Here is a 72,089-nt window from a genome sequence, read left to right on the forward strand (position 1 = left end):
GGTGGGTGGGGCAAAATCTGAAATAAATAAATAAATAAATAAATAAATAAATGAATGAATGAATGAATGAATGAATGAATGAATGAATGAATAAATGAATAAATGAATAAATGAATAAATAAATAAATAAATAAATAAATAAATAAATAAATAAATAAATAAATAAATAAATAAATAAATAAATAAATAAATAGAGGCTGTGATCACATGGGCATCCAGCTCTCATTTTCGACTGCTTGTGGCATGCTTCAGTGCAAGCTGTTTCCCAGCAATCACATGATGTACGGACAACTGTGCTCCAGCCTGACCCCAAATCATGCCTTTTTGGTCCAGCAGTGGGGCTACTACTTTTGGGGGCAGGACTGGAGCAATTCCCTGACAGTTGGAAGGAATGTTTTAAGAGAGGCTGCTTCCAGTCTCTCTTCCAGCGTGACCTCACCTTTCTTCTTGTTTAATCACATTCTCAGTCTATTCGAGCCCTAAAAGGTAGCTCTTCCTACCTCTGCTTCTAATCACGGGTGGTGTCATGAGGAGTCCCATGGCATCGTGGTTAAACTGCTGTATTGCAGCTGAAACAACCTGGGTAGTCAGTCCTAAGTAGCTGGCTCAAGGTTCACTCAGCCTTCCATCCTTCTGAGGCTGATAAACTGAGTACCCAGCTTGCTGGGGCTGGTGAGGGAGAATGTGTAGCCCACATATTTAAATTGGAAGCTAGCCAGAGAGTGCTTGTAGTGTTATGGGGAGGTATATAAGCAGCATGCTTTGTTTTTTATTATAACCTTGGTGCATTCCAGATGGGTCACCACTTCCACCATGGGGAAGCTGGCTGCGGGTAATGAAGCTTGTAGTCAAGGCACGGCCAGATCAGGGAAATCTTTCACTTCTCAAGAAAGACACACTGAAGTCTTTCAGATATGCTGATATATTTAAATACAATAAATTAACCAGTATATGATTGATTTCCTAAACTGAATTCATTGGTTGACCGTTTTAAGTAGAGATGGCGTATTCGTATTGGTCTCTGCTTGCAGCGCAGCAGGTGCGGCCGTCTTTGTTCATGCCGTGCCAATCGTGGAAGGAGCCTGGCTGGGGCTTCCTCCCCTCCTTGTGCTGCTGACCAATCAGGTGAGGAGGCAGGACGACAAGTGGTCAGTGGACGGCTTGGTTCTGGCGGAAGGGTCCAACTGGGCCAAACACCTGTGGTGGCAAGATTCATATTTGTCTCTCCTGGGAGATGAATACAAGTTTTAAGTATTATAAAGAATGCTTCTGAGTCCCTGTGAAGTTCTATGATTGATCGTGCACAGATGAGTTTGAGTAGATTCGCTTTAGCTGCCAGCAATCCCCTCCTTTTGCAGGAAATGTCTGTTGGGGAAGAAGCTAAATGCGGATGCATTTTGGATCAGCCACAACTTAGAGTCTCTTTGACCATTTCTTTCCTGTTTGGCAAAAGCAAGCTACGCTGGCCAAGTTGCCAAGACAACTCACATAGATCCAGAGGTTGTTTATCCCATGAACATGAACAAGTCATAACAACAGCCATGCTACAAAACACCCACACATGCAAACAGATTTTACTCACCACCTGATGAAGCCAGAATGAGTCACAGGTGGCTCTTTGCAACAATACCTGCCGGATGGGCTTCCGAACATATGGCACCCTGGCATTATTAATAACAGAAATCAGATTTCCTATTAGTCACATGGGAAAGAACGAGACAGACGGGAAAACACCTTTGCGGAAGAATACCCAACATAAGGGGAACTCATGAATCACCTCTAATAAGGCCACTGCATTGCTTTTCAGGTTACCAGCTAAGTTAAAGAAGGCATGGAAAGTTATTTATTTCTGGAAGCTGGGCAGTATGGTAGCCTGTACCTTTACCAAGGTCAGGTTCTGGACCTTGAGCACTTCAGGCTGAAGGTGGAGGATGTTACAACTTTTATTCTCCCCATCTGAAAGACTACAACAAAAAACCTGTTCCTTACATAGAGAATTAACGTATCAGTCTGAGATTTCCACGGTAATCATGAACTTTCTAAATTTCACAGGTCAGGAGGGGGGGAAGAATTAATGTATGTATGTATGTATGTATGTATGTATGTATGTATGTATGTATGTATGTATGTATGTATGTATGTATGTATGTATGTATGTATGTATGTATGTATGTATGTATGTATGTATGTATGTATGTATGTATGTATGTATGTATGTAACGTGATGTATATCCTGCCTTTCTCCCAAAAATGGAACTCCAAGAGGCTTATGATTAAATACAATGAATACAATTAAAACATGCCATCAAGTCACCTCTGACTTATAGTGAACTGAGGAATGAGTGTCCTCCAAATGTCTTGTAAACCCAAGCCTGTTTATGGAGTCAATCAGGCTCATATTTGGTCTTCCTCTTTTCCTGCTACCTTCAACTTTTTATAGAATTATTGTCTTTTCCAGAGAATCTTGCCTTCTCATGATGTGCTCAAAGTACAACAAGCCTTATTTTTATTATTTTTGCCTCCAAGAGATAGTTCAGGTTTGATTTGTGCTTGCACCCTGTCTAGCAGTTCAGGGTATCTGCATAGTTCTTCTCCAACACCTTTGTCAGCCTTCTTGATTGTCCAGTTTTCACATCCATTCAGAGTGATCGGGAATATAAAAGTGATGATATTGGCCTTAGTCTCCAGTGAAACAACCTTACACTTGATGACCTTTTCTAATTCCTTCGTTGTTGCCTTTCCTAGTCTCAGTTTTCTTCTGATTTCTTGACTACAATCTCCATTTTGATTTATGATTGAGCCAAGGTATACAAAGTATGTAACACTTTCAGTTTCTTCATTGTTATTAAACCTGTGTGCTTCTGTAATCACATCATTTTTGTCTTCTTGATGTTTCACTACAGTCCTGCTTTGCAAATAAAATAAAATAAAATAAACAATCCTGCGTTGGCACTTTCTTCTTTCACTGCCACTAACAGCCGGTTCAAATCATTGCTCCTTTCTGCCAGTAAGATGATTTCATCTGCTATCTTACACTTACATTATTGAAGCTTCTTCTTCCAATTTTTAGTTCTCTTTTATCTGGATGTAGTCAGGCTTTCTTTCTTTCTTTCTTTCTTTCTTTCTTTCTTTCTTTCTTTCTTTCTTTCTTTCTTTCTTTATTTATTTATTTATTTATTTATTTATTTATTTATTTATTTATTTATTTAATTTATATCCCGCCTATCTAATCAATTAAGACCACTCTAGGCGGCTTACAACAACACAAAACAACAACAATGTAATTAAAAGCAATTTTACATAAGGGGAAACTTGCAGCAAGATGGAACAGACAGTAGGGAGTGGAGAGAGAGGGGTGATCAGGAATTGACTAAGGGGAAGGCCTGCCGAAACATCAGTGTTTTTAGTTGATTTTTTAAAATGCCCAGCGAGGGAGCTGTGTGAATATCAGGAGGTAGGTTATTCCAGAGGCGAGGAGCCACCGCCGAGAATCCCCGATTTCTTGTCTTTTCTTTCCGGGCCTCCCTCGGCGTTAGGCTCCTCAGCCTCACCTCCTGGCTCGTGCGGGTGACACGGGTAGATCTTGGTGGGAGTAGGCATTCCGCCAAGTATTGAGTCCCTAAACCATTTAGGGCTTTATATGTAAGCATCAACACTTTGAAGTCGATGCGGAAGCGGATGGGCAGCGGATGGGATGATATGTTCTCTGCACAGACTGAACAAACAAGGGGATAAAATGCATCCTGGTATGACACCTTTGTAGGAAACCATTCTGTCTCTCCATATTCTAATAGTAGCTTCTTGCCCACAATACAGGTTACACATCAGGACAATCAGGCACTCCATTTTCATTCAGAACAAACCATAGCCTCTTATGATCTACATAGTCAAAGGTTTTGATGTATTCTATAAAGCACAGATTGATCTTCTTCTGAAAGTCTTTGGTACAATCTAGGACCCAGTGGATATCTGCAATATGTTCTGAAGTGCCTCTTCCTTTTCTGAATCCAGCTTGAACTCCAGGCATTATGTATTGGGTGTTTCTAACCTGTGGCCCATTGTTTTGTTCTCCATATTTCTTGGCATATTCTTGTTAGGATTTTGACATATCCAGTCTCTGTGGATTGAAATAGTTCTGTTGGCATCCTATCTACCTCTGGTGATTTGCTGGATTGCTCAGTGGTTTAGGTATTTGGCTGCAGAGGCAGAGATTGGAAGTTCAATTCCCCACTATGCCTCCTTGACAAGAGCTGGAATTGGTGATCCATAGGATCCTTTCCAGCTTTGTAAATCTAAGATTATGATGATGATGATTTTTTCCAAGTGCTTTCAGAGCAGTTTTCACTTCACTTTCTATAATTTTTTATCAATATACATAAAAATAAGGCAATTTTAAAAATGTACATATACACTTACTGTCCTCCCCTTCTAGAATTTCATGTTCTTAATCATAGGATTCTGCTTCAACAGAATCTGTTATCCTTTTATATCTCCTGCATATGTTTTCAGTATACTGTTTCCACCTTCTCTTTATTTTCTTTGATAGTATGCTTCCCTGTTGCTCTTTCAGTATTCCTCACATAGGCTTATATTTATCTTTGATTTCTTGGATCTTTGGTTCTCTTCTATTTCTTTGTACTGTTTATTGTTTCTACATAACAGTCATTGAAAAGTCGCATTCAGGATTCTGACCCTATTTCTGTCACTTCTTACTTTTGCTTCTTGATTGTCTTTAACCATTTTAAGTGTTTCTTCTGTCATGCATTTATTTTTTTCCTTTCTTTTTTACTTGCATTTTTGTAGTCTTCCATAATAATATTTCTGGTTTCAATCTGCAGTACTCCTGATTGTTGGTCAATTGAGTTTAGTAATGTAAATCCGTGTTCTATGTAGACTTTAAATTCAACCAAAATGTTATTTATATTATATTTTGGCACTAGGATTCTTTAAGTGCTCTTCTTCAACTTTAATATTTGATATTAACCATTCATGAGCACTACTATAATCCACTTCTGATCTTGTTTTGGCTGAGAGAATACAGCTTCTATTTCTCCTTCTTCCAGTTATGTAGTCTATTTGGTTTCTATACTGATCATCTAGTGATGTCCACATGCATAACAGCCTAGTTGTTTGAAGCATGCATTTGCAATAAATAGATAATTGGCTTCACAAAATTCTAGAGTTGTTTTTCCTGCTTCATTTCTGTCTCCTAGGCTAATTTTTTCAGCAAATTCTGCTTTGTTCCCTACTTTTGTGTTCCAGTCACCTAAGATGATAAACATGTCTTGTTTTGGTGTATCACCAATTTCCTCCTGAATACTTGCTTAAAAGCTCTCAGTTTCATCTTCTTCAACATCGGTAGTTGGAGCAAAGATTTGAATTATGACTATGTTGGTCAGTTTTCCATGGAGTCTGATGGGTATTATTTGGTCAGACCTTACAGTCTCCAGTTTACCTTGTTTCATACTCCGCACATGCCATGTTTCAATTGTATGTCCTGTGCGGCATTAGACTTTCCTTTCACTTCTGTGCACATCAGCCACTAGATGTCCTTTCAGCTTTATTCTAATTGCATCATTAGTGACAGAGCTCTTTGTACTTGGCCTTTGCTCTTCCCCAGTACCTGACTGAGTGCTTTCCAACCTAGGAATCTTACCTCCCAGCACTATATCTTGTTTCATTTTGAACAGTCTCTTCATAAATAAATAAATAAATTGAGGCATTAAAGAGAAAATTGGACAACCATTTGTCAGATCTGCTTTCATTTGGATTCCTGCACTGAGCAACAGGTTGGACTTGATGGGCTTATAGGCCCCTTCCAACTCAACTATTCTATGATTCTATGATTCTTGTGGAAAGACAACCGGAGGAGAGAGAGAGGCTACCGTAAGAGCAGGAGGGTAGGCACCAGAAGTCCCTATCTCATGTTCTCAGTAGAAGTGCTTCAGAAAAGGTGAGACTAAAAGAAAGGCCTCTCAAAGCCTGGGATTATTTGGAGTATGAAGTCCTTTAGATAGCCTAAATCCAAGGGGAACAGGATTCCTGTGGAGCACAGGACAACCAGGATAGACTGAAATGAAGATGGGTTGAGGTCACATTCCCTGCATCTTATGAACTCCTGGTTCCAGTCCTGCTTTACCTTTATTGACTTCCGTGGCATCTAAAAACTCACAGTCTCATGGAAGACTGGTTCTCCCACTTCCTAAGGATTTCTAACATTTCCTTTCAATTCCATATCAGTGTGGAGGTCAACACAGTAAGGATCAAACTAGATGAAATGACACCTTTGCAACTACAGTATAAGCTAATAGCATGTTTTCCCTGCAGGCACTCACCTCGGTCAGAACCTGCCTCCCATGCAAATAAAGCCCATATTTGCATCCCAGCAACCAAGGACAAAAGAAAAGGAAGTTAATTTGTAACATGTGGAGGCAAGAAGAGCTTGTATAAACAGGCTCTGCTTTAAATAACACACTAACTGTGTCATCTAGATTGATTCCTAGAAGGCATTTTTCACAACTTACTCTCAGTCATTGTTTGACCCTACTAGTACTTCCATATATCCCTATGAACCTAGAGAACTCACATGAGAAATTTAACAAAAGAACTTGCCAGCAGAGATGGGAAAAGATTTCGGACAACAACATCCAGAATCCCCAATCTGTTCTGGTATACAGTCATGCTGGCTGAGGTACCAAAATCCACCTTCCTCATTTCTGCTCATGAGATGTTTGACACCTGTCACCTCTCTAGAGATAACACAGAAGTAAGTCTAGACTTTTCTAATTAATCAGCAACTCTTTGCTGCCTTTCAGCTTGGTCTAGCTTCAGCTGACAAAGCCCAGATGAGGTATGGCTGAGCGTACATTGTACACAAATGAGATTGTGATTGTGTTTGTTCAGGAGAGCAGAGAGTGTAAACAAGGCTCCATTCCCTGCATCCTCTTCCCCCAAAGCCCTGTCTCGCCGGCTGCCTTCCTATGTCTCAGAGACCCGGCACATTTCTTTATTCATTCTTGTGATCTCATATTCGCCACCTCGGGTCCTGGGTAAGAGATGAAAGTAGTAGCAGTGGGTGGTGAGGGAAGGGCTGCTATTGAATACAAACAGAACACCGGGACGGGGCCAGAAAAGTGAGGAAGGAACAACTTGTTTTCTTTGACGAGTGGGGGCTAAACATCAAACACACAGTCATGGTGGGAGGGTCAGTGCCTTGCTTGGGACAAGCCTTACGCCATAATTGTTATTGTCATAAGAGTCAATGCTAAGATGCTACAATATGGAGACTCTTACTGCCAATTTTGAACAAGCTAGGTTCCTTCACAGTATGCACCAGTTGGCTTTTTGACACACAGAAAGACTTGCCTTGCGCCAAGGCTTATCTAGCCAAAGCATTCGTGGTCCAGAAAGTACCTGATCAATATATTTTCCACCATCCACATGATGTTTGCCTTGTCCTGGTTAATATAGTTACAAAAACGGTGCCTTTCTATTCTCATTTGTATCTTCTGAATGCATGATTTATTTATTTTTATTTGACTTTGCTCCATCATGATTGAACCAAAGTATACAAAGACTCTATTTCAATTTCTTCATTGTTAATGTTAAGGTTGTGTAGCTTTTCTGTAGTCATCATGATATTTGTCTTCTTCATGTTCAGGTGGAGTCCTGCTTTGGCATTTTCTTCTTTCATTTTCCTTAACAGTCGTTTTAGGTCATTGTTGTTTTCTGCCAGTAACATGGTGTCATTTGCACATCTTAAATTACTGATATTTCTTATACCTCTTTTTTTTTTGCTCCTCATTCATCTGAATCTTGTCTGGCTTTCCACATGGAATGTTCTGTGTACAAATTCAACAAATAAGGGGATAAATTGCACCCTTGTCTGACACCTTTGCCTATAGGAAACCATTCTTTCTCTCAATCAACTGATGAGGTACACACATTTCTTTCAGAACAACCCATAGTTTCTCAGGATCTACATAGTTGCTCATGATCTACACACATGCTACAAAAGCATGGCTATAGTCTATAAAGCATAGATTGTTCTTCTTCTGAGACTCTTTGGTGTGCTCCAGTAGCCAGATATTTGTAATGTGGCCTTGAGTGCATCTTCCTTTTCAAAATTGAGCTTGAACATCAAGCATTTCTCACTCCATATAAGGTAGACACCTTTGTTGCAACACCTTGAGCATGCTTGATAAATTAAAGCAATGGTCCTGAGGCTGCTACATTCTTTGGTATCTTCTTTCTTAGTCACTCTGTCCACTATTACACCACACTGGTTGGTAGTACAGTTAGCTACGCATGCTTAATAATTGCTCCAGAAGAGAAGTTTCAATAGGGAAGTGGACATCTTTCACCAATTATTAAAAGGATTTCATGATTTATTGAAAAAAGGCTGTTTTCAGAAAACAGAGGTTTGGAAGTGGATCTCAGAAGCATCAAAATCATTCATGACCGGTCAAGAGAAAGCAGGGTGAACCTTATATCCCACCTAGGAAAGCACCATATTGGGCCATTGGTCAATCTTGTTCAATACTGTACTAAGATGAGGCCTGAAAGGATATACTGTACTTGCCTGAGAGCAGTGGTCCCAAAATGTTCTTGGACTGCAACTCCCAGAAATCCTGCCAGCCGAGTTGGTGGTGCTGGTAGGAGTTTCAGTTCAAGAACATCACAAGGTTGGCCTATAATTAAAATTTCTACTTCCAAAGAATACTTTTGCATAAGCTTGTTTCTGAGGGAATCCTGGCGCATCTGCTTTGCAGCCTGAATGCATTTCAGAGGATTCTGGGTTATATAAAGGTCTGTTTACCTCTGCTTCTACTCCTATGTCCCCTCCCTCTATGGTCTCACTTATTTTTGGATTCTAAGATATTTGGAGCATTGACTTGTCTTCAAAATTTTAAAATGCATCTTATATAGTGTATAGCCTACTATCAGAAAATAAATTGTGCAAAAACTGACAGACGTAGGTGTTTTTTTTCTTTTTTTTTTGCAAGCAACCCTATAAAGTTGCTATTATTTCCACAGAACTGATCCTTTCTTTGGCACTTGTGTTTGTGCGCCCTCTTGTGGCAATCAACCTGCATTGCATAATTATAATTGGAAGCTTGTGACTGGACAGAACGCAAACATCAATTAACAATGCAATTTGTTGCGACAGCTTTACAATGATTGGAAAGCCCTGGTTCTCCAAACAAAATTCTCGGTATCTGTCTCCAGGAAAATTAGCTTCAGCAAGAGGTTTGGTTTCCTCTGCTTGTTTGTTGCTAGAAAATATGATCAACAGGTCAACCTATTCCTGAGTTAATATGGGCTGGTGTTTCATTTAAACCAAAGGAGGAGGTAGAGCAATCCAGATGTGGCCACAGTAGCAACTATACACATCTGCTTCCACCTAATGATCTGCTGTGTATCCAACTTAAAAAACACATAAGGTCACAGATCTACACGTAGTATGAAATCATCAGAGGGAAACACTAGGGCCAAACAAGGTGCACCAGGTCATGAGGCCTTGTTTGCTCGTATGTCTTTCTACATATAGAGACAGTTCTGATATTGACTTTGGACCAGGTATAGAGGTGATAAGGATGAATCTTTGCCATTTTTTCAATATCTAATCCAGGGGAAGCAATGGGTAGGATCGCCGTATGCCCTCTTTTACAGAGGACATTCATCTGTTTGGTGGCTGCTAGAAGACCGTCGTTTTTGAAAGTTTTCGTTTAAAAGACTTTTCAGTTCGAATCTGACGTAAAGAACCGAAGGGGAGAAAAGACCTTGACATTGCTCCCCCACAATTACCGTATGCAGTTGTTGTCATGTGCCCTTGAGTTGGCTCCAACGCAGAGTGACCTTATGAATGAATGACCTCTAAAAAAGGTCCTGTCCTTCATAGCCCTGCCCTGCTTATAAACTCAAGGCTGTGTTTTCCTTCAATTGATCTTATATTTGGTCTTCCTCTTTTCCTCTTGCCATTAAGTTTACCACGATTATATTTTCCAGCAAGTCTTCCCTTTCAGGATATGCCCAACATGCGGTTGCCTCAGTTGTGTTGTTCTGGCTTCTAGAAAGAGATCAGCTGGGCCTACTTTCTTCTCTCTTTCTTATGGCCCACGGTATTCACAGCAGATCTGCAGGATGTGGCTTAAATCTGTACATTTGGGCACTGCTAAGACGCAATACAAGCTACTCCAAGTCCTTTGGACTCCCTGTCCGAGCCCATCATGGCAACCGTACTCCCCATGAGGAGCGGCAGAACATCATGTGGATGTATCCTGGAGCTCTCCTCCGCCGTTTTGAGGCATGAAGGATAAACTCTGGCAGCATTAATCTCCGAAGTCCGGGTGTGGGATGCATTCTTATTTTTCGAGAGGGGCCCATATTTTCCTCAGGGGTTATTCATGCGAAGTAAATGACAAGTGACAATGTGGTGCCAACCACGGGCTTGCAGTTTCTGGAGCCCAAATGGAGCCCATCCCACCTGGGAATTTTTCAGTCTGGATTTCGGCAAAAACAAAAACAAAACAAAATATTAAAAAAATAAATGATGCTTCAGCTAGTAGGGGTGCCCAAAGTTATCTCAGGGCAGTTTGTTTGCCAAAGCAATCAAACAGACTATTTATTTCCTTTCTTAATAAAAACAAACACAAAGCGAACCTCAGTCCATACATCTGTTCTTGATTTAGACATGGCATTACCAGGCTAGGAGAGTAGCAGGTGCTCCAAATATCTGGCGAACATCAAGGAAGATTCACTTCGGAGCAGCGGCAACGTCAGAAAGAGGCTGCCGATCAGCCAGATGTTAGTTCATTATTGTTAACTTGGAGCCTTGGATATTTCAGGGAACAGTTGTTTTCTTGGGGAAACGCAGCTGTTAACAAGGGGGAAGAAAAATGCTGGAAATTTCTTCAAAGGACAGGGAAAGACAGTGCTGTGAAGGGCACAGTCAGGTCTCATTCTCCAACGCTTACAATAGCAAACATCCCCTGCTTGAGTCTGGCAAGTTTTTACCCTGACATCACGGCACACTGGAGAAGTTCACATAAAGTGGTGAAAATTGACGTTCAAATCAAACCCAACCCAGATAACAGGGGACGGAACAAGTTTACACGAGCAACGATGGCAGTGCGTTCTGCATGTGTTCAGGGGATAGTCCAAGATGTGACCATTTTCCTGGCCTTCAGGAAACACCTTGGGACAAATGGATGAAGTGCTAAATACATAAAACAATGTATGCATCTACATGCATCTTGAGACACAACCCCCCCGTGCATGTATCTCAAAAACACATGTGTTTCATCACACACTCACACATTATTTCTACACATTGATACATTTGCTGAAGAAAACTCACAGCGCACTGAAATTACATCGGTGTTTGTTGCAACAATTGTAACAAGAAGGCCTTCTAAGACGCATGTGGCTTAAATATTACATCTGGATCCTGGATGGCCACAGTCAGATGGAGGAAAGTGAGACAGCTTTAGTGCATTGAAATTACTTTCTGGAACAAGTTTTAATGAGCTGGCATTCTCTCCCCATTAACATGTTTAAGGTATAACTGGAAAGACTTACTTGTCTTTGGTCCTTTTTGTTGTATGTCTTTAGATGATAGGTCTGTAGGCAAGGCACGTGTTGTTAAAAAAGTAATACAGTAGTTGCTCGCTTTACAACGTTAATTCGTTCCAGCGAAATCGCTGTAGAGCGAAAACGTCGTAAAGCGAAATAAAAAAGCCCATTGAAATGCATTGAAACCCATTCAATGCGTTCCAATGGGCTGAAAACTCACCGTCCAGCAAAGATCCTCCATATGAGTGGCCATTTTCGCTGCCTGTGCAGCGAGGAATCCGTCCCTAAGCAGAGTGGGGGGCCATTATCTTCAGCTGGTGGGCATTTTGAAACCCGACAATCAGCTGTTTTTGATCCTTGTAAAGCGAAAATTGCAAAGCGGAAAAACCCCATTCAAACCATCGTCGTGAAGTGGATTCGTCGTTATACGGGGTAATCGTAAAGCAGGGCACGACTGTAGTAACGTTTAATGAGATATCCATTGAAATGTAACAGATACATTGCTACTTAGGAGACCTGAGTTTAAATCCCAAGTTAGTCATAGAAACTAAATGGGAGGGTTGGTAAAGGTAAAAGCAAAGCAAAGTGTGCTGCTTATATACCGCCCCATAGTGCTTCAAGCACTCTCTGGGCGGTTTACAAGTTAATTATGCAGGCTACACATTGCCCCCCCCCCAGCAAGCTGGGTACTCATTTTACCGACCTCTGAAGGATAGAAGGCTGAGTCAACCTTGAGCCGGCTACCTGGGATTGAACCCCAGGCCGTGAGCACAGTTTTGCGTTCCAATGGGTTTTTTTGATCCGTATAGCGATGTTTCCCCATAGCGAAGGTTAATCCAGAACGGATTAACCTCGCTATGCGGGGCACCACTGTACTTCTGGGAGTTCTCGGTCCACATATTGCTGAAGGCTACCTTGTAGGATTTTGAACATAACCTTGCTAGCGTGTAAAATGAGTGCAATTGTATGGTAGTTGGAACATTCTCTGGCACTGCCCTTCTTTGGGATTGGGATGTAGACTGATCTTTTCCAATCCTCGGGCCACTGCTGAGTTTTCCAAACTTACTGGCATATTGAGTGTAGCACCTTAACAGCATCATCTTTTAAGATTTTAAATAGTTCGACTGGAATGCTATCACCTGTTGTTAGCCAGGCTTTCTAAGGCCCACTTGACTTCACTCTCCAGGATGTCTGGCTCAAGGTCAGCAACTACATTGTCTGGGTTGTCCGGGATATCCAAATCTTTCTGGTATAATTCCTCTGTGTATTTTTGCCACCTCTTCTTGGTGTCTTCTGCTTCTGTGAGGTCCCTACCATTTTTGTCCTTTATCATGTCCATCTTTGCACAAAATGTTCCTTTAATATCTTGAATTTTCTTGAACAGATCTGCTTTTTTTCCTTTCTATTCTTTTCCTCTATTTCTTTGCACTGTTCATTTAAGAAGGCCCTCTTGTCTCTCCTTGCTATTCTTTGGAAGTCTGCAATCATTTTTCTGCAACTCTCCCTATCTCCCTTGCATTTTGTTTGCCTTCTCTTCTCTGCTATTTGTAAGGCCTTGTTGGACAACCACTTTGCTTTCTTGCATTCCCTTTTATTTGGGATGGTCTTTGTTGCTGCCTCCTGTACAATGTTACGAGCATCTATCCAAAGTTCTTCAGGCACTCTGTCCACCAAACCTAATTCCTTAAATTTGTTCTTCACTTCCATTGTGTACTCATAAGGGACTTGGTTTAGATAATACCTGACTAGCCCAGTGGTTTTTCCTACTTTCTTCAGTTTAAGCTTGAATTTTGCTATAAGAAGCTGATGATCAGAGCCACAATCAGCTCCAGGTCTTGTTTTTGCTGACTGTATAGAGTTTCTCCATCTTTGGCTGCAGAGAATATAATCAATCTGATTTCGGTATTGCCCATCTGGTGATTTCCATGTGTAGAGTTGCCTCTTGTATTGTTGGAAAAGAGTGTTTGTGATGACCAGCCTCTTGACTCCCTACTTTAGCATTCCAGTTCCCTATAATGAGAAGAACATCTTTCTTTGGTGTCAGTTCTAGTAGGTGTTGTAAATCTTCATAGAATTGTTCAATTTCATGTAACATACCTCAAAAAACCATATTAGAAATTGCTGTGAGTCAAAAGTGACTTGACAGCACGTAGTGCAAGAAAGTTTTGCAGCATCATTTAAAAAATCTTTGTTCAGCATCAAAAATATTTTATTACTTTTATAAATAAATGTCTGACTTCTCATTTACATGTTATAGCTAAAGAGAACAGGGTGCCTTCAATGTGGCTACTCTTGTTATCTTGGTGACTTAATTTCTAAGGCTCCCATATTGTTCCTGCTTGTTGATTTGGATCAGCCTACAGACTAGGAAATACCACTTGAGGGATCACATATTCATGGCCTGTGAAATGGCTCTCAGCCCACTTCTTTGATTAAGCAAAGCGTGCTGCTTATATACCGCCCCATAGCGCTTACAGCAATCTCTGGGCGGTTTACAAGTTAGTTATGCAGGCTACTCATCCCCCCCCCCCCAGCAAGCTGGGTACTCATTTTCCTGACCTTGGAAAGACAGAAGGCTGAGTCAACCTTGAGCCGGCTACCTGGGATTTAAACCCCAGGTCGTGAGCACAGTTTGGGCTGCAGTACAGCGGTTTAACCACTGCGCCATGAGATTAGCACTTCTTCACTGCCTGAAACAAGATGGTAAAATCTATCTGTTGCATAAAGGTGACAGTTCTTGAGCTCCAGTCTAGTTAAAGCCATGGGAGCTAAATTACTACCTCCAGACTTGATAGAAAATTATCAATGATCCCTGTGGCCCTTAGTGGAATGGCTAGATAGAAACACACACACACACACACACACACACACACACGCACGCACACACGCACGCACGCACGCACGCACACACACACACACACACACACACACACACACACACACAAACCTAGTCATAGGTTAAGCAAAATTAAAAGAGTTAAAAATTAACTAAAAGCAAGCTAGACTGAACGGATAATAAGATACCTCATCATGGTGGATTTCCAGACAGTTAAATTGTTTAATGTGTTTCCTTTGGTTTGCCTATCAATCTCCCAGCCTGTCTGAAAGGCCTTCCTAATATTCTTCTCTGTTCTACATGATTATCGCCTAAATGCCTCAGTGGCACCAGCGGTGGCTCTCCCACCAGGTAGGGCCTGTGATTCATTGACGGCATTCGGGTGTGGAAAATTGATTGCTAGCTCTTGTCAGCAGGCTACGATTAACTCGCCAGGGTTGTCTTTGTGACACAAATTAATTGTGGAGAGAATAAAAGCAGGGAGAATAATTTTATTAATTAATCACTTCCTGTAAATAAATGAAACAGATTTTTTTAAAAAAGAAATCAGAAAGCTAACCCATCCGGTTGTTTCTAAAAATGGGTGCCTTCTCCCTTTGAGGCCCTTTGCATGTTGGCATGATAGAAGAGTTGATATGAAGAAAAACTGAAGGAAATGTGAATATTGGCTAAATAGCTCTCTTGAAAAACTTTTGATAAAAAGTAGAGCCCTGAGACAGAACTGATAGAATTACAGAACAGTAGAACTGGAAGGAATCCCACATGTTACATAGCTCAACCCCCATACAACTGCAGGAATCCATAGCTAAAGCATCCTTAACAGATGGGCCTCTTAACCTCTGTTTCATGTTTCAACAAATGTCAGTCCTCTTTCTGAGGCAGTCTGTCCCACGGTTGAAAGATTTTTACTGTCAGGAAGTTCTTCCTAATGGTTAGTCAAAATCTCCTTTGTAATTTGAATCTCTTGGTTTAGTTCTAAGCTCTGGAGGAGCAGAAAACAAACGTGCTATGTGCCAGCCCTCCAGGATTTGAAGACAGCAGTCATGTCACCTCTCAGCCTTCCTCTATTCTCCAGATAAAACATACCCAGCTCCTACAACCATTCCTCATAGTGCTTAGTTTCTAGGTTCAATACTGCTTGATAGCCCTTGTAGAGATACGTTCGAGCTTTTAACATCCTCCTTAAACTGTGGTGGCCAGAACAAAGCAGAATAGAGAGGTGCTATTATTTCCCTAGATCTGGACAATATAATGGTGTTGCCCAGAACCATATTAGCTTTTTTTTGCTGCTGCATCACATGGTTTAGCTTGTGGTTTACTAAGATCCTAAATCCTTTTCTCATGTACTGATCATTTTATCACACCAAATGAGGCTGTGACACATGCATCTCTCATCTCTGAACTGGGTGTATTCCTCAGCACATCTTTCTTTCTGTCAAACAAGAAAACCCCTTGCATATATTAAGATAGAACATCTGAGAATCTGAGAGTGGGAGAAAAGAGAAGCAGAACTAATTTCATATTGTGCTACTTTAGGTAATGTAAAGAAGTGTTGATTTGGTGTTTCTACAAAATGTCAATGTACTCCTCTAGCCACCAAATCTGATGTTATCCAGTCCAGATGTCTATCACCTCAGCTATGTGTACAAATGAAAGACATAGGGATGCAAATGACTGATATTAAAAATCAAATTACAGAAAATAAAAATGAAATAGCCAGAATAGCTGAGACATCAAAAATATCAGAATAAAGACTGGTGATCATGAATACAGAGATGAAAGAACTAAAACAGGAAGGAAACTAAGATGAAATTACTCTGTTAAATCTACAAATGGAAAGAGCCAATGCCATACGTAGATTCCAGAATCTTCCAGAACAAAAAGGAGAAGCGACAGCGCAAGTGATTACTAGTTATATAGCATTGCTCAGGGAGATGCGACCAGAGGATGTTCAACAAAATATAGACACGGCACGAAGAATTAATACAGCATATACCAGGAATAAAAATATCCCCAGAATAATTCATGTTAAATATACGAGGATGATCTTTTGAGATAAGGTCCTAAGAAATATACAAGGCAAGGGAGCCTAATAGAAAAGATAAAGAAATTAAGATCTTGAAACTTATTCCGTGACAAATAAGATAGAAAAGGAGACAATATGTGGAGTTGACATCCCTCTTGAGAACAAACCCAATTATGTATAAGTGGTTGGTGCCTGAAGGTGCCCTCTTTGAATTCCAGGAGCAGAGTCATTACATTAACTCAAAGATTAAGGCAGAAAGTTTTATGAAAACAAAGTAGAAATGGCTGGGCAGAAAAGAAGCGAAAAAGGCAGATAAGAAATTTGAAGAGGAGAAATCAAATGGATCATAAGGATCAGAGGCAGAAAGAAGCTCGACTAGAGCAGAAGAGCAAGCAAGAAACTCTAAAGGAAAGTGGACTATCGCAACAAGAGGATCCAGCAGGAGGAAAGAAAACCTCAACAGTAAAGATGGACTAAATGAATAAAACATGAAAGTGGAAGATGAAGTGGTTAAAGACTGTAGGATAAAATGGGCGTAAAATGGTAGAAGAATGTTAATGCTCAAAAATTAGTAACTATTAAATAAAATGTAGATAAGATGTTTTATAGATGACATGTGATTTACTGATGGTACACAATGCCAAGAAAGTTTTTTTTTTTTTAAAAAAAGGTACAAAAATGTTTTTAAATAGTGTGGGAAACAAAACACAGGAGGATACTTTTACAGTGGTGCCCTGCATAGCGACATTAATCCGTTCCAGGATTAATGTCGCTATCCAGAAACATTGCTATATGGAAAAGAAAACCCCATAGGAATGCATTAAACTCTGTTTAATGCGTTGCTATGGGGGGAAAACTCAACGGTAAGCGAAGATTCCCCATCCGGCCGCCATTTTCGCCGCTTCGGTAAGCGAGGGCAGGGCGCAAAAACGCTGCGGGCAGCCATTTTCTGCACCCGGTGGCCATTTTGGAACCACCGATCAGCTGTTTCCCTAACATTGCAATGTGAAGATTGGTAAGTGAAACGCTTACTGATCATCGCAATGCGATGTTTTACCACCTAAAACATCGCAATGTGATCGCATTAGCGATCGCAAAAACGCATCGCTATGCGGATTTGTCGTTAAACGGTGCGCTCATTAAGCGAGGCACCACTGTATTATGTTTGGTGGATGTATAGGGAATTACTGTAGGTGTATGAAAGCTTGAAAAATATTCTGTTCCACACGACAGTTAAACCAGATTTGTTCTTTTTATTGACTATTAGATCTGAGATGTTAGTTAGAGAAATGAAATATTTGATAATGCATGTAATTTCTGCAGTTAAGTTATTAGATGGAAAATATTAGAAGAAAACAGATGTCTCGAACTTAGACAAGCTGACAGAAAAGACATGGGAAGTCAAAGATTTGGAGGAAACAAAAGTAATAAATGAAGATTACCTTTTAAAAAAATTAAATAGGAGGGGGACGAAAGCTACAGGCCGGTTAGCCTAACGTCTATTCCAGGGAAGATAGTGGAAAGCCTCATCCAAGATAAAATCTTAAAACACAGAGAAGAACAAGCCTTACCGAGGGAAAATCAGCATGGCTTCTGTAAATGTAAGTCATGCCTCACAAACCTTTTCAAATTCTTTGAAAAGGTCAACAGGCATGTGGAGGCAGGTGAACCAGTGGATACTGTCTATCTGGATTTTCAGAAGGTGTGTGACATGGTCCCTCACCAAAGGCTGCTAAGAAAACTCCACAGTCAGGGGATAAAAGGGCAGATCATCTTAGGCACTGAGAATTGGTTGAGAACCAGGAAACAGAGAGTAGGTGTCAATGGGCCCTTTTTCACAATGGAGAGAGGTGAAGAGCGGTGTGCCCCAGGGATCTGTCCCGGGACCGGTGCTTTTCAACCTTTTCACCTTTCCCTCCCCTTAGAGGCTTCTGGAGAGGAAAAAAGGGTCAGAAACTTTAAAATAAATAAAAGAAAGTCACTTACCTTGGTAGCCCCCAAACAGCAGGAAAAAGAGCAGGAAACAGCTAAAAGCCGACACCCAGAAGGGAGCCTGGCAGCCATTTTGTGCTTCCCCCCCTCGCACCCTCCTCTCCCTGCCTATCAGCTGATCGGCTGGCTCTGAAGAGGCTTGGGGAAGCTTGCTCAGCACCTAAAAAGCCTGCCTGTGTGTCTTTGTGCTGAAAAAAATCAGCACAACATGCTTTAAAACATGATTTAAAATTGGCTTTGTTGAAAAAAAAAATTTCTAAAGTGCTTTGCAAACTGTTCCCTGCCTTCCTCCTTGTTTCCTGAACCTAAGGGGAAAAAGAAAAAATATCCCCCTCTCGTGGCAGAAGGCGGAATAGCAGCTTCCCATTAGTTTCTATGGACAGAAAAGAGCAGATACAGATTAAATGGTTTTCAATGCATTTCTATGGGAAATGCAGATTCGACCTAAGAACTTTTCGACTTACAAACTGCCTTCCAATACGGATTAAGTTCGTAAGTTGAGACCCCACTATTGTCACTGTGTCCATTACTGGTGTTCTCACCTGCTCATAACTCTGGGAACCCTGGAAATGAATACAGGGGGCGTATATTTCCACCCTCTGTGTCTACAGGACTTCTGACCCACCAAAGCTCACATTAAATTAAATCCATAAAGTGTTACAGCACTTTGCCATCTTTCCTTTTCCTTTTCCTTCCATTCCTCTTTACTTTCACCAGCATGATTCTTGTCTGTTCAGGGCAACATCCACCACCAGGATACAACGATGCTGGACATCTAACAAGACGACTGCGAGGGCAACAGAACCATTTTATCTCTCCTCTGGATATAATCCATTGCTGTATACCAATCCTGGGTTGTGTTCTCTCTCTCGCTCTCTTTTAAGTCTGAACCTGAACCCAGATTTTCCAAGTCTTGAGGCAATCTCTGATTGATCGTTGAGACAAGAAAATTAAATTTGCATTTTAAACTGACAGCAGCTGTTCTCCTAGTAATGTTTCAAAAATGCCTTGGAGGGCAGATTATCAAAGGCAAAAATGCACACTTGTGGTGCTTTCTCCCCCTTCCTATCTGGCTGCCTCCCTGGCACAGTCTGCTTTGTGCATTAACACACCTTTCTCCCACATATTGCTTTCAAGATTTGTCACTTGACCTTGTCACACTTCTAACTCTAGCCCCTTTGTGGGCAGAAAGCAGCCTCGAGGGTTGATGGTCATGTGCGGGTGTGGGGAAATGGCATGGGAAAGGGGGTAAATTAAATCTCCATCTGAGCGCCATCCCAAATCTGCATTGCGAGCTCCTGGGAGTTCCTTTTTAGAGAAAAGACCTAGCCAGCTCTAAGCTTGTTCTAAGGGAGAAGAGAAGGTTTGATGGAGGAGAGGGTTAGAAGGCCTTTGACAACCTCCTTTTGCCCCTTTTATGAAGAAGAAGAAGAGTCTGGTTCAAGGCTCCAAGCTGCATATTTGCAAGACAGTGAATCAAAGCAAAGACAAAAATATATCACGTGGGGTCAGGGGACAGGAGGCAAGGACCGTATGGGGAGTTGGTTAACCTGCACAAATGTGGGGTTAACCAATTCCATGTTTGAATGGAGTGTATTTTTAAAAAATAAATGAAGCCAATGGGATTCTAGACTGTGCCTTCAATACATGGCAGAGCAGAATGTCCTGAAGTGGCCAGGGCATGTATAGGTCAGGGATAACAGGCAGGGTCATAGAATATGTCTATTTTTAAAGCTCAGAACAGTCCAGATTCAGCCTCCAGCAGCTTCATTTAAAAGGAGATGGGAAAGATCTTCGTCTGAAACGCAGGGGATCTAGTCACTGCCAGTCAGAGCTGGCAAAAATGGAACAGATAGTCTGACTTAGCACATGGCAGCTGCATGCTGCCTTTGTTAGGATGGGACCCCTCTAACAACTTCAGGCAGAGCTGCTGAAGTTGAACAGAGGGGGTCACCGTGTTCTCCCCTCAAAGCAGGGATCCATAGGGAGGCAGTAACCCAACTACCTGTATGACTGAGGCTGGCATTTTTCCCCCTCAAGAGTTTCTGGGCTGCTGCTTAACACCCCCCCCCCTTTTCCATCATTTCATGATCACATATCCCCTAGAAGGAAGGTTTGTAGAATCACAGGTCTTACATTAAAATGGCATTCTTTAAAAACGTCAAATGCAGTTGCTGAGGTTGAGTCATTGGCTGAAATTCCCACATGAATCCTCAAAGCAGGATTTTCTGGGAAAACCTCTGAGCCAGTATGGAATTTTTTTTAGCTGTTCTAAATTCTTTGGTGTTTTTTTTTAAAAAACATTCCCTCATTAAAGGCCAGTACAAAATTAAGAGCAGTGTAGCCTGCTATAATGGTTGAAATAGGAAGAAATGAATCAACATAGTTAAAGACAATGGGAACTTTTGCCACGGTATACATATCACATGACTGCTAATGTGTATCAGTACAAAAGAGGTATGGAAAAAAATTGGTATAACTGAGGTTCTTCTGGCAGGTATGCTTAGGCCCTTAATTTCACCCTTTTGCTTGCTTTCTGTATCCTGGTTCATTCTTGCAAAATCCAGAGATACAGTACTTAGAGTAAATCCATTGATATCAGCACGTACTGGTAGGTTTTATCTCCAGATCCTAAGTGCAGCTTCTGATTAGAGAACTCTTCACGCATTATGCTTCTCATTTGAGCCCATATTCAGGAATATTAATTCAAAATGTTTGCCCAGCTGAGAATGGGGAATAACTGCCTACACCAGAGGAAAGTTTGAAAGCCGTTGTCTCCCTGACACAGAATACTGGACATTGCAAGATATTTACCAGAATGCCCACCATGGAAATTAAGAAGGTGACTTTATGGCATCAAAATTCAAATGCAAAATAGTGCTTGGGGAATGTTTTGGTCCGCACATTTCCAGTATATAGTGGGAAACAGTTTGGACTTTAATATAAATAAAGATCATTAAAGATGCATCTTCTGGTCATCAATAAATAATCCAGAGAGGGAAAATACACAAGATTTGTCACTGAATGAGAGTATATTACAAACAATGAAAGTTTCCAAAATTAATTTTCTTCATTTTAGTTTATTAAAATTGCTTTCATCCATCTCCCATGTTAAATATTTTATTTTTCCATATTAATGGCTGCAATTTCAACTGTGGCTTCCTTCTGTCATTAACACTGTACAAACTTAATATCATTAGTAGTTTTTTCCTTTAATTATGTGACTGGAAGAAGAAAAACATCAAAGTTTCCGTGAAATTGGAATAGTATATCTAAATTGCCTCATGTTTATTTTAACATTAACAGTAAATGAAGCTAATGGGCTTCTATATTATTAAAAGCAGCCATTTGTGTCCGGCCTGCTTTAAAAGATGTTAAATAATTAGTTATTTAATAGAGAGGTGCAAAACAAATCAAACAAGCAGAAAAACTTCCATGTGAACAGGAAGAGTGTTGCTTCCTACCAGAGGCGCACCCTTGGAGATGGGCAATGGGGAAGGGCGGCTTCCTTCGCCTGTCCCCGCGTCCTACTGTGAGCCTGATAGCTCTAATTTAATAACAGGCCCTGAAGGCTTGCCTGGCCTCTCCAAGATGTAAAGGAGCTGCGTGTCTGGAAATGATCTCTGGCAAAAATTTAATGAGTTCTGATTTGGGCTTTGTGCTGCTCGAGATGTTCGCTCAGCTGCTGTCCCAGATACCCAGGACCCAAGGTGGAGAGACGGAGGAGGGGGTTTGACCGAAGAAACATCTCCTGGTCTCGCTCTCTGATCTGCTGACACCAAGCACTCAGCACCGTTCTTGCGTTAGAAAGGATCAGGAGGCAGGCCCTCTGCCCTCGATAGCTCAGGTGTCATGACTTCCTGCTCTAAGAACCTGCAGAACTCAAGACTGGTAAGGATGTGGGGAATTATCGCCGCTATATTCCTACCCTACCTCACCAGAGTTCCATATCTTGGGATTCCCAGACAACAGGGAAGAGGGATACTGAATCCAACGGAGGGAATGATCAGATGATACTTTACCTCATCTTTTGAATCACTGTCTGCACCTTTTTGGGATCACTAGCAGGGGTGACTGGTTTTTAGTGCAAATAGGAATATGGTGTTTTTTTTAGTCCGTTGCGACTGCCAGTATTGAGCCAAAAAAGGCACTAGCAATATTTCCCACACAATGCAATGCAATATTATTTTGGTGGCAAGTCAATGAAGTGATATGTCACTTAACGATAATCAATCAATCACAATTCACTCCCAGAGAAGGGGGAGATGGAGCGGATGTGGGGGCATGGTGGCTGAGAGGGAGGAATGGACTAAATAGGGTCATTCTGAGGTGCGGCATGGCTTCCTGTCCCAAAGCCACCCAATTTTTGCATGAGGAGGCAAGAATCATTCTAAATCTCAGACTGCACTTAATAGTCCCACCCTCAGTGTATCTATACTAGAATGTTCTAATAGTTTGAGGCCACTTTAACTGTCTTAGCTTTATCCTATGAAAACCTGGGATCTGCAGTTTGATGAGGTTTGCAGAAGTTCAAGGGAGGTGCACTTGTATTCTCTAACAGAGACCTGCACCTCCTGCACTGAATTACCAATCCTAGGATTATTTGGGATGGAGCCATTCTAGTTATCATCCCAGTGGTATTAAAATGCTATAAAACCGAATCGTAGTATAGACACACTCAAAGTGTGTAATGTGGATATCTCCTTCCCAGATATAGCCTTTGCCCTAAAAAAGGTTGCCGTCCCCATTTTCTCTTCCCTCCCAGGTTTCTAGAAGAGAGAATACAAATATTTCTCCGGTAATATCCAAAATTATTTCATCTAATAATAAATTGGACAGTGAAGAAAGCTGACAGAAAAAAAGTTGATTCTTTTGAAATATGGTGCTGAAGGAGAGCTTTTTCATATACCCTGAACTGCCAGAAAGATTAAAAAAAAAGTGGGCCCTTGAGCAAATCAAGCCTGAATCATCTCTGGAGCAAAGATGATGAAACTGAGGCTGTCCTACTTTGGACACATTATAAGAAGGAAGGGTTCTATGGAAAAGACAATGACGCTGAGAAAGTTTGAAGGCAGCAGGAGAGGAGGAGGACTAAATATGAGGTGGATTGACTCCCTAAAGGAACCCACAGGCTTGAGGCTTGTAAAGCTGGGAAGGGTTGTTGAGGGCATGACATTTTGGACGTCACTCATTCATAGGGTTACCATAAGCTGGAGGCTGATGCAATTGACAGCAGTTCTGGAGCTTCAGCTGAGTGCATCATACTGATCATAGCACACTGATCCTGCAACATTTGCACCGATTGCCCATTTGCTTCCTGACCTAGTTCAAAGTTTTGGCACTGGCCTGTACAGTAAGAATTAGTTCATCCCATATTGCCTGCACCCCCTCCATTTTCAGTGGGGTCCATAGGGCTCCATGGGGGACCCTGCACATTTGAAGGGGGGGCACAGACTGAAAAAAGGTTCTGTTCTGCCATTCATGTTGTATCCTTGTTTGACAAGGGGCTGAAACTCGAGAAGAGCTCCTGAAAGAGCTGTGGCTAAAACAAGCGGAGAATGGCTGCTTTAGAAAATCATATACAGTGGTGCCTCGCTTTACGATTGCCCCACATTATGACGAATCCGCTTAACGATGATCTTTTTGCAATCGCAATTGCAATCGCAAAATTATGGGCTAAATAGGGGAATTTCGCTTTGCGATGATCGGTTCCCTGCTTCAGGAACCGATTCTTCGCAAAGTGACATTTTTAGAACAGCTGATCAGTGGTTCCAAAATAGCCAGTGGGTAAATAAAATGGCTCCCCACTGTGTTTAGGGACGGATTCTTCACTGTACAGGCAGAGAAAATGGCTGCCGTATGGAGGATCTTCGCTGGATGGTGAGTTTTTACCCAATTGGAACGCATTGAACGGGTTTCAATGCGTTTCAATGGTTTTTTTTTTCCTTTACGATGTTTTCACTTAACGGTGATTTTCCTGGAATGGATTATCGTCATTAAGCGAGGCACCATAGTAATAATGGAGTTGGAAGTCACCTATAGACTGAGCCAAAGTAAAAACTGACCACTTCTTTTATTGTCTGTTACCTGTTTACTGTCTGTTACTATTTTCCCATTGCCACTGAGCTACTATTTCTTTTCTCTGTCTTTTGCTACACATGGACCTGAAGCATGCTTTTTTGTAGCCTCTTGCTAATCTCAGTTTATTCTCAGTTTCTGCTTTCCCAACATCATCCCTGCAATTCTTTGCAACTTTTCTATATTCCTCCTTTGTGGCCTAACTTTCCTTGCACTTCCTATACATGTCCTTTTTTATTTTCAGTTTGCTGCTGTTCATCTTTTTTAATAATGCCATTCCTGCAATTCTTTGTCACTTGTCTGCACTCTTCCTTTTGCAATCTGGCAGGAATATGTATTTTTGACATATAGTGTGACTCCACTTCCCTTTGTATTCCTCCTCTTCTTTTTGAGCCATTTACAGTGGTGCCTCACAAGACTATTGCCTCGCGGGACAATTAATCTGCAAGACGATTGTTTTTTGCAATCGCTGTTGCACTTTGCAAGACAGTTTTTCCTATGGACGATTTTCGCAAGACGATGTTTGGGTCCATGACTCGCAAGATGATTTTTTAAAGAGATGCTTTTTCGCAAGACATATTTTTGACAGTTGGGTCCGTGACTCGCAAGATGATTTTTTAACAGACGCTTATTCGCAAGACGAATGTTTTTCTGTGATATTTATAAAGGTTTTTTTATTTGACTTTGTTCTGACTTTTTGGCCCATAGGAATGCATTAATTAGATTCCAATGCATTTCTATGGGAAACCACATTTTGCAAGATATTTTTTCACAAGACAATTTTTTCCTCCTTTGGAACACATTAATTAGATTTCAGTGCATTCCTATGGGGAACCACATTTTGCAAGACGATGTTTTCACAAGACAACGTTTTTCGCGGAACGAATTAACATCATCTTGCGAGGCACCACTGTATATCCTTCAGTCCTGCATTCCAGAGAAGGTGCAGCTTCTCTTCTCATTGTAAAGAGGCTATGTGCACAATTTGAAAACATTAAATAACAGAGAGCTCATGCTTTGCATTCGCTAACCAAGGCCGTAGGAACTTAAATCAACCACAAGAATTCTCAGACATTAACAGAATGCCTGAATAATTGCTCCTATTTCTGTTTGCGAATTAGTATTTCAAATGAGAGCAAGCCGTCCTGGTATGACTTGTCAGATGGGCAATCAGGAAATTCAGAAGGCATCCAGAATTGCCAAATACCTTGTCACAATCCAGCTCTCAGAATATCCATCACCCAGTCCTTAAGACATATTAAAGTGGATGTAAAACGATGTGCGTTTTCTCCCTTTAAAAGAAGACATTATTTTTACGTAGGCCTTTGTTTTAATTAAAATAGGTATTGAAATCCCCAATGAAGCTTTGGCGGGTTGTTAAAAGGGTGCCAATCCATTTGCTTATCTGCAGTGCAGCCAAAAAATATCCTTGTAATTGTCATTTTCCAACACGGCAGAAGGCGTAATTTAGTTCAATCAAATCAAAAAAAGCAGCTTTAATTTCAAGAGCAATAAAATCCACAAGCATCACTTTCGATCAAAGAGCTAAAAAAATAGTCCAAAGCACAAGTGGAATGTTTATTTTGTACAATGGCCCATAACTGTGCTTATGTGATTTAAAAGCTTTTTTTCCTTTCTTTTTTCTTTTTGAAACCATAGGGTAACATTACATGCATATAGAACTGAGAACATGTTATGGCTCATTACTCTCCAAAGAGACCAAAAACCATTTGCTACTTGATTCCTACCTAAAATGTTGCATTTTATATATAATTTTCACAGTTACTTTAAATGTAATTTTTTTGGTGTTAAAATTCCGCCCCTGCCCCATACTCACAGAGGTAAAGTTAATTTTAAATGCACAGTCATCTCCTAAGAAGGCCAACCCTTAAAACTTCTCAATATTTTTGCAAATATTTCCACTGAGTGAGTGAGGGTACGACTACATTGGGAAGCCGAATTGAAGCAAATTGGCTTCTCTAACAGTCTCTTTTGCTACTCCATTCAGTTTAAGCGACCACACGAAGACCCTGGGGTGGTTTCAATGCCAATGGCCACCCTTCTCCTTCAATCTGATGCAGTTTGATCTGTGCTCACAGCCCTCCTTCCTGTGATAACGCCCTCCTATGGATCCCTTGTTTCCATTTTATGGTCCACCATCAAACTTCTGTGGAAGAAATGTTAAAGATTTTTTTTAAAAAAAGTCCAGAATGGAAGGGGGGGAAAAGGATGGGGCGATTCATATTGACCTTTAAGTTGTAATCACTGAAAAATACTTTGAATTCACCTATGCCAATTCCAAAGCAAATTGCAAAGTATCTTCCAATGTAGTTGCTTATTGAGTCAAAAATATATTATTGGCAGTACTTTTGTTCCCAAGAGTTCTTTCATTAGAGTTGGAACATCATCCTTCTGTAGAGCAGATGGATGGATGAGGAGAAAGATGGATGGGAACACACACACACACATACACACAGAGAGAGAGAGAGAGAGAGAGAGAGAGAGAGAGAGAGAGAGAATACATGGAGAGTTGGTGTCTTGTTTTAAAACATGCACCTTGTTCTAGGCCAGAATTGAGTTTTGAGAAGATTTCCTTGTTCCTTGAAAACTTCCCAAACTTCAGCTCTGCTTTAGAACAAGGTGCCTCTTTCCATGATGTGTCTTGTCCTTCCAAGGAAAACACAGCCTTCATTACTGCTGCTGTGCCTCCAAACTTCACAGCAGATCCACCTCCAGGGAGAGGCCACTACAGCCTACTCATCTTTGCAGGTTGCCCAACCCTGATGTACAATGTAGCCCCTGCAAGACACCTGGAGCATAATTCTTTCTGCCAGGAGAGTCGGAGAAGAATGCTCTGTAAGATACCGACGCGTGAAACAAATGAACAGCGGATCTGAAAGATGAGAAGGACTGGGAAGTCCACAGGAAATGAGTAAAAAGCTCTGCCTATGGAGAACAATGCCGACGAGGCAACGCTGCCTTTCCTCTACCAGCAACTTTTAAGCAGACCGTGGCCAGGCAGTGGCTTATAGCAGCCTTGCCTCCCAGGATGGAACATCCTCAGGGAATAACCAGAAAGGTTTCTGTCTGGTTATGCTGAAAAGGCTTGCTTTGCGCTGAGAGTGATCCCCCTTAAAATGACCCTTATGTTTGTGCAGGAATTGCTCCAGCCCAGCTCCAAAACAAAACAAAACAAGCAGTAGTCCTCTTCATGAACCAAAAAGGTCCCGGCTTGAGCATGGAGCAGGTTTGGACTGGTCCACAATCTTTGGTGTATTGTGTGATAACTGGACTGTGCCATGCACAGTCAAAAGCACAAGCTATTTCCCGATCTGATTGCACCCTTATTGTGACCCGTCTTCTCCTACTTTTATTTTGTTTAAAGATTTAAACTGGAATGGTATAATTAGTTGTGTTGTTCCTATTGATCCTTTCATTTCCCACTTACAATGAACTCATAATTATCTGAATTAATCAATGAAAAGCCACACAACGTAACACCTTGAAACAATGGTGTTACAAAGACATTTCATCTGAGCAACAAATCTTGGTTTGACACCAACCATGCATTCCATGTATATCCAGTGTGGTGTGGTGGCTAGAGTGACAAATCCCAGCTCAGTCACGGATGTTCATGGTAAGTGGATGGAGTGAAACTGATAAAATCATTCCTTAAATATATCACTTACCTTGGATTTTCTGTAAGTCAGTTCTAACTTGATGGCACATATACACTCCACAGTGAGACCCTTGTAAATCCCAAATCTTAGGTTATTGCTACCAATTTGCCATGCTCGTGTCAAATTTGAGTTCTATTGAGATAATATACAACAGACATTCTGTTGCAAGTGCCCTAGTTCGCTGTGGTTCTATTTATGAGTTTGGCCAGGACATAAGATGGCAGGGTTGTCATGAAGACTGCTTAGAGAAGGTAAGGGAAACCCCAAAGAGATGTACAGTGGTGCCTCGCAAGATGAATGTAATTCATTCAGCGAGAAGTGCTGTCTTGCGAAAAAATTGTCTTGCGAAAAGCGGCTTCCCATAGGAATGCATTGCAATGCATTCCTATGGGAACCTCGCAAGACGAATGAATTTTTTTCATCTTGTGAGGCATCGGTCTCAGAAAAAAAATGTCTTGCGAAGCACAGCCATAGAAGAAGCCATCTTGCGAGGCACCATAGCGATCGAAAAAACCATTCATCTTGCAGTTTTTTCGTCCCACCAGGTGTTTGTCTTGTGAGGCACCACTGTATCTTGTTTGTCCCAAGAAGTCAAGCTGAAGTTGGAGGGGCCTTCTCCTCTGGCTGGTTCAGATCAATGGCAACCCGCTCCCTCCCATTGACTGCCACGTGGGCTGCTTCAAGCTAGCCTTCTGTTTGCTTCAAAACACTGCCAGGAATTAGGGCAGCTTCTTCACAGCCACCTCCCCCCCCCGCTTTTCCTCTCCATCCTGTCCCAATTGTTTTTGAATCTGCTCGTTTCCTTGTTGCTTTTGAAGATGGCTTTATAGAGAAACGGAAGCTTCAATAGCAGCAGATGGCAGATAAGTAGGAATGGTAAATAGTTTTAATTACTGCATAATGTAAGTGAGACAATAAAGGGGAAGAGAGTCGGAGCAAGCTGCTGCCATGGCGAGCGTTAGAAATGTTGCGGGACCCAATTTGTCTGGGAGGCAGCATGTGTTGCTCTGAGTCTTTGGAGGGCTTTAAAAAGAGAATGCCGAAAAAATATTAATTGCATGGTTCATCTGCCCATCCGTCTTCTCACCGAAGTCGCATGCTTCCTTTAATTTCAGGGGAATGGTTTTCAAATGGGAATCATGCAAATGAGTATCTTAGCTATTCATTTGTTTTACTGCAAGCGTTTTGTGAGCAAATGGCCTACAGCCTGCAATGAATTAAAAGACACCGGCACTGGAGACCGATTTTTAATACAAAGTCCTGACACGAAGACGACCCCGACCGACAGCACCGAAAATGTTGGCATAGCAACTTTGGGCATTTTCATGCAAATTGGCTCCTATATAGATGATACGAGTGCAATGATTTCCTTCAACTAATCATCATAAAATTAGTTTCACTATATTTAAATGCCTCTACTTAATGCATTATATCCATATGCATGAAATTGCCTCAGCTAATGCAGTACATAAAATGCCAAAGATACAATGAATAGCCAAATTGCAAACAGTTATGCTGTCTCCCATTAAAAATCTCCTTTTTGTCTATGAGGGGGGAGGGCTGGGGAGGGGGGGAAGTGTTGTTATTGAATGCGTGGTTCCCCAAAGGCATCTATCACCAATTGCTAACAACACACACAAACAAACACAGACTTCCTTTAAGTAACGTTAAGGTTTTAACAAAATCCAGTCCAGTGCAAGACATTGAAGAATTATTCTGTTTCAGTCTTGGATGTTGGCAAGGCCAGAAGTAAGGAGTCTTGGGAGAGATTATTGGCATGGAGCCTGGCAGGCTGAACAAAATCCAGAGAACTTCAGACATTCCTCCCCTCCCCTGCCTCATTCAACAAAGAAATAAAAGATCTGGACTATTCATAAGGCCATTAACCTCACCAACACACCTGTTCCAATATGCTGTGTTAGATCTCTCTCTCTCTCTCTCTCTCTCTCTCTCTCTCTCTCTCTCTCTCTTGTAGACTTGGCAGCCCGGCCATGATTAACTATGGTCATTAACCTCCACTGTTAGATGCAGTGAGAATTTACACTGCAAGGAGTACAGATCATTATTGAGGAGGGAGAGAACATCAGACATGTCCATGAAGAGTAGATTTTTCAGTGGCTAAAAATAAGAGTTAAAGATGGGACCCATCCATACTTGTGTGAAATATACCCTAGATTGTCAGGTCCTAGTGACAAAGGGCATAAGAGGGAGGAAGAGCCATCCTGCATCCAACTGAAGTTCTAACTTGCCCAACACACTGATGCATGCAACTGTACTTCCTTTTTTGTGTTCCTCTGCAACAGATATGAAGAATCCTCTGATCAGTGAATGGCAGTCCGGGGCTACCTCCATGAGTCTGTTCTGCCACAAATATGGTGTGTGGCAGCAATGTGGAACACCAGATGCCACCTTTAAGATGGCTTCCACGAGGCCCACACAGCACAAGCAGGAAAAAGGACAAGGCAGCAAACAGTCTTGAGGAGCCGTTTGAGATGATGATGGTGCATCTTTCCATTGTGCAGACTCCATCACCCTCTTATGGCTCATCTTGTGGGAACCCCACACAAGATTACTGGGAGGTGATCAGGAGGCTTATTTTCAGGGATCATGATTTTTTTTTTGTTCAGTAAACTAGAAATTAAATGACCTTGGTATAGCTGATGAACTTAGAAGGATAAATTTCTCACCCTATAATTTGGGGGTAGGAGATACAGTACTCTGGTTAGAAGCTGCTAACGCAAATCTCCATTAAAAGTGAGCCCTATTATTTTGTTGCATTAAAAAAGGACAAGCAGCAAACATATTAAAAGGCACTTGATTAGTGGAAAATACCTGCCTAAGCATATTGGGTTTTGCCATCGGAAGAGAATGTGAGCCATTGTTTGAAAGTCTCGTGCACCTTAGGGCATAAAATGACTCCTAATGGAGTGCTATTAATCATTCCACGGAGATTAAGCATGGAATGCCATACGGAGCATGCCCATTGCTTATCGCTGCCAAGAAATTCAAGAAATGTGTAGAACCCACAAAAGTTCAAAGGTTGTCTGGGAGGACACCTTTTCAGCTTGTTTTGCAAATTGGTCCCCTGATACTCAGGAGGCAGGGCTGGCTCTTTCAGAAAGCAGAGTGCCCCTCATATCCCAACTCCTCATCTGAGCAGTTGGCCTCTTGATACTGCATTCCTATAAGACCGCCTCTCAGCTACTTCCCAATCTGCCTCAGTGCTTTTCTTGAGCCATCTGCTGGCAGTGGCCAGTCAGGCCCTGCACCCAGATTGCCAGCCTTGGCATATATCAGAAACAAGAGACAGAAAAGCTTGAAAACTGAAATATTTGTGGCAGGGATATAATGGTTACTTGCAAATTTTCTTTATAATCTTCTAAACTTCACCAGAGACTTTCCTCTGCATCAGTGAGACTTCCTGGCTTCCTGCATCAACAAGACCAGTGTTGTCCAGTAAATTGCCATTAAACTGCCACATTTTGCATAGCTTACTGCCCATTCTGGTGAATCCTGTGCAGGAAAGATGCCATTCCATGCAGGAAATGTAAGAATCCTACACAGCTTGTGTTTCTTCTGTCTTTTCCAGGTGAATACTATGCAGGAATAATCCCACCCTGCAGAGGAATTGTAATGCACATTGGCACAGCTTGATGTTTCTTCTAGAAAAAAGTGACAATGAAACTTCTGAGGAATCCTTCAAGATTTCCCACAAGACTTCTTGGCATGGGGGGGGGGGGTTTCCAAGAGAAATCTGACTGCAAGGAGAAATGGGTGATTTTTCTTTCTTTCTTGGTTTCTCTCCAAAGCTAGTTTTTGGTGCCAACTCTCTCTTTACTTCTGTATGGTAGTAGAGGAGGCCTCACCTGCATCTGGTCACTCTGAACCAAGGTAGGGAATTATGCAACCCATAGGGTAAACGTTTTCCCCAGGTCATGTAAGTGCACCTCCCAAGGGCGCTCTCAGTCCCCCGTGTCTGCCCCATTGTCTATTTATTTTTAAATTGAGAATCCTACTTCAGGAATATCCCGGGGACAAGAGCCTTCTACAAAAGGTGCATTCCCCATATCTTGTTTTGACAAAAACAACAAAAAAAGAGTATTTCCTCAAAACCAGAAGTGATTTTCTAGTTAACCCCCCCCCCCCATTTCATCAGAGGTGGCCCAGGATAGAACACGTCCTGATCCTCTGATATGGCCCATTTCTGCTATAAACTGCTGTTTCTTAAACTGGAAGGCTTTGAGACCTAGCTAGGCTTGGGTGTACCTAAGCTTCCCGTTCTATGTGTTAGCTGGGAATTTCCTTTCTGTACAGGAAGCTAGGCAGGGCTAGGCTTAGCTAGGCCTCAAAGGCTTCCACTTAGGCCTTTCCCCAAGTAAGTCACATTTAGATGTGTTTCTGTCAAGTGGAACCCAGAATGGAGAATAAAGGGACTTGTAGTACAAAAATCCTCTCCCTGATTTTGGTGTTGTTCTGACACTTCGTTAATTTATGATGATTTTTTGTTTTCTCCATTGGAAACCATTAGACAGACCATCCAATGGTTTTCAATGGAGAAAACAAAAAATTACCATAAATTAACGAAGTGTCAGAACAACACCAAAATCTGTTTGCTTAGGTTTCAGGAGGTGGGCTAACGATTGCAACCATTTAAAACAGCTTCCAAACATTGTAAGACACTTTTACAGGAGCGAAAAAGGACTTCGCAAAGCCATTGAAATGTATTGAGCCGGCTTCAATACATTCCAATGAAGGAAACATTGTTTCACACAGCAATGTTTCCTATGGGGATTTTCACTCAGCGATGGCAATCCGTTCCAATTGGAACGGATTAACCGGTTTTCAATGCATTCCTATGGGAAATGGTGTTTCACAGAACGATGTTTCACACAACGTTGATTTTTTTGGAGCCAATTAACATGGTTGTGTGAGGCACCACTGTACATAATCTTCATTGCCATCCGAAGGCCACCTCAGAACAATGGTTTGTGCAGAGAAGCCATGAGCACCCTTCCTTTACTGTGCCAGGTATCTCAGGTTCCTGGGAGACCCTCTTTCTGATGCAGTCATTTCTTGTGGCCTGCTGCCTAGCAAGCTTGCAGTTTGGAAACGTCTGGTATAAAGACAACAGGCGCCCACTGTGTTGCAATATTTTTCAGCTTTTGTAATTCTACTTGGCGGCTTGATTCAAGATATGCCAAAACACTGTAACTCATCTCTCAATTACTAATTGCAAAACTACTTAATTAAGGCAAACTCTTATTTGCCCCATGTTAGCTGTATTTTGTATTGCTCTAGCTGGAGCAATTTTCTTGAAATGAAAAATTTGCAAGTGACTGCAAAGTTGCACAGGTGCAACTGAAGAGACTCTGACTCAGCTCCAAGAATTGACAGTCAGTATCTACCAAAGAGATGGGTGTGTTTACTGTAAGAACTTCATCTACACCAATGCTTTTTTTGGATGCCTATAATCACAGCACAAATGAATGTATCCAGATGTTATTTAATAGTACCAGCTAACACATTTGGGCCATTTGCCTTTGGGGTGTTTATATGAGGCTGCTTCCTTTAAAACTGATCTTGTTGGTGTGTCTTTCACAGATGTTTAAGTAGGTAAAGCTTTCCCCATCTTTTCAGGTCTGGAAGAGTCTTGCTTTGAAGGACATAGAAACAAGGCCATTAAAGTGGAAGGCACGGGAAGAGGGAGCTCCAGTTTACATTGGGTTGTGCTTTCAAGATACCTGATTAGAGCACATACTGTGAACACTGACATCATAACTGAAGTATAGCTACCACTGGTTGTATCATATTAAAAGAGAGAGAGAAAGAGATTTGTGGTTATCTGTAATTTCCCAATGAATATTTTATGCACTTATATTGTACCCCTATTTTCAAGCTGTTTGTTACAGCTATGTTGATGCATAAATGTTCTGCTGCAGTATTAAGATGACTCTTAGAATAATTCCTGGGGATGAATTCCCGGGGAAAACACAGGGTGTTCTTGCCACAAGGGGTAGAATCTGTTGAGATTGTACATGACTGTCAGATTCAAGCTTACCAAGTCAGAGTGAGGTGGGAACAGGAGAACTGGTCCTATCAGAACCCTAAGGTCTGAAGGCTAATAGAAGAAGACTGGCAGAATCCAAAAGGCACATGAGACCTAATCAGGGGGTAAAATGTAGTCCAACTGCAGTGAAAAAGAAGATTTGGATGGAGGGCAAGACACAAGAAGGAAAAGCTACAGTCTCAAGACAGACCAGAAGATTTGGAAAGGGATCTTTCTGGCAAAGCAGAGCCATGTGACTCTACAAAAATCATGATGTTTGCATTTCCTGCCAGAGGTTTCTTATTGCTTCCCTTTTTTCGTGGGTTCTTGGGTGGGTAGGCCACCAGAGAGTGATGTCCTATTAGGGTGAAGAATTAGGAAAGAGATTGGAAGTATTATTTTGGAGAAATACAATTCCCAGAATGCTTCCTGGAGCATGTGGAGTCTAAGGAAGTAATTTTCCCATCTCTACTCCTTCTAAAGTTCATCACCTTAACTCAGAGTATGGAATAATTACTATTGTCTCTTCTGGTTTGAGAAGATTTCTGGGAGCTTTGTTCTAAAAACCTACTTTCTCTGTCTTTCAAATAATGATGTTGCAAATAATGAGGACTTACTGCTTCTTATGCAATTCTTTCCACCATCCTGTTTTCTTTTGCAGATAAATAAACTAGTATGGTATAAAATTGGAGGAGGAGAGACTGGTTTGAATCTCTACTCAGACGTGAACCCTCTTGTGTCTGTCTGCCCTAGTTCATATCAGAGCCACCACAATTAAAGAGCACAATATATTGTAAATCTTGGATAAGTATATCAGATAATTTCAGTCCAATAATGGACAAATTCAAAAGGATCTGGGACAGCTAAAATCAAGCCTTCCATGATACCTGTTGAGGGGCATAGACTGCCCTGAAACATGTACTCCATTCAAAACTCCCCAAGAACTGTGTCGGTTCAATTTTTTTAGGTTCATCTTGTTTCTACCAACTCCACTCCCTAGCCCATCGAGAGACTTCAAAGTAAACCAGGATTCTGTGTGATTGGGGTTATTTTTTCCCCTGGGGCTCAAATCATAACCTTCTTTGCCATTTGTTCAGGATTCAAAGATATTATCAGAACGCCTTTCCTTGATTTCAATCTGCAGGGGTGGGGTGGGGACAACGTAGAAGAAGATATGGAAGGCACCTCCTCGAACAACGTGCACACATTTGCGTGTTCCCTGGACAACTACTCTTATCGGCTGATCCTTCCACCGCTTTGCAGATGAATCCCAATACAGTGGCGCCTCACTTAGCGATGTTAATCCATGCAGAAAAAATCGCTGCTAAGCGATAACATCGCTAAGCGATATTAAAAAGCCCATAGAAATGCATTAAAACGCGATTAATGCATTCCTATGGGCTTAAAACCCACCTTTAAGCAGAGATCCTCCATAGCGCCGCCATTTTCGGTGCCTCTAAAGCGAGGAATCTGTACAAAACCACAGCGGGCGGCCATTTTGTTTACCCGGCGGCCATTTTGAAACCGCCAGTCAGCTGGCCAAAAATGGGGGCTTTGTGATGATCGCTTCCCTGCAATCATCGCAAAGTGAAATTTCCCCATAGGGACCATTGCAAAGTGATCACTTTTGTGATTGCAAAAAGATCACCGCAAAGCGATTTCTTCGCTAAACGGAGCGATCGCTATGCGAGGCACCACTGTATAAAATATAACTATAAGGGATGGCAGAGGCTGTAGTGCACAGCTTGGCTAATGAGCACGTCTTTCTCCCGGCACATCTCCGGGCCAGTACATACAGTGCATATTTTTATTACAGTCCTTAGACTAATTAAAGAAAAACAATTATAGTTTCATCCTTTCTGGCATAAAACATAACAGAATTACCACTTAGTTTAAAATCTATTTAAAATCTTACACATCTAAAATTTATCTACACTTTGATTTCTGGAATCTAAGTATCACCATGCAAAAACTTGCAACGTGATAGGTAATCTTAGGGTCTTTATCTGAGAGAAGAAACTGGAGTCTGCTTTCTTCTGGGATTTTTTTAATCAGTGGAGAAATAATCTGATTATGTGCAATCTCATAGTGGGAACAGATAAAAAAACATGTGTTGCATAGTTTCTAGCACCCCTAGCGAACAGGAGCAAAGCCTTTCTGCATGAGGCACGTTCCTCTATTTCTCTTCGAGGACGGCCGACAGAAGGGCCGAGCATCTTGCTAGCATGAAAGCTCTTCTAAATCCTCTCACTTCTAAGAGTGATAGATAGTCTGCTGGTTCCATGGGGTTCTTAATGCAGGCTCTTAATATCAAATTCTGTACACTAGCAAGGACAGGCCCTGCGCAGCTTGGTCAACGAGCAGGTCCTTCTCCCAAGAAAGACTCTGCAGCCAAGCAGAGGCTGAAGTGGCCAAATCCCTATCCAAACGTGTTTTCTGCATTCTCCCTTGTAGGGATCAAGGGCTCTGGTCCAGTAAATGGAATTGAAGCATGAGACTGAACAGAAGGCTATTCGAGCTCAGTACAAGTTGGTTTTTAATCACAGCACCAAAGAGGACTACACGTCTTCCTTCAACAACACTGGGGTTAGGGGCGCTGGACCCCCATGTAGTTCAAAATCCATGTATCATTCTTATGCCCCTCAAAACATAACTACAAATCATAAACAGTTGATTCTCTCTCTCACACACACACACTAACACACACACACACATACACACACACACAAATACAGAACACTTCTCTCTGAGTTCTCTTCCATAGTGTCAACAATCTTTTCCATATAGCACAGTATGTAATGAGCCTTAAAGTCCTTAAGACCCCCTGATCTAGCGGCTGAATTAGAGATGCTGAGTTTGTGGGTAAGTAGACCACTTCAATGCCTTTGTTCTGGGTGTCAAAAGGCACCGTATTTGTTGATTATTTATTTATTTATTGAAAATAAATCTGTGTATCACTAAAACTGTGCTGCTCAGACCCGTGCAATTCAACAAAGAAATATACCCCTTAGCCACTTTGAAGGTGCTTCATTTTGGCATTCTTCCTCCTTTTCCCAGCCATAGCAGTAACTGAACAGGTGTAACACAGTGGCGAAAAGGCTGTGCTATGAATCCAGATACCTCTAGTTGGAATTTTGCCTTTGTCCTGCCCAAAGCAAGGCACACACTCTCAACCTCAGCAAACAAGTGGACATAACATAGCCACATTTAGGGGTCATTACATTGCAATTTAAGGGACATGGTGGCGCTGTGGGCTAAACTGCAGAAGCCAGTGCTGCAGGGTCAGAAGACCAACAGTCATAAGATCGAATCCACGCAATGGAGTGAGCTCCTGTTGCTTTGTCCCAGCTCCTTGCCAACCTAGCAGTTTGAAAGCATGCAAATGCAAGTAGATAAATAGATACCACCTCAGTGGGAAAGTAAAATAGCGTTCCCTAGTCATGCTGGCCACGTGACAATGGAAACTGTCTTCAGACAAGCGCTACGGCTTGAAAATGGGATGAGCACCACCCCCTAAAGTCGGACACGACTGGACTGAAAATGTCAAGGGTAACCTTACCTTTTACCTTACATTACAATTTACCTTACAATTTGCATTGGAGCAGGCATAGACGGATTTCAATTAAAACCTGGTGACTACGCAACGTAAAACTCAGTGTTGGGAAGTCTGTTGCAGAATTGTCTCTTTTCATCAGGGAATAGTATTTTTGTTGTTGTTGTTGTTCAGCCAGGGGGTGATTTAAACGTGTTCCAGTTGGGTTGGCATCACTTTTGTCTGCTTTCTGTCTAGTTTGACGTCCCAATCTAAGGCAAAAGGATGCTCATAGAGATGCCAATGCCCCCAACCAAGTGACCCTTGTTTCCAAACTTGTTACTTTTTTAAAAAAGCCAGTTGTTGGTTTCAGACCAGTGCTGGAATAGACATTGCTGGGACACATAGGAGAAAAAGAGAGAGGTGGAAATTGCCAAACAGGGCCTTGCTATCTCCTTACAGCAGCTCCTGCTGTTGGATCTTGGTGCTCTCTGCCTCTGCTGATTCCTGCAAATTGTATCGGGATAATTACAACAGTTTCATCCATGGAAATCTGATTTCCACAGGTGCAAATCACAATGAATCAAACTACTGTAGTGTAATCACAGCCTAAAACATGTATCTTCCTGCATATGGAAGATACTGTACATCATCATTACTGTTGTATGCTTTATTAGATATGAGGGGGAGGGGGGAAATTTAACTACAGTTCCCAGAATTCCACAACCAGCTTAGTCTTGCTGTGAAAAAAGTTTCCTATCTGTGTGGGTCTCGTAAATAGATAATATATGGGAAGAATATTGACACCGCAAAGTACTATACAAATGTCAAGTATTACTATTATTACTGGGAACAAAGGCCCAGGAGGAGCTTCCCCTTCCCTTGCTCCTGTGTTCCACGACACTCTCCAAAGAAGTCTGGATTATATGCTGTTTATTTGCTTCAGGGTTGAAGGTGGAGGGAGTTTTGGGGGAGTTTTTTTCTGGTTCGTTTACTTTCTGGGTGACCATCCAACTCAAGCTTTCCCCTCACATGAGCTTTCCTGCCCACAACAGCCCAGTCATGAGGGAAATTACCGGAACGTTCCCATTGCCAACAATTTTTCAAGCTGTTAATTCACTTCAGTTTACAATTCACGAGGAAAGTGCCTCCAAGATATTGGCAATCATAATTTTTACGACTAGTTATTGTAACGCTGGAGTCAAATTTGTCTCCAAGTCACCCCAGAGAATAACACAGCATCAAATTAGCATTGTAAGCAAAGCCAAAGTCAGAGAGGAGGAGAGGAAAATGTACATGCATACTCTGAGGAGAGAGCCTTATAGACATTGCGACTTAAAATCCATACTTGGGTGTAGGGTTTTCCTTGAGAACCCAAAGCATAAGTTTGGAAAAAGAAGCCATTTGTCTTTGCTGCCTTTCTAATTGGAATAGTGATGGAAACCATCGGAGCCATTTATGAAGAAGTAACTGGGGGTGCTTTGCAGCTTGATGACTTTGAATTGACATACACATTCAGATTCATGTTTTAATAACTGCAGCAATGGCGGCAAACTGAATATGTGAATGAGAAGACTTGCTTATAATGTCAAAGAAAGTGGAATAAATCTGTCACTGAAGATTAGGAAAGAAGGGACATAAAAGGAGTGAAGATAGTACCTAGGTTGATGTTAGGATAGCAGGTTTGTATATCAGTAAGGTTGTTTGACATCTAAGAGAGCCGGGTTGTAGTCTTCAACTGAACTGTTCAACGTTTAATCACTCCTTTGTCAGCATGACCTACTTCACAGAGTAGTTATGAAATTAAACTAAGAAAGAGGGGACGGTGCCTTGGAGCTCCCTGGAGGAAAGGTAGAATATAAGGTACTGTACCTAAGCTGGCCAGGTACCTCAGAGAATGCAAGCATCTATCTGTAGGGCCAAGTACAGTTACCCCGCATGACAGTTTTTTCGCTAGACATTGACTTTTTGCGATCGTTATAGCGATTCGCAAAACAGTGATGCCGATGGGGGAATTTCGCTGGACAATATTTGGTCCCTGCTTTGCAAACCGATTTTTGCTAGACAACGATTTTGACAGCTCCCTTCGCGCTCGCAAAACAGGTGTTTTCGGGACCTAAGCTTTGCAAGACAGCTACTTAAACAGCTGATTGGCGGTTCGCAAAGCGGCTTTCCTATGGCCAATCTTCGCTAGACAACGACGATTCTTCCCCATTGGAACGCATTAAACAGGTTTCAATGCTTTACAATAGGAAAATGCTTTTCACTAGACAATGATTTCGCTAAACAGCGATTTCAGTAGAATAGATTATCATTGTCTAGCGAGGCACCACTGTATGGAGTTTTTGATTCCCCCAGTGCCTTGTAGGAGAAGAGTCAGCCCATCTGGCCATGGGCAAGCTAAACAATCCCAGAGTGCATGCAGAAGGGAACTAGTGAACTGCTTTTCAGTTCTCTGTACCTAGCAAACTTTGAAAAATTAGAAGGATGAATTTAATTAATTAAAACTCTGACATTTCCTCTCAGGGCCAGTTTATCACCATCCCTGCCAGAAAAGTAAAAGCTGAAATCCTTTGCCTAAACTTTAGTGGCATTTTAATATTGTTCAAGTTTCTTTTACATAATAATTTGTTTCTATTTTTATTCCACTGTGTTTTTGTTGCACTATTGTTTATAATTGCAATTTGAGGGCCCTTGTAAGCAGAAAAATTATTTCTAAGCATTTTAAAATTAATAATTTTAAATAAATAGAATATTTTTAAAGAAAGAGCCACATTAGTTTGTTTCCACATGTATGAAAGAAGAATATTTAGGATGCATTAAAAAAATCTAGTACTGTATACTTGAAACATTAGAACCTTCTGGGTCACAAGAATGGCTTCACAAAATTTTGACACTTGTGTAATTTTGTTGATTATAACTTCCAGTGAGAGCAATTGTAGCTATTTCTTTTTCAAAATAAAACAGTTTCTCAATAAGCCTATAAAACAATCCTGTCACTATTCCATTTTTATTTCCTTTTTCTTTTTAGCAGCAGATGGACAGTTGTGTCCATTTGCAATTGTTATTCCTGGGGGAGATAAATGTCCTGTTCATTTTCTCCTGAAAAGTGTATTGAAACCAAGACCACCTCTGAAATTGAAAGCAACTTGTAGTAGACACGGATGATGGTCCCAACCTCTATACATTTATCTCATTCCCTTTTAGGTGATCCCCTAATTCTCATTCATCAGCAGAAGTGTTCACATATAAACTATAGTCCCTAGTTGTTGTTATGTGTCACTGTTGTTAAGTTGTTAGTGACTGCTTTTTGTTTTGTGCCATTAAGAACAAACCCAACTTTTAAACAACCCTAACAGGGCTATAAGCTTTCGAGGTATGTGAGATGTTCAGAGAGTAGCCACCCTGCAGTGAATTTCCACAGGGAACAAGGATCGGCATCCATGTCTTCTGAGGCCTAGCTCAACACTCCATCCACGACACTAAATGGGCTTTCTATGGTAAGCAGCAAGTTGGTAAATGAGAACATTATTTGTCCAAATGGGGTTAAAAATTTTAGTTTCCTCCTCTTTTCTCTACCATTGAACAGTGTACCATGACAGTGATGTTTCTGCTGCAGAGTGTTACTTAAGGCAAATTCTGTATCTAGAAGTTCATTAATTTTTCATTTTTTTCCTGTTCAGCTTCTTTTTTCTTCTTCTGAAAACCAAAATCAAAGTCATTTATGCTTATCTTCGGCTAAACAACGTGGGTCATAAAAGGTAATGCCATGGGTAGCAGAATGTAAACACACACATTTCCCCTCAATAAACATGCTAATTTCTAGCTATAATATTCACAAGTAAAATATCCATCACAGAGACCCTATTTGGCAAAGGCAGCAGCCCTCATCAGTCAACGAAGGAGGTTTCCTGCCAGTTCACGGCAGGAGGCAAATAGTACAACTTAACTCACTTGATGATGCCCTCAAGGGAAAAACATGAGCCTCATAAATGAGTCTGGAAATGTGATAAAAGGATAATCTTGCATAAATGAGGCTATATCATCATTACCTGCACAAACATGAGGAAAGAAAGAAAGAAAGAAAGAAAGAAAGAAAGAAAGAAAGAAAGAAAGAAAGAAAGAAAGAAAGAAAGAAAGAAAGAAAGAAAGAAGCATTATTTGAGTGATGGCATCTTATTACAAATTAAAACAGAGGGAAAGAGGGAAAGGCAGGGCAGAGACATAGCTGCACCAGTGAAGTGAGATAACTTGCAGCACCACCCCATCTAGGAGACACACAAAATAATCTTTTGTTCTGCCCTCACCCTCTCGGTATGGCCCACTGGGACACGTTGGATGAGTCCTCACAAACACAATCTTTCTCATGAATAGGCACTGGGTTGGCTACTAGTCGAATTGCTGTTTTACAAACCACATCAACCATTCTCAGAACTTTAACTATCAAGTGGACATGTGCGAAGAAATATAGTGGTAGGATTACCGGTAATTATGGAAGTGATCTTTGATCTGGATAGCAGAGGAATCTGGAAAAGATGAGCAGTAAATGGTGGTGCTGTGTTTACAGCACTAACATGATGACTGTCTTATTTATAACTGACTCTGTTTGTCTGCATGTGTGTGTGTGTAGACAGACAGACATCTCAGGAGGGAAAATACTAACCAAGCAAATCCTTTACTTCCTGCCAGCTTCATATAAGGCTGCCTCGATAACATTTTTCTGCCAGAGGGACAGCAGGAAAGTATGCTCACCATTTCTGCAAGATGTACAGCACTAGGTTTAAGGTCAGTTGGCTCCTGAAGCAGCCAAACAAGCAAGCAAGCAACCACCATGTGCATCTTCCTTTCTGTTCTGCAATTAAAAAAAAAACAATCATATTGTATATTGCTCCACATTTTCCTCCACTTTTCATGACATCTCTAATGTGCTTGCTGAATTGGCTGCCTCCTTCCCTCTTGTGGTAGAGGCAAACCTGGCTTTATCTATTCACACGTTTTAGCAGAGTTTGGACCATGACTTTGAATATTTAATTCGTTCCTAGAATGGTCCAACTAAAGTGAGGCTATTGTACTTTGGACATATCATAAAACAATAGTGCTCGAAAAAGTTGAAGGCAGAAGGAAAATAGGAAGACCAAGTGTGAGCTTGATTGACTCAATAAAGGAAGCCCCAGCTTTGAGTTTGCAAGCACAGCACTGTTTACAACAGGAGATCACACATTAATAAGGCCACCATAAGTTGGAGGAAACTTGATGGCGCATAACACCAACAAGTGGTTCAGTGGACCTAATGCAATTAATTACCATTATAGTTACAAATTTGGGGACTGAACCACTAATTTAAACCAAATGAAATGCTCGCTTTAAATGGGAAATTTGTATAAGTTTCTACCCAATTTTGGTGCCTGGGGTGTAGTTTGCTGTGGTTACTGGAAACAAAATTTGTATTCGTATGAATCAATGCCCCTGACAAATACAAATCAATGGATTTTTAACATTTGTTTTATTCGTCAATTCATTTGGCTACAAAACAGCTCACCAAGCACCTAGAGTTGCCAAAATTGCAGAGAGGCTTCCTTTGCCCCTCCCCTACAATCCCTCCAAGCTTGGTGACGATTGGGTTTCACAGGTCGGAGTTATACACCCACAAAGAAGGTAGACTGGTGAAAATTGGGTTTCCTCACACCAGCTGCTAAAAGGCACTTTCCTGGGGGAAACCACTTTGTGGGTGTTTAACTTCAATGTCTAAAATCCAATCTTCACCAAACTTGGAGAGATTGTGGAGGAGAGTCCACAGAAGCTTCTCTGTGATTTTGATGTCTCTAGGTACCTGGGAGGAACTTTCTGGGGGTGGGCTCCTTGTGGTATATAACTCAAACATCCAAAACCCAAACTTCATGAGACCTGCAGTACCTGTCGAGGATAGTCGGGGGAAGCGTCCCTGTGAATTTGGTGCCTCTAGGTGCTTGGGGGTGAGCAGGCTATCAGTTTGTCAGAAAAAAAATCATAAATTTGTAATTTGTGATTCATTAACCTTGACAACTCACAAATCAAAATGAATCACTATTTTTCTGATTCGTGCCCATCTCTGTTGCTTATTCTTCTCTATGGTGGGGGGGGGAACACTTAAAGAGGTGAGAGAGGAGAGGACTCTACACAAAGACGCTACTGGGCAGGTGGGCAGGGCTATAACTATGGTACAGAAATCCAGAGGTAAACATATTGATGAATATTAGGAAGATGAACAGCAACACCTTCAGCACTGTTTACTTTAAATAAATGTTTTATTTACTTTGCAGGAGATGCCACATTCTCCTTCTCCTGTTTCTTGGCGGGGTTTGTGTCCATGCCTCAGGACAGAGTGAGGTGGGAGACGGTACTGCTTGCCCCGCAGACCAAGATTGCTAGTTATAACTCTGTGGGCAGGCCCAGATCTCACATGTGGCAAATTCCGCCAGGACTGGAAGTTCGGCAGTTCTGTCCCAGATCACAGTTCATTTTGTGGTTGCCATGTGTCCTCTTTTACAAGGCTGGTCCTCTGTTTGAAGGACTGTCAGGGGACATGGTCTCTACTTTAAAGATAAATAAACCAAGGAGAATAGAAACCTTGAACCTGCCTAGCCATAGTTAGCAGCACGTGTACCCCAGACAGCAGCAGACACATGGATCATCTGATCCCTGTCTTCCCCTCACAGGAGAGGCAGGTTTCAGTTCTCTTTAAACATATGAATGCAAACTAATATACATTACTATTTCGGACAACAACTCCCAGAATTTTCAGCAGTAATAAAAATTAAAAAAAATCAAAAAGGTTTCCCATCTCTGGTTATTTTATTTTTGCATCTGCAGATGTAAACTAACATATCCAGTTTTATGAAAATTTACTTTTTTTAAAACTTTTATTGAACTTATATCCCGCCCCTCTAGACAGAGTCTACTCGGGGCAGCTTACATGAGTAATAAAACAGAATAAAATAGAATAAAATAAACATACATAATAAAACCTAGTAACAGGTGTCTATACACATTATCAAGATGGGATAGTTAAGAAACAGAAACAGAAAATAAGTTAATTGACTGGAGGGAAGGCCTGCCTAAAGAGCCAGGTTTTTAATTGGCTTTTAAATACACCCAGCGAGGGAGCCAGACGGATTTCCGTTGGAAGGGTATTGCACAGCCGAGTGGCCACCACCGAGAAGGCCGGGTTTCTTGTTCTTTCCTTCCGGGCCTCTCTCGGCGTAAGGCCCCTCAGCCGTCCCTGCTGGCTTTGTCGAGTGATTCGGGTAGACCTTTCGCCCATCTGTAGTTACAGAACACGCTCAGAAGGCACGTATGGTCAGTTTTCCCCTCTTCAATGAAATGCATTGTACTTCTTTTTAAATTGCAAAAAGAATGTCTAATTTTGCACCTGTACATAGCTTATGTAATTTTATGCAAATCAGCATTTCATTTCTGTGAATTAAGGCATCACTTGGGGGGAGAATCACATTTTTAATGTGATCTAATGATTTTTAATGTGATCTAAACCCCCCCATGTAAAAAGAAGAAAATCACAGCAGGAGGCTATGTACTTCATATTCTTACTTGTGTCACTTGTTTTCAACTTGCAGTAGATTTTATCACAAGTTGGAAGCGTTGAGTTTTGGATTACACAGTGAGAACACCATGTGACCCACTCCATTTCTTGTCATTTTAAAAAAAGTGTTTATGCATGTATCTGGATGTGCTGTTTTTATTGTAGGTTAAAAAATGGAATCACAGATGCTCATGTGCAGAGACACAAAGGAGAACAAAATTAAAGACTATAGTTTAGGGAGGAGCAAGGGGGTGAACAAGGGAGGCAGATAAGAGGCAAATAACTGGTGGAGGAAAAGAGGAGGTCCTGCACTAAAACTGTGGTCTATCTGTAAAAACTAGAGCAGAAAAGAATCAGATTGGGAGCCATTTTTTACTGCAATATGGCTTGGAGTCATGTGCTATGGTAAGATCTGATCATTTTTTTTCTGGAATGTTAAATATCAGCCCTGGTAGGAGATGTCATCTCTGAATTTTTATCCTAATTAAAAAACAGTAATCAGAAATGAGAAAAGTTAGGTTTTTTGAGACGGGGATTAATACTCCATGGCCACTGGTGATGCCATCTAAAATAGTTGAGGAACTTTAACTTACAAGCAAGTTCAAAACCAGTAGGAACCATACAAGACTGTACAGTAATGCTATTACAGTCTTATATGATTCTGAGGTATATGACCTTTACAGTGGTGCCTCGCATAACGAGTGCACCGTTTAACGACGAATCCGCATAGTGACGCGTTTTTTGCGATCGCTAATGTGATCGCATTGCGATGTTTAGATAGGCTAAACATCGCATTGCGATGATTGGTAAGCATTTCACTTACCGATCTTCGAATTGCGATGTTTAGAAAACAGCTGATCGGTGGTTCCAAAATGGCCACCAGATTAGCAAAATGGCCGCCCGCAGCGTTTTCGCACCCTGCCCTCGTTTACCGGGCAGTGAAAATGGCGGCCGGATGGGGGAATCTTTGCTTACAGGTGAGTTTTCCCCCCATAGGAACGCATTAAATGGAGTTTAATGCGTTCCTATGGGGTTTTTCCCCCCGCATAGCGTCGAATCCAGATAGCGACATTAATCCTGGAACGGATTAACATCGCTATGCGAGGCACCAGTGTATTACATTACAGTGGTGCCTCACTTAACGATTGCCTCGCTTAACGAGGAAATCGCTGTATGATGGTTTAAATGTTTTTTTCCGCTTTGCGATTATTGGTTCCCTGCTTCGGGAACCGATTTTCGCTTTACGACGATCAGCAAAAAGCTGATTGTTGGGTTTCAAAATGGCCACTGGCTGAAGAAAATGGCTCCCCCACTCTTTTTAGTAAGGCTTTTTCGCAAGACAGGCACCAGAAAATGGTTGCCGTATGGAGGATCTTCGCTGGACGAGCAGGTATTCAGCCCATTGAAACGCATTGAACGGTTTTCAATGCGTTACAATGGGTTTTTTATTTCGTTTGACGATGTTTTCGCTCTACTGCGATTTCGCTGGAACGAATTAATGTCGTCAAGCGAGGCACCACTGTATCATCAAATGCTGCCATATTACTATTAAATTAGAACCTTTTGATCACCAAAAGAAAGCAGAGAACCTCCTTTCCATGACCTTAATTCCTTACCAAAGAGAACCACAAGCTGAGCTGTCACTCAACAATGACTTAGAGTTTTGTCTTCTGCTGTTGCATTTGTGCTTTTTGTCACAAAGTTCTGCTCTACGGTAACTCTTTATTGGTAAATTCTCAGGCTACTCATAGGAGCGTACCATCACACCTTGAAGAGCACCAAGCCTGCACCTAGTCAACATGTTTTCCCAACACCCGCAACCACACAAGCTACCCACACCATTGCCTGCATATCCTAGGAACATATAGAAAAGCCAGAGCTTGGAAGAATAACCTTTCTTACAATAATACAGTAATTCCCAGAATCCTCAGTCAGCATTGAGCAAAACAAGCATTGTTTTAGCATGGGGTGGGGAGGTCATCTGAAACCCTCTCCTTAATAATGACTGCGCAGTGGTTAAACTGCAGTACTGTAGTTTAGTCACTGCTCACGACTTGTGTTCGATCCCAATGGATTCAGGTAGCTGGCTCAAGACAAAGGAACCAGACAAAGGATGACTCAGCTTTCTATCCAGAGAGTGCACTAGCACTATGGGGTGGTTGTATAAATCGAAACAACAACTACTACTGTTATTAAGTGAGTAATAGTTGAGTGGTGCCTCAACTTACAAATGTCCTGACTTTTTATGACAAGTGCTAGAATATTAATAGCTAGACTTTGGAAAGACAAAAATGATATTAAAATAGAAGATTGGTATTGTGAAGTATAGGATATTGCATTAAACGATAAATTAGCTATTGAACTTAAAATAAAAAGGGGGAAATAAGTTCCAACAATTTTTATGATATTTGGGGTAAATTTGTGGAATTTGTGTTAGTGAAAGGAAGGGGAAAAGCCTCTAAAGAATACTCTATACAATTTTGGAGAGGTAGTCCGTAATAAAATATCATTAAATGGAGTCCCGTGGGTATGGGGTGCACGTTAGAATTTAGTTTATAATAAACACAATTGTTTGCATATGTTTTTGTATTTTTGTTGTTACATATGTTTTTGGGGTTTTTTGTATTATAAAATAAAAAAATTGAAAAAAACACAAATGTCCCAACTTACGACCATTTCAAGTTACGACCAGCTCCGGCCGCAAAATTTTGCTTCGACTTGCAGCCGGAACTTCCAATTACAAACAGAAAAAGGCAGAGAAAAAAGGTGGGAAATTCAAATTGCTAACTGTTGGTAGGCAAAGAGGCTGCTTCTTCGTAGCTCTTTTGCCCCAACGGTTAGAGTAAGTGCGATTGGAGGAGGCTTCGGACTGCCTGGTAAGGTAAGGTGCTACTTTCTACTTTTTAAAAACTGTTCTGGGTGGGTTTTGCAGTGTGGCTTTGGGCTGGGGGGGTTATGTTTCTGTGCTGTGATGGGTCTTGGGGGTTTGTTTGTTTTTTGGTATTTTCCCCCATTTCTGATGAGTCTTGGGTTTGTTTGCTTTTTGCTTCCCCCCCATTTCCGGTGGGTCTTGGGTGGTTTGCTTGCTTTTTGCTTTGCTTTTTTTGCATTTCTGATGGGTCTTGCACGCTTCCCTTGCTTTTTTCTTTGCTTTTTTTCATTTCTGAAGGGTCTTGCACCGTTTGTTTACTTTTCCTCCCCCCCCCCCTTAGGCCGGGACAGATTAATCGCATTTCCGATGGGACTTGCAGTGCGGTGTGTTTTTTCGGTGATTTTTTCTTCAACCGCAACGAATTAATTGCATTTCAATGCATTCTTATGGGAAACAGTGCTTCGACTTACGACCATTTTGAGTTACGACCGGAGTTCTAGAACCAATTAAGTTCGTAAGTTGAGGCACCACTGTACAGCTGTAGTGACACCCAATGTGGTATAGTGCAGTGGTCCCCAAACTTTTTAACTCCATGGACCAGTTGGGGAAGGCGGGGCACCCCTCCACGCTCGCGCAGATGTGCAAAGGGCGAGGGGTGCTTGGGGGCACTCGCGTTCACTTGCAAAGGGGTGGCGGCACTCACACACACGTACATGTGCGAAGGGGCTGTGCAGGGGGCAGGAGTGTGTGCAAGGGGGAATCTGTCTCCACAGCCCAGTCTGGCCCAGGCCACAGACCGGCACCAGGCCAGGGTTTTGGGACACCTGCTATAGTGGATAGAGCAATGATTCCCAACCCTGGATCACCAGATGTTCTTGGACTAAAACTCCCAGAAGCCCTCACCACTAGCTGTGCTGGCCAAGATTTCTGGGAGTTGTATTTCAAGAACATCTGGGGATCCAAGGTGGAAAGCACTGGGACAGAGTGATGGACTAGGACTCAGGAGATCTGAGTTCAAATCCCCACTCAGTCATGGAAACTCACAGGGGGAGTGGAACTAGTAATGCCACTCCTTAAATATCTCACTTATCTCGAAAACCCTATTAGGGTCACTATAAGTCAGTTCCAACTTGATGACACATAACAACAGTGGCCGTAGTACTTTTTTTAAGAGTAGCTGCAACTGAGGATGTGCAGCAGTATTCACTGCCTCGATATGCACATATGGTGTGCATGTGGGCGAATATTAGTGGTATGCTACCTTTCTGTATTCGTGTCTATGTGGCCAGGATGGAATCAAGGTAAGCCAAGAAATCAAGCTTCCAGAGATCTAGGAAGAGGAGAATGGATGCAACTTTGCACTGAAATTTGCTTTTGTATTTGGTTGTATTTACTTGAATGGTAAGTGATTGTGTGATTGATTTACATTTGTATGATGGAAGATATAAGCCAGAAGTGACAGTTAGGATAGTTGAGGAGTACATAAAATGTTTATGAATGGTTCCTGGGTGGAGAGGTTCTATGTGAGAGAGGGAGGGTGTGATCAGATGGAGATTTGTTGTGCAGTTTCGTCTAATTTGAAGACAGGATGGTCTACTCCTTTTTCCAAAAATTTCATGCCATGCATGCAGGCGATTGTGAAACAGCTCACTCTGATCTATGTCTACCCTCACTTTTTGGGGCTGGGTTTTTTTTAGTATGGGTAGGATCACTCCATTTTAATTTGGTTTCTGGCATATGTCATCACTGTTATTGAACCAAGGTGATATTTGTAGGGGTTTCTCCCAACAATTCAGCGCTATGTCACTTGGGTGGCAAGCCAATGAAATGATATGTCACTTGCAAATGAATCACAAACAATTCCAGTTGTCTGTTTCCAGCCACTCTCACTTTCACATCTGTACACTCATCATTCTCCAGCATTTCTACATTATTCTGTGATTTTAAAACAAAATTATGTATTTTTAAACATACTGAGATAAATCCAATTGTTGATCTCAGTTTATGAGTGGGGACTTATTAAAGTTGACTTGTATGTAAGTCCCATTAATCCAAATGCGCCTATTCTAACTGAAGCTTGCTTTAGCAGAGTAAATCACAACTAGAGTAGGCTCATTTGAATCTATGGAACATGGAGGAGGTGACTTGCCATTGATTCATTGGGTCTACTCTAGTGTACATTACTTTGGCTAATGAATGTACTCTTGCTAGGACCAACCATTGTTTAGTCCATTTCTCTAAACCTATTTTTATTTCCTCTGAAAATGCAGATATTAATATTTATTTTGATATTTTCTCTTCAAGTCAAGAACTGTGCTGGAAGTGTGAATAATAGAGCACAAGTAGTTCTTGATTTACATCTTTTTCAGTAGGTTCAGATCATGATTTTCCTACCAGAAAATAAAAATTCTGTAGCACATGGATGTGACTAGAGCTCCAATCTCAGCTGTTATTTGGGCTCTCATTTTCCCTATAGGCCTCATCTCCTGCTATTATAATTTCTGCTGAAATAAATCAGTGCCCCTATCCTAATTGGAATTTTTGATTTAGTAAATCTTCTTCCTCCCCCAACCCTGCTCTGCCATTGCCTACTTTCCTGTCTAAACATCCCAGACCACTTATCTCCTCCTTTTACACAGACCTCATTATATTTTTCCACCTAGGGAATATTTATCATAATTTTATCCCATCTGTCAAGTGAACATTCCATGAGGAAATCAAGTTATGCAGTGACTTGATATACAAAAGGGCCTTCATATCCTCCTTTTATGCCAGTTTCCTAAAGTCTCTGGAGAGGGGCCATAACATTAGGCCCAAGGGGCAAACACACATTTTCTCTTCGGCATTTGAAGGGAAATGTAAAATCTCTATTAATTACCATGCAAATCACCATGTAAAAAGATTCCTGTGCTCATTGGCTCCCTCCTTCTCATGGAAGCTCAGCATGAATGCCACACAAGATTCATCTCTGGTCCACAGTGCATCCTTATATAAAAAGATGCCCATGGTCCACATGCCCCCACAATCCTCCAGAAATGGAAGACATTGCATTTTTTGTACAAAACACCTAATTTGGGAGTTTTGTGTGTGTGTGTGTGTGTGTAATCTCCCATCTTTCCCCCCTCCTGCCCCACAAAGCCACTACTGTCGTGCCCCACTTAACGATTACCCCGCATTACAACAAATCCGCTTCACGACGATGTTTTTGCGATCGCAATTGCGATTGCAAAACGATGTTTTAAATGGGGTTTTTTCACTTTGCGAAGATCGGTTCCCTGCTTCGAGAACTGATTCTTCACATTATGACGATCAAAACAGCTGATCGTCGGGTTTTCAAAATGGCCACCGGGTGCTCAAAATGGCTCCCCGCTGTGCTTAGGGACAGATTCCTCACTATACAGGCACTGAAAATGGCTGCCGCATGGAGGATCTTCGCTGGACTGTGAGTTTTTAGCCCACTGGAATGCATTAACCGGGTTTTAATGAGTTTAAATGGGTTTTTTAATTTCACTTTACGATGTTTTCGCTCTACAGCGATTTCACTGGAACAAATTAACGTCGTTAAGCGAGGCACCACTGTCCTATCCTGCTGCTTCCCACAAACCACAATCTCAGGCCATGCTGTGGGTTTCAGGTTTCAGAGGAAGCACTTCTGGGTTGGGAAGCCATCTTCCTCAGCAATTTCTGGTCTGCTTGGATCTGGTGGTGCCATTTTGCTGCAACAATAGAAGCAGCAGATGGAAGAAGGCATCATTTAGGCCTTCTGTTACCTTCCCAAAGCATGCTGAATGATGGATCTTGAGGGAAATTGGCCAAGGGAAACCACTGGGAGAAGTTCAACTCCAGGGATAATGCTGTTGCATAGAAGGACATTTTGCAGGATGCAAAAGCAGGGAGGAAAAGTGCCTTCTGGGCATGCCCCAGAGAATGTCTTGCTCATCAGCCCCATTTTGGTAAGATAAAACACTCAGCAACTTTGCATTAAAAAGATCTGTGGGTTGGATGTAAAATTTCCAGATATTCTGAGTCCTGGAAAAAGAATTTCCATGAGGAAAAAACTGAAATAGATGCAGTGTTTATTTTCATATCAACCCTAATTTTGTTTTGCTTCTTTAGTAATCTAAAATACCCCCATTCATTATTGTGTGCAAATGAGCTAACTGGAAGATACATAAGGAAGTTTAAAATATAAAAACCTTAACATGTGGAAGCAAAATTATGAATATATCCCATATTAAAGAGAAAACTGCAACTGCAGCACACTGCACATTGTAACCATAAACAATGAAAGTTTTCTGTAATTGCAGAAATGCATGCTGGATGTGTGTGTTGCACTATGTTTATCGTATGAACAGCAGTGATTGTTTTTTAGATTCACATAAATAATTTTGAAGATGGCCTTACATATAAATCTTTGTACGACTTAGTTCCTGTCATTTTGAGTTAATAAAACTTTATCTTAAATAGTATTTCTCTCCTTGCCAAAGAGAAATTTTGAGTGTCTCAGTTCCCCAAGGTTTCTGAGGTTTTCCTCACCCCTGGCCTTCCTAAGCCTTCGTGTCTCTAGCTGAGAATCGGGAGACATGGTCATCACTCTCAGTTTCCATTTGTGGGCTTCTGATGAAATCATTAAGGGTGCAACTACATGGCAGGAAAAATGCAAATGCACCCACTGTGAAGTCACACCAGGAAGTCAGGTTTCCCTGGATGAGTTCACTTTAAGCAGATCAGACTAGAGTAATGAGTGAATTGGCAATCCGCCTTGTTTGCAGCTTATTAAGGCAGTTCTGCTGTGGTTGTTCACATCTGCAGGAGGCACAGCTACCCCAGAGCTACCTTAACAAGCTGTAAAGACCAACATTCACAACCTTTCTATTGGCAATTTCCTCATTTATTGCTGATGTTTTGCTCTTTTCCTCCATTTTGGTCTCCAGATGCCCTAATGCAAGGGAGAGATCTTCTCTCTTATTTGTTTGTCTGCAGGTATTAACGAAGAAATACTTACCGGTCCTCCGATCCCCCATTGGGCTAGACCAGTAATGGCCGCCATTGCACCCCTGCGCTGGACCACTGCACCAGCAGAGAAGAGTGCCAAAATCCAGGATCGGAGGATGGGCATGTGATGATTTGTGTTTTTATGTGTATTAGAATGGGATATGTAGTCCTAAGATTGTCCCAATAGCATCCATTTTGATTTAAAGTCTGTTCTGTAGTAGGAAAGTTTTACATGCTGTTTCAGAGAAGCTTCGCTCTCTGGTTATCTCGTTGCTAAGCTGAGTAGAGAGCAGAGACTTTCGTAGTCAAAATAATTCTGCCACAAAGTCTGATAACAACTGAAGCTTCATGAGAAAGTTAGGCGGAACAACAAGACCCAGGAGGGGCTGTTCCTTATGAAGAATTCTGGGAAGAAGAAGGAAGTTAGTGAGGAGTTGGAAAAAGATGGAGATGGTCTGAGAAAGGGCAGACACGTGCTTTTCCCATAATGGACTATTTTTCCTACCTTGGACTGATGGAAATCAACAGGTTTTCATCTAGCATCAGCCTATGAAGACTCAAGACACGTGAGATGGACTATGTTACCCTTTATATTAGTTAGCATAGTTTCATTTCTTTATTTTTTTTAGCTGGAGTGGGGGGAGTGGAGTGTTCCGTTTGACTTGATATGAAAATGTACCTACTGAACTATTTTACTATCAACTGAAACCTTTTCTAAAGCAATTCTTTTTAATAAAACAGTAATGATTGATTTCTATCTAGAAGCATTGTTTCTTGTTCAGACTAGCTGAGGAATATTAATTGGCCTTATATGTTCGCTACCAAAGATTTCTAGAGCCCAGATTAATCTGAGTATATCTCATGGTTATGTCTGTGTTGCTTTCTTAAAAAAGGGGATTGGCTTTTGAGGAAGAAATTTAGACAAGACCTGGCTGGGAACTAAGTGGCTCTGCTCAGCAGTTAGAGGTTTGTCTGGATTTCGTACTCATCCCAGTCTCCGGCACCCCCCATAAATCTCTTTGGAGATAAGGGGCTGCTTACATGGTGGCAGCGGTGGGACGGAACATGTGCTTTAGTGTGATTTATGGATTTATGTTGCTTGCTTTGTAAGTGAAGCTGCAGGCATTCTTCTGGAAGCCTTGGCTGAGGGAGTGCGTGCATGCTGACAGGCTGTAAATTAGCCAAATTGCTTTTCTCTTTCCAGCTAAGGATCTTACGGAAAGACTTAGCTGCAGTGAGGTCTGATAAGAAACAACGCTTAGGTTTTAACAGACATTAAAATCTGTTTAATTGGGCTGTTTAATGAGTGGGCATTTTCATGCAAGTAAGCGGTCGCCCTTCTGAAGCTCCAGGGTAGGGCTGGAGGGTAGCGCTTTCATCACGCACGTGGGAACTTTCCGTTTCCGAAGATTGCCATTTGGTTTGAAGAACGCCGGTGCGTCATTTCAAAGGATGATAGACAAACTTTTACAAGGTTTACCTTTTGCAAGTGCTTATCTTGATGATGTTGCCATTTTCAGTTCTGATTTTGATTCTCACATGTCTCACATTGAAACTGTTTTGTCCAGACTTCAGCAAGCAGGACTGACAGTCAAAGCCAGCAAATGTCAATGGATGCAAGGAAAAGTCATGTACTTAGGTCATTTGATTGGGCAAGGAGAAATTCAGACTCTGCAAGCTAAAGTACAATCTATTAATGATTGGCCTATTCCAAAAACTAAGAAACAGGTACGCTCGTTTTTGGGCCTAGTTGGCTACTACAGAAAATTCATTCCTACCTTGGACTGATGGAAATCAACAGGTTTTCATCTAGCATCAGCCTATGAAGACTCAAGACACGTGAGATGGACTATGTTACCCTTTATATTAGTTAGCATAGTTTCATTTCTTTATTTTTTTTAGCTGGAGTGGGGGGAGTGGAGTGTTCCGTTTGACTTGATATGAAAATGTACCTACTGAACTATTTTACTATCAACTGAAACCTTTTCTAAAGCAATTCTTTTTAATAAAACAGTAATGATTGATTTCTATCTAGAAGCATTGTTTCTTGTTCAGACTAGCTGAGGAATATTAATTGGCCTTATATGTTCGCTACCAAAGATTTCTAGAGCCCAGATTAATCTGAGTATATCTCATGGTTATGTCTGTGTTGCTTTCTTAAAAAAGGGGATTGGCTTTTGAGGAAGAAATTTAGACAAGACCTGGCTGGGAACTAAGTGGCTCTGCTCAGCAGTTAGAGGTTTGTCTGGATTTCGTACTCATCCCAGTCTCCGGCACCCCCCATAAATCTCTTTGGAGATAAGGGGCTGCTTACAGGGCACACGAGCCATAGGTTCACCATCACTGCCTTTGCTTCCTTAGATTTTTAATTTATTGAAAAGAATTAAAACTGTAAATCTTTTGAAACCAAGGTTTGAGCCTAGCTTGTGGTACAAAACACTCTTCTCTTCACTTGAGCCTTGTCTCAGTGCCCACAATAACAGCGTTAGGCACACCCATGAACCAGCATTTGAACCATTGAAAGACAACCACCCTTCATCACTTAGGAGATGACATCTCCAGAACTTGTAGCAATAAAAGTTAAAGGCTGAAATCTTGTGCTTATTGCAAGTCAAGCCAGCATGTGCACATACCCAAAAGAAGTGTTATAGGGACACTTGGCCTACTGGGAAAGACAGAAAGTGACAATTTCACTTGTGCTATGCAATAGGATCTTGGCCATAGCTAGTTTGCAAAACCCTCATCAGGTTGCAGTTCTAATTAGAGTGTTGTACTAGGACAGGGGTCTGCAAACTACACTCCGCTTTGCCTTTTTATCCAGCCCAGCTTGCGGGCATGTGTATGTGTATGTGACCGTGTGCACGGATGTGTGCGCATGCGTCTTCCTTTGGCCCTCGAAAATGTGGAGCATATATGACGTGGCCCTACCACTGAAAAGTCTGGAAGCCCCTGTACTAGGAGATATGGGAGAGTGGGCTCAGATCTCCGCTTGTTGGCAAACAGCAGATTCTCAGACTAATCTCCCTCATAGGCTCACTGGGAGAATAAAGTGAAGGGGAGACGAGCCATGTATGCCTAGAATTTATAGGAAGATACAGTAAACATAACAAATACTAAATACAATATTTTCCTGTGTATAAGATGCCGCCATGTATAAGATGCCCCCCACTTTTCTAATCCAAAATTAAGAAATCTAAGTGGGGTTTAGCAAGTGTAGGGGGAAAGGGATCAAAGCGCTGCAGGATCGCTTTGATCCCTCCTTTCCCCTCCACTTGTTTTTGTTCTCTCCTCAGCTTACTTCCATATACAAGACGACCCTCAATTTTTAGTCTAAAGATTTTAGAGAAAAGTATAGTCGTATACACAGAAAAATACGGTATAGTCGTATACATGGAAAAATACAGAAAAATAAGACAGGGTCTTATATTAATTTTTGCTCCAAAAATGCATTAGGGCTTATTTTCAGGGGATGTTTTATTTTTTTCATGTATAAAAATATACATTTATTTGAATACAGTCATGTCATCTTCTGGTTGCTGCCCCAGGGCGGAGGGCAGGGCTTATATGATGAGCATTCTGAAAAATCATACTGGGCTTATTTTCAGCTTAGGTCTTGTTTTCAGGGAAACAAGGTAGTAGGCCTCTGTTTGTGGAAAAAGTAACTAAATTCTGGACTAGACTGAACTAGATGGATCTATAGCATGACTTGGCGTAAGGCAGAGGCCTTTGGTCTGACCAACTAATGCACAGTAGTTCTTAAATTCTTATATCTGATTGATACTGCAGGATGAGTGGATTACAAACTCCTCCCTCCTTCCCTCCTCCCCACCACCCCCATCCCACAGTGGCAAGGCACTCTTGCACGCAGGGAGCCTGGGCATGCCGGAGCCGAGAGAAGCAGAGTGCCAGTCCTGGCCAGTCCTGGCACGTTCCTTCCGCAGCACCCACTTTCCCTGGAGGGCCGGCGAAAGTTGGCCAGGCTATGGTCCACATTCGTGTCCAACAGACCGCCCCCCCGGCCAGCCTTCCCCCCCCCCGCAGCAGGGCAAAGTTTGGTGGCAGCGCCCATCCTCCTCCCTGCATGCAGTGCTGGCTGGCGTGGGGGAATCACCTTTGCCGAGCATCTTGAAGGTGTGGCGGCCGGTCCCCGAGTGGCACTTACACCGGGCGGTGGTGGTGGCAGGGACTGAGGAGTCGGTGGCAGCAGCTGCTAGTCTGAGAGGGGCTTGCCAGAGGACAGAGCACACACATTGTATGGCTGGTGGTGGCAGCGGAAGCCCTGTGCCGGGCAGTGGCGGTGGAAGCCCGGGAGGCCTCCCGGCGGCGGCAGTCACGGCAGCAGTGGCAGCCCGGGAGGCTGAGCCTCCCTTTTCCTAACCGTTGGGGTGAAAGAGCTACAAAGAAGCAGCCTTTTCACCACCAACGGTTTGAATTTCCTGGCTCCCCCCCGCCTTTTTCTGTTCTTACGTCAAAGCTCCACACGCAAGTCGAAGCAAAATTTTGCGAGTGGAGCTGCTCGTAAGTTGAAATATTCGTAGGTAGGGGCATTCGTAAGTCGAGGCACCGCAGTAAGCTCAAACAGAAAATGACCTCATGTGGGATGGGATTCCAGCCATGAATCTCCTCTGCAGTGTTGCAACAGGCATGCAGATACTCACTTCACAAATGTTCAGAGTTGTGCAGTATTCCGCCTGGTCTTTGTTAATGAGCTATAAATCTGGTCTGTGGTAACAGGTCCACACAAAAGAGAATCCTTGGCATGGTTACACTTTTCTAATAGTTCTCTTGCCTAAGATCTACACACAGCAGCCAACATTTGTGTCTTCGGACAAGTTGTTCTTGTTTGGTCCGAGTGGAGACTTTGTAACTTGCATCTCAAGAGTTTTTCCCCGAGTGTAGATAACAGAAGCTACTGCATTTGGAACAGCTGCTGATGTCCCCTCTGAAGGGAACCTCTGATATTTTAATAATAGTTTAGATCAATAAGGGGAGAATCTGTGGCTGTCCAGATGTGTTTGGGCTCCAATTTCCAATAGCTCTTGTCAGCATGGACAGTGGTCAGGGCTTGCAAGAACTGGAGGTCCAAAATTACGCTGCTGTTTGCTAAAACATCAAGCTAATCATCCTGCCTCTCTGTCTCTCTGAAATTTACTTCTTCTGCTACAGGTTCCCAGTTCAGCTTTCAAACATTGAAAAATAAAATCCAGTCAAATAAAAGCATTAGAACACTGTCAATAGAAAAGCAGTCGCCACAAATAAATAAAACACAGTGCAGTATAACAACTGCATTATTCCCACAAAATATAAAAACCTGGGGAAATAACAAGGCTTTTCCTTGGCATCCAGATGACTGCAAGATGGGTTACCACCAGGAAGGCTGGCCCCTGAACCTGCGATGACAGGACCACACAGGTCTTTGTATATACACAGACAGGCTCATGCACAGGGAATGAAAGGTCCTTCAGCCATTCCAGTTCTGAGAATGAAATGCATTAACAGCTGAGCTTGGAAAAGTTACTTTTTTGGACTACAGAATTCCCCACCAGTGTGGCCGTAGGTGCTCCTAGCAGATCTTGCCGAAAACTCTGGTTAAAATTCAAAGTTATCATTCGTTTGCAAACACCCCCCCCCCACTCGGAAAGTAGCCCAGATGCAGGTTGTGGCAATCACATGCGCTTCAAGGAAAGGGCCTACTCTATAAGCAGTCTGGTTTTGTTGTGTAAATGGAGGGGGGCATTCGCATGCAGTCCAAGCTTCACAGATGTGCTAGAGCCCATATGCTACTTGAGGCTCTGGAAATGCAACGAAAGAGAGAGAAGCTGAAGGAAGCCTCTAGCTTCTTTCATGGTGACTGCAGCTTCTCTCCTCCTCTTCAAATTTTCTCCTTCCCTCAGCAACTGAAAATAGGATTTCTTGGAAAAGAGAGGAAACCCTGCCATTATCTGCAGCCATGGATGTCTTTTCCCTTCCAAAAGCCTTCACTTATCATTTGAGCACTTAGACACAAAATGATAGATCTGCCCGAAAGGAAACTCGTCTCTGCTACACACACCCTCTGTTGACGGAGTAAAGGGTTAGGGTTTGGGCTTCGTTTTGCGTCAAGAAAAAAAATCTGATAAGAGATATAGTTTCAAGAATCTCAAACAGCTCCTCAGATGTTATACCAGGCTGTAATTTAAACAGTCAGTGGTTGACTCTTTGACCAAGCAAATGTGTAATTTTGCCATATGCTGTATTGCCATCCAGCATTCCAAGATGCTCACAGCGAAGCCAAGTAATGAGTGGGCCGGCTCGTTCTGCAGAGCCTTTCTGAAAGTCTAAATCAAACAAAAACAAGTTTTGCTGCACATGCCACTTAGAGCAATAATTTGCCATGGTTAGTTCTTTTCCCAGATTTACCATATAGACAGAAACGGCTTTGAAGGCATGTTTGCACAATGGGACATGGCATTCATTCCTTCCCTTACTTTGTACTCATATTGCATTTCCCGCACCCCTAGATGCTGCTCCTTCTCAGCCCTTTGCACTGCCAAAGCATTTTTAAAGCAGTCAAGCCCTTGGCTAGCTTTTCAGTAAACCTTACAACAACTTGGGGATGGGGAGGGAGAGATCTTCTCTCTTATTTGTTTGTCTGCAGGTATTTGTGTGATGCACAATGCTAAAGCTTCTCTAGGAGGTTTACAACAAAAATTTAAAACCATACCAAGCCATGAAACAGGAACATGACATCTAGCACAAAAGTAAAGCCAAATACAGGTGTAAGATCAAACAGGAGATAACTTCAGAATTAATGAAAAAATTTCAAAGTACTATAAAAATTTGAGACTAAAACACTAGCACCAAAAGATGTCAAGATAGGCACTAGGGATGGGGTTTTTAGATTTCTTGAACAATTACCCCATATTTCTAGGAGTTCTATATGATAGACAATTGACAGCTTAAATGTGGCTCACCTGGAAGAAAGGCTTCAACTGGAGGGCTCTGAAACAAAACTAGGCCCAGTCTTACCTAGCTTCCTGTTCAAAAAAAAAAAGCTCCCCGGTAGCACTGGGGTAGAAACAGGAAGCTTGGGTGGAAGTTGGTCTAGCCAGAGCTTGCAACTGATGCCACTGAGTCCAGCCCTTTACCCAGTTACTCAGTGCAGGAATCCAAATCAACAGATGGTTGTTTAATTTTCTTTTGAATGGCTCATGCAATGGAGCACTCCCATCTCCTGAGGTAATTGGTGCCGTTGTTGTTGTATTGCTCTAAAAGTAAGGAAGTTTTTTCAGATATTCAAACAAAATTGGCCTTCCTGTAACTTAAGCCCATTATTATGTGCCCTGCACTCTGAAATGACTGGGAACAGCTTCTGCCCCTTCCCTGTATGGCACTCTTTCAAGTACTTGAAAAGTGCTATCATATCTTCTTTCACTCTTCTTTTCTCATGGCTAAACATGCCCAGTTCTTTCAGTCTTTCCTCATAGGGCTTGGTTTCCAGTCCCCTGATCGTTCATGTTCTCTTCCTCTGAACTTGCTCCGGTTTGTTGGTATCCTTCCTAAAGTGCGGTGTCTAGAACTGGAGACAATACTTTAGATGAGACCTAACCAGTGCTGAATAGAGGGGTACTAGTACTTCACAGGATTTGTAAACTATATTTCTTTTAAGGCATCTTAAAATAGCATTTGCCTTTTTTTGCAACTACATTGCACTCTTCAGCTTTTGATCTACAAGAATTCCAAGATCCTTCTCACTCATAGTATTAGTGAGCCAAGTATTCCCCATCTTGTAAATGTGCATTTGTCCCCCCGTGTAGAACATTTCACTTATCCCTGTTAAGTCTCATTCTGTTTTCAACTCAGCATTCAAGCCCATCGAGATCTTTTTTTGAATATTGTTCCTGTCTTCCAAAGTGTTAGTTATTCCACCCAGTTTGAGGTGTGATCCTCAAATTTGATAAGCATTATCTGCACTCACTCATCCAAGTTATTAATAAAAACACTGAAGGGCACCTGGCCCAGGACTGAGCCTTGGGGTACCTCACTTGTTACCTCCTCCCAGTTTGAGAAGGACCCATTGATAAGCACTCTTTGAGTATGATTCTGTAAGCATCTATGTATCCATACCTAGTTATCTTGCTAATCCAATTTATCATGTGGCACTTTGTTCTAAGCTTTGCTGAAGTCAAGATATGTTACATCTACAGCATTCCCACTGTTGACCAGGAAGGTAACCCAATAAAAAAAATGACATAAGATTAGTCTAGCAGGATTTGTTCTTGACAAATCCATGTTGGCTTCTAGTTATTAATGCATTGTTTTCAAGGTACTTATGGACTGTTTACAAATTGCTCCAGAATTTCCAGAAGTAAGGTGTCCTTGCGCCCTCTTTTACAGAAAACAGTCCTGTATGTGAAGAGTCCCCAGTCAACAGCTTTCTTTTTGAAATCCTCCTCCCTGTCCGGTCTGAGAAGCTTAAAAGGGAGTTTAGGGACCTTAAAGTTGCCTATCCACCATTAGTAATGAGACAGGAAACTCAATAGCATCCATAAAGCTCATCAGGTCACCCTCACCCTCACTTGATCTTGGCAGCAGCTATGCTGATTCTTGGAAATGCCTGACTTGGCTACCAGCGATACATACCTTTGTTGCATCCCACATGGGTTACTGCAACATGCTCTAAATGGGGCTGTCATTGAAGATGGTTCAGAAACTTCAGCTGGTTCAAAACTCTGCAGTCGGGCTGCTGACTGGGGAAGGTGACAGGGAGCGTACCATTCTTCTGTTACAAGAGCTTAACTGGCCACTGGTCTATTTCCAAGCCCAATTAAACCTATTTGTTGTGACCTAGGAAGCCCTATATGTGTTCAGGCTATCTGAAAGAACATATTTCCTGAACTGAGCCTTTTTGACCTTTAAGATCTTCAAGGGAGGTTCTTTTCTCAGTGCCACTGCACTCTCCAGCACATTGGGCAGGGAAACAAGGGCACAAGGGCTTCTCTACGCCTGATCCTGGGCTGTGGAATGCCTTTCCCCATCGGCCAGATTGGCCTCCTCCCTTTTGCCCTTCTGGCAACACGTGAGGAGTATACTTTTTGAACAGGCTTTTAACAACCAATTGGGCAATGATGAGTTTTAACGTTGTGTATTGTGTGTGCTTATAAAATTGTTTTAATAGTTTCAACTGATTATTTTATATTTACAAGCTTAAGTTGCTTTTAATGTAATTATTTATTGTCATTTTAACTGGTTTGCCTTTAATTTGTGAGTTGTCTTGGGGCCCATAATTGGGAGAAAGACAGCACTGAAATAAAATACACTGTAAATACATTTGTTTTATTGATTATTCTGATTTTGCATCTGTACATTTTCTCTGCAGTTTTCTGCAAATCAGTGCATTTCTCCTTATGGCCACCCTCTACAGAAAGATAGATATGCTTCATGTAGGTTTCCACTATGTTAAACATTTTGTTGTTGTTGTTTAGTTGTTTAGTTGTGTCCGACTCTTCATGACCCCATGGACCAGAGCACGCCATGCCCTCCAGTCTTCCACTGCCTCCCAGAGTTGGGTCAGATTCATGTTGGTGGCTTCGATGACACTCTCCAGCCATCTCATCCTCTGCCGTCCCCTTCTCCTCTTGCCTTCACACTTTCCCAACATTAGCGTCTTTTCCAGGGTGTCTTCTCTTCTCATGAGATGGCCAAAGTACTGGAGCCTCAGCTTCAGGATCTGTCCTTCCAGTGAGCAGTCAGGGTTGATTTCCTTTAGAATGGATAAATTTGTTCTCCTTGCATTTAACTAAACATTTAACTAAAGCCAAATTGGAAGTCATACCTGATGGCTTCCTCTTTGTAATGCAGCCCTTTATAAAGGCTTTTTCCTCTCGCAGTAGAGGAATCAAAATGTCACCTCTGTAGTCCATGCACAGAGGCAAAATTCTGGTTTATGGAGTCAGTTAAGCCCAAACATCTGGCTAGTGATCGCTCTCTTAGTGCCACCTCTGTAACACCACTAGGTGGCAGAGGCCATTACAAAATGCTTTTCTCTGAAGCTGGTGGCACATCACCGCGGCTACTCAAATTGAGCTTCAGCCGGTTTATGAGCAAACACTCCTGAGAAGTAAAGGGGTATATTTAGTGTGTGCTGAGGAGCAGGAAGGCACCCACACAAAGACAGACGTTGCGCTTAAATCCCCTTTGCCAAACAAATCTTGATCTCTGCTCAGTTTGCAGCTGTTTTGTTTATTTTTCTTGCTACATAATACAGGGCTAGGTGGACAAGGACTGGGCAGATCTGATGTTTGTCTTATCATAGTTGCAATATTAAATGCAAATAGAAACAAGAAAAATTAAAATGGTGAGCCTAAACAACCGTGTCACCATTTGCTGTGTGTGAATATTATTTTGACTTTGCATGGGCAAACCTGTGGGACGTGCCCTTGTTGCTTGTTACATTTTTATGCTTGAGCTGGAAAATGCACAGGTCGCCTTCCTCACTGCTGCTCAGTCCCTTGAGATGCAACCCACAAGGAAGCTGGGCTTCTTACAAGAAAGGCCAAAAGCAGTACAAGAGTGATTGAACACAAGCTCCAGGATAGTGCAGTGGTGAAAAGTACCGCACCTGGACACTGAAGGTTCAAGTCCACACTAAGCCATGAAACTCATGGCAGGACCTTGAACCAGTCACACTGCCCCAGCTGGACATACCTCACTGAGTTCTTGTGAGGATAAAAGGAGGAGAGGTTCTTGTCTCTGGAACAATTTTTAGTCTGGTTGTAAACTGTGTGGTATATCGGCACTTTGGTCCTAGTTTTGAAGGTTCTTCCTTTATTGTGGAAAGTTAATCCTAGAACTGCTAATTCTGCACCTCAACCATACCTCCTCCATTCTTGAATAGGAGCTCTTTTTTTGCCTTGAGACAACTGGTGCCAAACTCAGCAAGTTTTATTCAGGAAAGCCAGCCTATAGCACAGATCACTGCTACTCTGACAGCTGCTTCCTTTGTCCTTTAAGAATCGTCATGTCTGGTCTAAATCACACTTTTTAAAATTTTTTAAAAATATATAAGTTTTGAAGTGGCATAGCGCTAGATCAATGCAACATTAAAAGAGAAACAAATAGAAAAAAAGGGAGGACTGCAGTCCAAAACCCACTGTTCTTGGCATCCAAACTTTACAAACCCCGCAGACCCCCACAGACACTATTTATGCCAGCACAGGCAATCACACATGCCAAAATGAGTTTTTAAAATGTATGACCGGAATTGATTTAAAATAAACAAACCCCATATGGGTGTTACAAACAAAAAACAAAATGATTCTTGACTGAAAGAATGCACGCTTAGCTGTAGTTGGAGATTTTTAATTCACTTTCAAGTGTGCTGAACCCAACTCAAAAACAGAAATAATACAGCGTGGCACTTAGTGATGAGATTGTGTTTGATCACCAAACAGCCCACACATTAGCTACATTCCTATTTGAAAGAAATCAGGAATTTTGAAGCCCATCTCGCTGATATTCGGCAAGGTAATATTGGAACTAGAGATACTGTAGTTTCAAGTACATTCTTCCTCTAGTATAAGGCACTGGTTCTTAACCTTGGGTTACTCAGGAGTTTTGGACTGCAACTCCCAGAAGCCTTCACCACCAGCTGTCCTGACTGGGATTTCTGGGAGTTGCAGTTCAAAAGCATCCGAGTAACAAAGGTTAAGAACCACTGGTATAAGGGATGCTCATGTTTTTTTAAAGTTGATCTAATTTGGGTTGAATAAATTATATTAGCATATATTGGCATTCCACCCAAACCTTAACAGAGGTGCCTTTCTGATGATGGTGGTTACAGGCATTTCAACTGAGGCTGGGTGGCTGTATATCAGGACCACTTTAGTGGTGTTCTTTCCTCCAAACATTGGCTCAATACTGCTTTATGCTGATGACCTGGTTTTGCTATCTCTGAACAAAATTGGTCTTAAAAGAATGCTGTCCAAATTTGGGCAGCCCTGTAAAGAGGAACGGCTAATAATAAACTACAAAAAAACAAAGATTATAGTCTTTGGAAAGAGAGCCCCTAAGCAAAACTGGTCACTGGATGGGCATGCTATTGAGCAGGTACACGCCTTTAAATATTTGGGTCTGCAATTTTATGAGAACGTTTCCTGGAGACAACATTTAAATACCACCATCTTACCAGATCAATAGGGCAATTAAAATGATTTTTATGACAGAGGAAGCCAGCTGATAAATCATGTTCTCGAGGTGTTTGTTGCCAAAATTCTAGCACAAATGCTCTATGGGACAGAATTATGGGGAGAGAGAGCCAAGCTCAAATTGGAAATCTTGGAGAACAAATTCATGAGGCTGATACTGGGGCTCCCCCCAGGAACTTTTTCAGCTCATCTCACAGCTGAGTTAGGCCTATCCTCAACTGCCGCTAGAATCGATCTGGCTTATTTTAGGTAATGCCATAGACTGAACAGCTTGGAGGACTCCGCCCTGACAAAGTGCTGCTGGCTACAACAACTGAAGTCTGGTGGATGGGCACAACAATGTCACCAAAAATTAAAGGTTCACAATCTTCTGATGGAAATGTTCCTTAGTTTAAACTCCTGTGACCTTAGAAACTGGATCTTTGACTTTGATGCCAGTCAGGATAGTGCAGCTATTGTTGGGTCCCGTTTTTCTACCTGGTACCCCCAACTTCAGGTGAACCACGCAAACCAAAATATTTTGAATCGCTGACTTTCCCCCAGATTCGCAAAGCTTTTACAGAACCTAGATTTGGACAGATGGCCTCAGCATACCTCGAAGGGAGATATAAAGGAATTCCAGTTGAGGAACGAAAATTTGTTTTTGCCTGCAACCAGATTGAGGATTTAACTCACTTCTTACTGTTTTGTCCTCTCTATAAAAATCCTAGAGAAAGATTTCTGTCACCCATCATTCAGATGTATCTTAATTGTACCACCACTGAAACAGTAGTTGGATTGCTTGCCGATACACAGTTGTGCATTACATATGTTGTAGCACAATTTGCACTGGCAGCTAAGAAGCTGAGATTTCGATTTGTCAAGGATCATAATGCCATATAAATGCTGAATACAGTGGACCGACATATGTCATGATAATATTTTTAGACCAGGTTTTATTGGTTTTATGCCAATTGCCTGTTTTAATTGGATTTTATATACAGTGGTGCCTCAATTTATGAACCTAATCCATTCTGGAAGATGGTCGTAACTCGAAATGGTTGTAAGTCAAAGCACCATTTCCCATAGGAATGCATTGAAATGCAATTAATCCGTTCCAGCCAAAGGAAAAAAAATCACCACCACACCCCCCAAAACAAAAAGAAAAAAAACAAAACCCCACTGCAAGACCCATTGGAAATGTGATTAATCTGGTCTGTCTGAAGGGGGGGGAGAAAGAAGATCAGTGCAAGATCCTTCAGAAATGCAAAAAAGCAAAGCAAAAAGCAAGCAAACCATGCAAGACCAATCGGAAATGCAAAAAAAGCAAAGCAGAAAGCAAGCAAACTACGCAAGACCCATCAGAAATGCAAAAGAAGCAAAGCAGAAAGCAAGCAAACTACTCAAGACCCATCGGAAATGCAAAAGAAGCAAAGCAGAAACCAAAAAACCGTGCAAGACCCATTCAAAATGGGGGCCCCCCAAAAAGCAAGGAAACCCGCCAAGACCCATCGGAAATGGGGAAAAAAACCAAAAAGCAAGCAACCCCCCCAAGACCCATTGAAAATGGTGGGGGGACCCAAAAAGCAAACAAACCTCCCAAGACCCATCAGAAATGAGGAAAAAAACCCAAAAAACAAACAGCCCCCCCAAAGACCCATCACAGCATAGAAACATAATCCCACCACCCAGCCCAAAACCACACTGCAAAACCCACCCAGAACAGATTTTTAAAAACCAGAAAGCAGCACCTTACCTTACCAGGCAGTCTGACGTCTTCTCCTATCGCACTCACGCTAACTGTTGGGACAAAAGAGCTACAAAGAAGCAGCCTCTTCGCCTACCAACGGTTAGCAATTTGAATTCCCCACCTTTTTCCCCCTGCCTTTTTTGGTTGTAACTCAAAGCTATGGCCCCAAGTCGAAGCAAAATTTTGTGGCCAGAGCTGGCCGTAACTCAAAATGGTCATATGTGGGGTCATTCATAAGTCGAGGCACCACTCAAACACAAACTTATGAGAAAATCCCATTGTGGGTGGCACCTATAGAAGCATTTACATTAAAAGCCCTGAACCAGAGAGGAATGCTGACCACATATGAAAATCTATTAACTAAGGAGCAGAAGATAAAGGACAAACAAGAACTGGAAAAATGGATGCAGCTGTTGATTGGTGGTCAATGGTAAAATTAGAATCAAGATACAAAAAAGATAGGACAGTGGGTTTCTTTGAGGGTAAAGTCCAAGTCGATAGATTGTGGATATATACGGATGAAAGAATAATTTAAAAAATGTACACATACTTATTAGAATATGATTTAGAGGATGAGAGGGTCAAAGAGACAATGGTAAAATGGGCAAAAAAAATTGGATACAGTGTGGATCTCGATGATTCGACTAAGATGTGGAAAGAAAGTTTTAAGATGCTTAAACCAGTAAATCTCAGAGAAAATATCCTTAAAATGTTCTACAGATGGCATTACACACCTGTTAGATTAGCAAAAATATCAGAGGGTAACAGCAATATATGTTGGAAGTGTAAAAAGAATGTAGGAACTTATTATCATATGTGGTGGACATGCGAAAAGGTCAAAAATTATTGGACTTAGCAAAAGAAATCACCCAGCAGAAATTAGATATAAAACCTGAAATGGCATTATTGAATGTCATATCAGGAATCAATTATAATAAATTGAAGCATTGTCTTATGTATATACTCACAGCAGCTAGATTACTCTGGGTCCAAAAATGGAAAACCGAAGAGGTTCTGACGATAGAAGAGTTGTTAAAGAAGCTTTGGGATATAGCAGAACTGGACACTCTATCAGAAGCACTACGGGAACAGCCACGAGACTATGTAAAACAAAGCTGGGAACTAATATATTCTTGGGCCCAGAAGAAGACAGGAGCGTAGGGCAAAGTTTATGATGCATGTATATTTACTCAGTATATACTGAAAATGAAATTCGGGGAGCAGAGGGGTTAACGAGGCCGGAGTCTCTGACTCCAAAGGGGAGAGGGGTTAGTTTAATTTGAGGGGTTAGTTTTTGTTTTGTTTTTTTCTTTTTTCCCTTTCTTTTTCCCTTGTCTCTTATTTGTCTTGCTTTTTTTTCTATGTAAAATAAAATTTTTTTTTTTAAAAAAAGAAAAAGTTGATCAGCAGCAAAAAAAAAAAAAAAGTCGAGGCACTACTGTATTACAGTGATCTGTGCATTGTAGAGGCCTATGGCCAGAAACATAACTAAAGTTTATTTATGTACTTTAGTTATCAGTTGTTTCTGTGGAAGGCTATACTAGGTGAGCCTTGGTGTCCCTTCCAACATGACAGTTCTAGGTCAATGACATGGAACAAAGCATGAAAAACATGAAGAAATCCAACCATTGGCGTGAAAAGCTACATCTAATGTTTCCTGTTTGATTTCCTGCAGTGGCACTTTATTCATTTAGCAGAATCAAGTTGGTGAGTGCAGGCCACTTCAGGTGGCAAGACTGAACTACATATCATGCCAGGATTACATATATGACTGAACTACAGATAAATTTCCTCATGGGCTCAGCTTTGCAAGGTCTTAGGGTGCTGGAAAGCTCAGGAAATTCCTCGGCTTCTCTGGGTCTCCAGGCAGGAAGATAAATCTTAGTTCAAGTGGTGCTGTAACAGAAACAGGGTGTGTGTTTGTGGATAAGGTGGCTGTAAAGTTTGGGCACTCATCACTTTCTGTTCCTAACTGGCACTAGAGTTCAGAAACTTAATGGGAAGGTATTTTTCATTCCAAATGGCAATCATACAGTTGGCTTTGCTCTGATTGGTTGGCTACTGCTTCACCTTCTTTACTGAGCATCTTGGATCTTTCAAATGCCCATTACAGTGAAGCTTAAACCCAAGGCATCAAGTAAGCAGTTCTATAACTCTTTCTAGGCATAAGATCTAACTAATTAGCAGGGGTGCAACTATAGGGAAAAGTATAGATAGCAATGGGCTCTCCAGATACAGTGGGGTCTTGACTTAAGAACGGCTCGAGTTAAGAACATTTTGACTTAAGAACCACTCTCGTAGGAAAATATTGACTTGACTTAAGTACTTAGATTTGAGTTAAGAACTGAAAAAAACCACGTGGGAGGCAGGGAAAGTGCAAAACGTGAACTTTCAGTTAACTGTTGGCCAGTGAAAAGGGTGCCTGTCTGCTTCCTCACTCCTCCCAGCGTTTAGAGAGTGGATTGGGAGACAGTCTTCGGACTGCCTGGTACTGGACTGCCTGGACTGTATTTTCCCTGCCTTCCCTGAACCTTTCTTGACCTAAGAAAAAAAAGAAACAAAATATCCCCCTCTAGTGGTCGAAGGCAGAATAGCAGCTTCCTATTAGTTTCTATGGACGGAAAAGAGCAGATATGGATCAAATGGTTTTCAATGCATTCCTATGGGAAATGCAGATTTGACCTGAGAACTTTTTGACTTGAGAACCGCCTTCCAATACGGATTAAGTTCTCAAGTCAAGACCCCACTGTAGTATTAGACTGCAAGTCTCATCTGCTCTAGGCAGTATACTGGGATTTGTAATCCCATCTCCTTTTTTAAATGGTTGCAGAAAGCAGCTGCGTAGGGATAGACAGTTATTATCAGGGCAGTTTCATCACTTACCTTTGGTGTCCCAATATAGCTGCGTGGATAATTACGTAGTATATATTTTACATTTGGTAATGGCTTAAGAAAGCTTGACTAATATTGAAGATGGGTATTAAGCATATGCATATATTTTACTTCATCTGTGTCTTTCTAGATTCTTGTTCTGTAATGTTCCTTCTCCAGAATAGTAACTTTCAATCCCATGTAGACTTAAAATGATTTGAAACAGATTTCTATGTATTGCCATATCCAACTTATGTACATTAATTCTTTTCATTGACTTGGGCAACACAGTTGCGGGACCCAATAATATCACATACATCAAGGGTTCCTGTGCTAATGTGACCTAAGCCATATTGTGCCAACAATGCCCCTTTGATCTTTACATAGGACATAGGACAGAGAGACAATCTCTCTGCAAAAGAATGAATGGACATAAATTGGATGTCCAAGTTGAACAGGCACCTCATAAATTTATTTATTTATTTTATTAGATTTATATATACTCTGGGCAGTTTACACATAACATAAAAATAAACTAAGGTTTATTATTTATATGATACAAAGTTTCCTCCACTTCCACCAGTCTTGTTATGAGATTTGTCTCCCTGCCTGGAAATATGTCATCAAGTCAGTTCCAACTTACAGCAACACTTCCTGGGTTTTCAGGTGTAGAGTACTCCAGTGTGGATTACCAGCTCTTCCTTCGGATAGAGTTCTTGGACAGCCTGCCCAAGGCTACACAGACTGTCTCTTCTCAGGCACGGAAAGGGTAGAAACTCACATGCTGTTGCCAGAGAGAACTGTCTAGCCAGCCAGAGAAGCTTACCAGATTTCCTGGGGTTTCAGCCATTAATACCGGCAAGCCTAGCTGAGATTGCTATGTTCACCTCCAGCCTGGAAAAGGTAGAAGTGTGTCATTAGTCCCTTGAGAGTTCCAGGTTGGGCTATAAAGACATGGCCACAGCTGCTGTCTTCTTGCATCCATCAGGAGAGCCACATAGGCTGCCTTACTTTTTTCTACTTCCATAATGAGCTGTGATTAGTTTGTGGCTAGTTTGAGAAGAGGTGGTTTCAAACATGGCAGCTTTATGTATCCCAGGGCTCTCTGTAGGAATATTGTACTGTATTAATTTATTGTGGCTCGTTTTACTCTTGGATTCTGCTGGTTTTCTAGTTAATTTATTCCTTTTAACAGTGCATTCAAATAGTCTAATAAATTGTTTATCAGGGGATGACCACATTGTCCATTTACACTGGATTAGGTAGAGATGAATGTGAATTAAAACCCAGTTGACCGCAGAGTGTAAAGCTCAATGCAGACAAGTTTGCTGTGGAACAATATGTTTTGACACAGGGCATTTTTTTTAAAGTTGGCAGGGGTGGTTTAAATTTGTTCCAATCAGATTGGCATTGCTTTTGTCCACTTTTTGCCCAATGTGATCAGTCTCCCTAAACCAAGTGGCCCTAGTCACCACACAGCTTTTTTTTTTTTTAAGGGTTCAAGTCAGATCTGGAACAAACTATTGACAGGGCATATTTATATTCTTGGGAATATAAACGATTGTCCCAAATGGCCGCCAGTTACAATGGAGGAAATCAAAGTCATTATATAATCAATAAAGAATAACAAAGCTCCCGGAGAAGACATTCTGGCCCCAGAACTTTTTAAGGAAAGGATAGGTTGGTGGGTGGCCAGCCTTGCTAGCTGGCTTGTTTACTCATATAAATACTGTAACACAGGATGTATGGCTAAAGGATGGAGATCAAGCCTAGTTATCCCATTGTACAAAAAAGGTGATTGTAAAGACCCCCAAAATTATTGGCCGATAAGCTTAATAGATATTGCAGCCAAAATCTATGCAAAATCAATCTTGCAGAAATTAGAAGAATGGGCTGATAAAAACCTGGAAGAACAGGCAGGTTTTAGACAAGGGAGGAGTATTAAAGACAACTGCTGTACATTATTACATTTGATCTTAAAATAGTCTTCCAGAGGCAAACAGCTTTATAGATCTAAGCTCAGCCTTTGACTCCATTAATAGATCTATCTTATGGAGGAAACTTCTAAAGACCAACATTGACAGGAGACCTTTACAC

General features: G+C 41.6%; 2 long non-coding RNA genes across 2 annotated transcripts; both read left to right on the top strand.

Moving 5' to 3' along the window:
• The first annotated feature begins 28,914 nt into the window (after positions 1–28,914).
• LOC144584555 (uncharacterized) lies at positions 28,915–31,272 on the top strand. Its single transcript, XR_013538881.1, has 2 exons — positions 28,915–29,062; positions 30,490–31,272. It is a non-coding gene; the product is annotated as an uncharacterized LOC144584555 (long non-coding RNA).
• Positions 31,273–31,755: 483 nt separating this feature from the next.
• LOC140702452 (uncharacterized) lies at positions 31,756–35,172 on the top strand. Its single transcript, XR_012081632.2, has 2 exons — positions 31,756–31,960; positions 33,824–35,172. It is a non-coding gene; the product is annotated as an uncharacterized LOC140702452 (long non-coding RNA).
• The last annotated feature ends 36,917 nt before the right edge of the window (positions 35,173–72,089 follow it).

The sequence above is a fragment of the Pogona vitticeps genome, chromosome 12 (genome assembly GCF_051106095.1).
Source record: "Pogona vitticeps strain Pit_001003342236 chromosome 12, PviZW2.1, whole genome shotgun sequence".
NCBI classification, from domain to species: Eukaryota; Metazoa; Chordata; class Lepidosauria; order Squamata; family Agamidae; genus Pogona; species Pogona vitticeps.